The sequence below is a fragment of the Cervus canadensis genome, chromosome 13 (genome assembly GCF_019320065.1).
Source record: "Cervus canadensis isolate Bull #8, Minnesota chromosome 13, ASM1932006v1, whole genome shotgun sequence".
NCBI lineage: Eukaryota > Metazoa > Chordata > Mammalia > Artiodactyla > Cervidae > Cervus > Cervus canadensis.
In genome coordinates this window covers 16,444,506-16,516,155 of record NC_057398.1, presented here as the reverse complement: position 1 = coordinate 16,516,155, position 71,650 = coordinate 16,444,506, and the positions used below count along the sequence as shown (strand labels likewise).

The 71,650-nt window shown below is 46.3% G+C and overlaps 1 protein-coding gene and 1 long non-coding RNA gene across 9 annotated transcripts; one reads left to right on the top strand and one right to left on the bottom strand.

Annotated features, from left to right (window-relative positions):
- Positions 1-13,370: 13,370 nt before the first annotated feature.
- Positions 13,371-61,038, bottom strand: RGS8 (regulator of G protein signaling 8). 8 transcript variants are annotated; one of them, XM_043486099.1, is made up of 9 exons: positions 60,405-61,038; positions 47,491-47,606; positions 46,258-46,330; positions 44,748-44,902; positions 44,219-44,347; positions 41,685-41,786; positions 40,359-40,423; positions 19,816-19,982; positions 13,371-18,359 (listed from the first exon to the last, which is right to left on the bottom strand). In XM_043486099.1, exons 5-9 carry the CDS (start codon positions 44,242-44,244, stop codon positions 18,177-18,179), a joined length of 543 nt encoding a protein of 180 aa, XP_043342034.1. In that variant the 5' UTR covers positions 44,245-44,347; positions 44,748-44,902; positions 46,258-46,330; positions 47,491-47,606; positions 60,405-61,038; the 3' UTR covers positions 13,371-18,176. The 8 variants fall into 8 exon arrangements, with proteins under 8 accessions (XP_043342034.1, XP_043342037.1, XP_043342035.1 ...); XM_043486102.1 differs by lacking the exon at positions 44,748-44,902; XM_043486100.1 differs by lacking the exon at positions 60,405-61,038 and having other exon boundaries at positions 47,491-47,764.
- LOC122452468 lies at positions 23,190-42,705 on the top strand. The gene is made up of 3 exons (XR_006272708.1): positions 23,190-23,323; positions 40,236-40,294; positions 42,568-42,705. It is a non-coding gene; the product is annotated as an uncharacterized LOC122452468 (long non-coding RNA).
- Positions 61,039-71,650: the final 10,612 nt, after the last annotated feature.

The following is a 71,650-nucleotide window of genomic DNA, read 5'->3' as shown; positions in this document are numbered from 1 at the left end:
TCACCACATCTAGAGCCCGGGAGCCGCAACTACTGAAACCCAAGCAGCCTAGAGCCCACGCTCCACAACAAGAGGAGAGCCCCTGCTTGCCACAACTAGAAAAAAGCCCATGCAGCGGCAAAGATCCAGCACAGTCAAAAATAAAGAAAACTGTTTTTAAAAATAAATAAATGAATGAATAAATTTCTAACCAAGTTTGAACTGGGAAGAAGGGCTCTATCTCTTTAGCCAAATCTTACATAAGATGTATTCCAGGGCTTCAATTCTGGGTCAGGCTCCTGGGAAGGGAGAAAGGCTCCCAGTGGGAGCAAGATCAGAGGCCCCTGCCTGCAGCAGGCTCCATAAGAAGCAGGAAGAAAAGCATCCCCTTACACTTATGTAACCTTTTACTATTTATAAAACGCTTTCATATACCTTATCTCCAAAAAAAGTATGCTTCTAAATGTAAAAAGGCCTGTCCTTACTCACAAAGGCAAACACCCCAGAGTTTCAAATCTCTGAGAGGGTGGGGGGGAGTGAAGAGATTGGCCACGCTTCCAAATAGGACAAAATCCTGCCCTTCAGAGTAAAGAGAAGGGCATCCAAGGGAGTCCTTTTAAAACCCTCCCTCCCCCCAGATGCCTACCGAGGCTCAGAATCTCACCAAGCCCTATCCCTTCAGGCTAAGTCTTTTATCCCAGTTAAATGCAGATTCTGCTGGGATGACAGGCCAGCCTCAGTCACCTCCCTTCTCCGTGTGGTGTGGCAGGAGGGGCTGTGTGGAAAGGTCAGTGTTTCCAGGAGACGATTTCAACTGGGAAGTGAGGGGTCCCCAGGGCCTCCCTCCCAAGTCGCACAACTGCGCTCCGGTCAGAATCTGCAGACACCACCCCCGCCCAGGCAGGTGTGACCTAAGATACAGGATGCTGTCACTTCCTGTCTGGGGCAGCCACCTCAGTTCTGACGCCTGCTCTCTGCCCCCACATTTTCACTATTTATCTCTGGGTAACCCCATCTAATCGAAGAAACCTTTCCACGTCTAGAAAATGAAGATTTGGAGATGTACTGGTTATATCCTGTAAAGTGTTTTTTTTTTTTTTTAAAGTACCTCAAAAGCTTTGCGCTGTGCTAACACATAGTGGGTGTTGGCTATATCTCTGTTTTTGAAAGTAAGTTTCAGAGTTCCCCTCAGGCTTCTTGTCTGTTTCACAGACCTAGAACTAATCAGGGACTGGGATGAGCTGTCATATTTTTTGAGGGAAAAGTAGGCAACTTTCTCAGCCAAGCCTAACAATTTTTAAAAGGCCTACCGTTTGTTACTGGTACCCTTAAACCTTCCTCCTGACTTCCACCACCATTAGGGCTCTCCAGAATCGATAGCCAGTGACTTATTTTTCCTCCCAGGACTGCTCTGGTTGACTCCTTCCTCTTGGTTCCATCTGACACAGAACTTGAGAAGAGAGCCACCAGTAAAGTGATTGTTGTCTTTTTTTCCCAGGCTTCCCACACCAGCGGGCGGGGCTCAGAAAGTAAGGAAGAGAGTCAGGACCTGCTTCCAACCCCATATCAGATGTCACCCATCTGTCCCACCAATTCATCAGCCTTGAATCTGAGAATAACTCTTTCTTGTCAAATCTGGATTAAGTCATTTTCACTTTAGCCGAAGTCAGTGTCCCAGTCGCCTGGAAGGAAACTCGGGCTCTAGAGAGGATATGGGGTTCAGATTCGGCAAGTAGTTTTGAATGGCTGCTATGTGCCAGGCAAGCATTGTACTGCCTCTGTGTGTGCATGTGTGTGTTTAATTTACATTCAATTTGCTTCATACAGATAAGGGAAGCAGAGCGATGCTGAGTAACTCACTCACCTACAGCCAATGACTAGGAAGGTCAAGATTCTAATCTAGGTTTTATAGCTCCACATCCAAGTCCGGGGTTTTTTCCATTCGATCACAGATGCCATCCCAGGGGCAATCCCCTGCCATCTTCTCCAGCATCCTGCTCTCTCCCCCTAGAATATTAGAGATTACAGCAACCTCTCTCCTACCCGAACACCAACTGCACGGTCACGGGTCCATTTCACTGACAGAAGCTGCCCAGCTCAGCAGGTGTGTCTTGTTTTCACCCACTGACAGAAGGCAGGCCGCATGGGAAAGTGACAGGTTTACTGAGGGCTCTCAGCAATTGAAAAGCCTTCTCATATGTGCTATCCCCATAACTCAGTGACATAGGAAATAAATAAGCTTTATTTGTTCTGGGGAGGGAGAGAAGAGTAGGGGGAGGGAGGGAGGCAGTAGAAGAAAATTAGTGAGTGATTTAGGACTCAGCCCTAAAGGATCAAAGCACTGAGAATCCTTATATATGGGGAGCAAGATCAGACCCCTGGTAGGCTGGGAGAATAGAAGGATTAACTTTACTTCTTGAATATCTGCTGGGTGCTAGATAGTGCATTAGTAGATTGTTAAGAATAGTATCTCATTTAATGGAACCCAGCAATCATATTTTTTAATGCGCCTCAGTGTGCAAAATTGAATTAATCTTTACAATTTTTTCATTCATTTCATACTATGCTTATTGGTTCGTGCTTGTGCCCTAATTGTTTAATTTCCCTTTCAGTCACTTATTTTAGTGATATGGTGAGCACCCCTGAACCCACATCCAACCTGAGAATTTAGACACTTAATGCTAAATTACATCTATTCATCTGCCCCTTCCCTATCCTCCCCAACCTCCCTTCACCCAAGTCAAACCCCATCCTGTCATTCCCTTGCCCTTTCTCAGTTTTATTGCATATATCTGAAGTCTCAAAATATAGTTTATTTTGTGCTTGTTCTCAGTTGCTCAGTCATGTTTGACTCTTTGTGACCCCATGGACTTAGCTTACCAGGCTCCTCTGTCCATGGGATTCTCTAGGCAAGAATATTGGAGCAGGTTGCCATTTTTCCTCCTCCAGGAGACCTTCCTGATCCAGGGATTGAACCTGTGTCTCCTGCATTGGCAGGCAGGTTCTTTAACATTGAGCCATCAGGGAAGCCTCATTGTTTATTTTGGTCGTTGTTGCTGTTGTTCAGTGGCTCAGCCATATTTGCGACCCTATAGATTGCAGCACGCCAGGCTTCCCTGTCCTTCACTGTCTCCCAGAGTTTGCTCAAACTCATGTCCTTTGAGTCAGTGATGCTGTCTAACCATCTCATCCTCTGTCGCCCCCTCCCTTCTCCTGCTGCCTTCAATCTTTGCCAGCATAAAGGTGTTTTTCAATGAGTCAGTTCTTCCCATCAGGTGGCCAAAGGATGGGAGCTTCAGCTTCAGCATCAGTCCTTCCAATGAACAATCAGGGTTGATTTCCTTTAGGATTGACCAATCTCCTTCCAGTCCAAGGGACTCTCAAGAGTCTTCTCCAGCACCACAGTTTGAAAGCTTCAATTCTTTAGTGATCAGCCTTCTTTATGGTCCAACTCTCACATCTGTACATGATTACTGGAAAAATCATAGCTTCGACTATATGGACCTTTTGGGGTCATATTTAAATTTTAATATAAGGACTTGCGTTTTTAGCTCACTGTTGCTTTGCTAAGATTCATCCATATGGTTACTACAGTATCACTGTGGTCCACTCATTTTCACAGGTAGATGGGATTCCACTGAATGAATGTGCCACAGTTCACTCATTTTTCTAAAGCCTGGTGTGTGGTGTCCAGCCTTTGATGACTGCAACCAGTGCTGCTAAGAACACACTTGTGCCTGTCTACTGGTGTCCTCAGACAAGACTGTCCTTGAGATTTATATACATAAAGGGGCAGAAATGCTGGGCGCCCTTTACAAATAAGGAAACTGAGGCTTAGCAAGATTAAGGAAACTATTCAAAATTACACTACTAGTAAATAAGCAGATCCAGGATTTGAATCCAGGACTGCTGTGAAGAGCAGAAGGTGAGGGAAAGGTGGGAGAAAGTAGTAACCAGGCGTATTCAGAGAAATGAGGCGACTTCGTATCTTGAGATGAGAACTTCTATTTACTGAATGTGCTCAGCACTTTATATCCCTGTCCTCATGGGCCCTGGTTTGTGCTGGACTTGGAAAGCACAAAGGTTGGGGGAAACTCTGGCCCTGGTTCTGGACAAGGAGCCAGCAGGCCCTTTATCACCAGTGCTGAGGGCTTTGTTACAGGCCGGACCTTTCTGGGCATTAGGGGCAGCCTCTTCGCAGGGGCCCCCTTGCCTCCCCAAGGCCGAGGTGCTCCCAGACTCTGCCCCTGTCCAGCCCCACCTCCCCCCATGGTGCACACAGGATGCCAGAACCTTCCCTGTCTTTCCTGCTCTAGAGTGTCCCTCCCCAGTCCCCTCTGGCCTGCCTGCCCCCACCCCCATCTTATGCTCACATATTAAGGGGGTGAGGCCACCCACAGAGCCATTTAATCATCCCCAGAGCAAGGCCACACCACAGGCGCAGGCAACCGGAAGGGAAAACAAGACCCGCAGCTGCGCTGTGATGTCAGCAGATGGGGCAGATGGGCGTTCAAATAAAAATTAGAATTACCAGGCAAATATGCCCTCAGCCTGCCAGCTGCTCACTGGCCCCAGGCTTACAGGATTCACAGATCTGTGCTTGTTTAAGTAATGGCAGGGCCATAAAACTCCTCCCCAGAGAGCCCCCAGGCACACAGATCCTGTTCCTCTGGAGAGAGGCTTCACTCTTTCCCAAGGCCACAGAACTGCCCTCACTCAGACCTCGGCCTTCTAATGGAATTTGCTGAAGGCCATGAGGGGAAAGACTATGGGTCCCAGCTGGAAAACCTATCTAGTATTGAAGCCCTGCAGATAGAGGGTCAGGAATACCATCTCCTGTGAGAACAACCCGGGGTGAACTTGGGTCATTAGAGAACATTCAGGTGTTAGTGTCTATCACCCAAGTGCCCTGGGAATCAGGAGCTGCCTGCCAAGAAGTATCAGATTTGGCTCCTGCCCTTGGAAAGCTTACATTCTGGATAAAAAGAGAGAAAATGAACAACAGATGAAGCATTAAGTAAATGGCTTAGCTTTCTCCTAGGAGAGGTGTCTGGAGGGGTTTGTCTCTTGGAAGGTGGAGCACAGACACAGGAGGTGGTGATAGGCCAGGGCAAAGGGCACGGGGCCGGAGCCTAGTCTCATTCTGCCAAGCCTTCAGAGCCCCACACCCCTCTCTGTAAAATAGGATGATGGTGGATGATAGTGCCTGCTTCCCAGGGCTGCCTGGAGGATCACGTCCGGTTTGTAAGGCTTATAATCAGGGCTTCGTGAAGAGCAGCAATTTTTACATCAAGAATGGAGCACCCCCATCAAGTTCTCTGCTCAGACTCAAAGATGACAAGATGCCTTACTTCCCCGCCTCTGGTCTGTTTCTTTCCTCTCTCCTTCTTGATTGGTGGTGATCCATACACATGGCATTTCCTTCTCCAGCTTCAGAGAATACATCTCCGCTCCTCGACCCCCGCCCCACCCTCCTCATACACAAGCACAGACACCCCAAAGGTGGTTGGTTGGCTCTGCTCTGGGATCTGCATGTGTTCTAGTGGGAGAGCAGGGGCTGGAGTCTGATGCCCTCCCCCCACCCCCAATCTCGCTGCCAGCCTGTCTGGCTCTAGGACAGACACCTCCTCAGGGACACGGGTATGGAGCAAGGGCAGGTGCTACTGAGACAAAAAGGCCGGCAGACGGGACAGCTGCCAGCATCCAGGGGGGCCCTGTGTGGGACCTTAGGTGGGGCCGTGAGGACACGTGACTAGCGTACCTCCTCCCAAAGCTAATGGCCCAGGCAGGCGGCGCTGAACGCACCCTTTATTCTAGAGGCCAGCCCGCTTCGTTCCTGCTCAAAAGAGGATTTAACCCAGCCTTGGTGAGCAGGTGGCCGACAGCTGCTCCCTGGACAGAGCAAGAGTGTGTCTCGGCCGCTGCAGAGGGGCCCAGATGCCGCCCCTCTGCGTGAGAATGTTCCCTCCCGGCCAAGTACTCTGCAGAGCTGCCTGCCCAGGGCCGTCTGCCAGGGAAAGGGGTGAGGGTCCCGCGACTCCCCTGGCTGCCCGAAAGCACTAGCTCCCTGCTTCTCCAGTGAGTTCTCTGCATCTTAGCAACTGCCCAGCCTGAGTCAGGAAAGGAAAGCTGTTTGCCCTCTGGCCCGGGTTCAGACTTCACCCAGGCCAGGCCCCAGCAGAGGCTGACATTTCTTATGGGTAATTGCCCCCCATTCATCTCCCGGGGAGTCAGCTCCCTTCCTCCCCAGGATGCAGGGAGAAGAAGCTGGCCCCAAGACAGCGCGCGCCTGTCCCAGGGTTTCTGTGATGGGAACGTCATTGTGAAGCCTGTGGTCCTAGAAGACCGCTCCTCATCCCTTCTTTGCTATTTCCTGGGAGTTGCTGCCCATCTAGATGCCTCAGACTTATAGATTTACATCATCTGTGCTATTGGTTACAACTGACTGGAAGACTCTGCCGAATTCATTTTTAAAATACACGATTGAAATGATTTCCCTTAATACCCCAGCAAACCTCCACACGGTTATTCTGTAGTCGAGGCAGGCTCCACTTCAATCTATGCCAGAGCCACTTACATTCTCTGCACCTGGAATAAGAATATCCACATCAGTTATGTTTCCTGTGTTTCAGCAAAGACTGCAAGTCAAAACTATAATTTTTGTCCTGGGATGAACGAGAAGGTGCTGGAGGTGCTTGATCTGTGAAATTGGTTTTGAAAGACTCAGGGATTTTTTAATTCTGCCAATTCAAAGTCCGGTTAGTTTGTTGCTTTTTCAGTGCCCTTTGAAGAGCCTGTGTGACAAGTGAGTGATGCCAGTTACAGTTCGCTCACAGGGCATCCATGGCCCTAGTACCTTGGCCAGGGCAGAGCGCCCTCCTCAATGAAGGGCATCACATCTTGTTTCTAGCTAACCGAGGTCCTGTATTCCTGCAAGTGTAACTTACACTCAACCGACCCCATAGATTTTCCACTGCCACCAGCTCCATGACAGGTTCTGACCCTCAGATAACCTAAAAAATAGACTGAGGGCCAGGATGTCTACAACCTCGGGGCTGGATCCCTAATACTTATACCTGCCATTTTTTGAGTCCCAACCCGTATCAGCTCCTGCCTCCGGTGCTTTGCACATATCACCTCTAATTCTTTAATTTTTTTTGCCACACCTCAAGGCATGCAGAACTTCCCTGACCAGGGATTGAACCCACGCCCTCTGAGGGTGGAAGAGCAGAGTCCTAACCACTGGATCACCAGAAAGTTCCACCTCTAATCCTTGCAGCCACTGTACCTGGAAATATAGGCATTATTACACACACACCCCTTTTCGCTAGTAAGAAAACAGAGGCAAAGAGGCTAAATTTCCCAGAGTCATATACACAGAGTAAGCAACAGTGTCAGGATTCAGTCTCAGGCCAGCACATCCAAATCCCTTATTTTCTCCCACGCTGTGTCTTGATAATCCTCTGTCCCTTTTGGTGCCAGCAAGCCTGGTCTCAGTGCTTGAGAAGATGAGGCTGTTTCTTCCTCCTTGGAAGGGCATGTCTGGAGCCTGCACCATCAGGATGTGCTTGCCTTATGGCAGATGCAGGAGATGGAGCCAAAGCTTGTCTGGAAGTTGTGGGCAGGGCCGTGACTTAGCCTTCCCTGGAAGAGTGGTGGGCTGGGGTGAGACCGACCATAGTGAACTTGTACTAGTGGAGAGAGAGTATAAAGGGAAGGCCAGCAGCAAAACAAACCTGCATAACTGCTCCTGAATGCACCTCCAGGGAAACTGGCTAATCCAATTTCCAGCAAGCTTTGTAGCATCTTCTAGCCACCACTATTTTCCACCAGGTCTCCAGCTTCTCCAGAAGCCCTGATTTCCACCACTACCTGGCCTGCATCTTTCCAATCCCATAAGCATTTAGCTCCAGCCCGTGGAAACAGTGATAGACTTTATTTTGGGGGGCTCCAAAATCACAGCAGATGGTGACTGCAGCCATGAAATTAAAAGATGTTTGCTCCTTGGAAGAAAAGTTATGACCAACCTAGACAACTAGTGGAGTTGATGGAATTCCAGTTGAGCTATTTCAAATCCTAACAGATGATGCTGTGAAAGCGCTGCACTCAATATGCCAGCAAATTTGGAAAACTCAGCAGTGGCCACAGGACTAGAAAAGGTCAGTTTTCATTCCAACCCCAAAGAAAGGCAATGACAAAGAATGCTCAAACTATGGCATGTTGCCCTCACCTCACACACTAGCAAAGGAATGCTCAAAATTCTCCAAGCCAGGCTTCAACAGTAAGTGAACTATGAACTTCCAGATGTTCAAGCTGGTTTTAGAAAAGGCAGAGGAACCAGAGGTCAAATTGCCAACATCTGTTGAAAAAGCAAGAGAGTTCCAGAAACACATCTACTTCTGCTTTATTGACTATTTCAAAACCTTTGACTGTGTGAATCGCCATAAATTGTGGAAAATTCTTAAAGAAACATGAACACCAGACCACCTGACCTGTCTTTTGAGAAATCTGTATGCAGGTCAGAAGCAACAGTTAGAACAGGGCATGAAACAACAGATTGGTTCCAAATAGGAAAAGGAGTACGTCAAGGCTGTATATTGTCACCCTGCTTATTTAATTTATATGCAGAGTACATCATGAGAAACACTGGGCTGGATGAAGCACAAGCTGGAATCAAGATTTCCAGGAGAAATATCAATAACCTCAGATATGCAGACGACACCACCTTTTTGGCAGAAAGCGAAGAAGAACTAAAGAGCCTCTTGATGAAAGTGCAAGAGGAGAGTGAAAAAATTGGCTTAAAGCTCAACATTCAGAAAACTAAGATCATGGCATCTGGTCCCATCACTTCAAGGCAAATAGATGGGGAGACAGTGGAAAAAGTGACAGACTTTATTTTGGGGGGCTCCAAAATCACTGCAGATGGTGACTGCAGCCATGAAATTAAAGGACACTTACTCCTTGGAAGAAAAGTTATGACCAAACTAGACAGCATATTAAAAAACAGAGATATTACTTTGCCAACAAATGTCTGTCTAGTCAAGGCTATGGTTTTTCCAGTAGTCATGTATGGATGTGAGAGTTGGACTATAAAGAAAGCTGACCACTGAAGAATTGATGCTTTTGAACTGTGGTATTGGAGAAGACTCTTGAGAGTCCCTTGGACTGCAAGGAGATCCAACCAGTCCATCCTAAAGGAAATCAGTCCTGAATATTCATTGGAAGGACTGACACTGAAGCTGAAGCTCCAATACTTTGGCCACCTGATGGGAAGAACTGACTGATTAGAAAAGATCCTGATACTGGCAAAGATTGAAGGTAGGAGGAGAAGGGGATGTCAGAGGATGAGACGGTTGAATGGCATCACTGACTCGATGGACAAGAGTTTGAGCTAGCTCTAGGAGTTGGTTATGGACAGGTAGGCTTGGCGTGTTGCAGTCCATGGGGTTGCAAAGAGTCAGACACGACTGAGTGACTGAACTGAACTGAACTCCCTCCCCCATCACTGCATCTGCTCAGTTCCCCACCCCCATGCCCCCCTCCTCACGTTCCCCTCTGGTCCATTAGCATAGCAGGGGTTCTGGATTTATAGGGTTCTAAATCCCCATTCTGCCATCTGCAAGTTGTGTGACCTTGGATATGTGGCTTAAACTCTCTGTTTCCTTATCTGTAAATGAGGATAATAACAGAATACATTATCTACCTGTATGGGATTAATTACACGACCCCCCCCAACCAAAATTCATATGTGACTACATTTTGAGATAGGTAGTTAGAGGAGTAAGTTAAAATCAGGCTGTTAGGGTGGGCCCTCATCCAGTCTGACTTTTGTCCTTATAAGAAGGGACACCAAGGGCATAGACAGAGGAATGGCCACATGAGGACATAGTGCAAAGGTGCCACTTGCAAGCCAAGGAAAGAGGCCTTGGAAGATGTTAACCATGACTGCACCTTGGTCTTGGGCTTCCAGACTCCAGGACCATGAGAAAATTGATTTCTGTTGTTTAGAGACCCCCCAGCCTATAGTATTTTGTTATTGCAGCCCTAGTAAACCCATACACTACCTCATAGAACTGTTGTGGTGATTCAGCTAGATGAAGCATCTAAACTGCTCTTCAATGTTCTTGGCTCCTAGGTGTTTTCTATTAGCACTGTCACTGTGACTATGCAGCCACTTACTTCCTCTACCATCCATTTGTTAAGTCCTTTGGTATCTGAGATCTATCCTCTAGACCTTGGGAAGGGCTAAGTTCCTGTAAGAGTTAAATAAGCTCTTTGAGGGCCCAGGTTGTGGGTTTCTTGCCTCCATCTCCAAACAGTCTGGGTGCCTAACCTGTAAGTGCCCAACTTAAGTTGGGTTAGTTGAATATTATTGGGTAGGTTGGTTAAGTTGAATATTCAGGAAATCAACCCTGAATATTCAAGGGAAGAATTGATACTGAAGCTCTAATACTTTGGCCATCTGATGTGAAGAACTGACTCATTGGAAAAGACCCTGGTGCAGGGAAAGATTGAGTGCAGGAGGAGAAAGATGTGACAGAGGATGAGATGGATAGATAGCATCAGCAACTCAGTGAACATGAGTCTGAGCAAACTCTGGAAGATAATGAAGGACAGGGAAGCCTGGTGTGCTGCAGTCCATGGGGTCACAAAGTGGACTTAGAGACCGAACAACAACAATAACCGCTAAGAGGTGCTCAGAAAACACTTACAGGTACAATATTCTTTCAATAAATATTTAAGGACTAGAGCAGGGGACAAGGCTGATATAGTCTCTACCCTCAGGGAGTTTATGGTTTAGCAGGGAGGGAAGAGACATTGACAGCTTCCCAGGTGGTGCAGTGGTAAAGACTCCACCTGTCAATGCAGAGACACGGGTTTGATCCCTGGGTTGGGAAGACCCCCAGGAGCAGGAAATGTCAGCCCACTCCAATATTTTGCCTGGGAAATCCCATGGACAGAGGAGCCAGTGGGCTACAGTTCATGGAGTTGCGAAGAGTCAGACACTACTGAGCAACTGAGAACACTCACACGAGCCACTGAATTTGTATCATTTGCTTTGAATGGCTTCATTTTCAATCAAGAAGTGGGTGTTGGCTAGAACCTTGGTGATCCCAGTGTGAGAGAAGATAACAGCACATACTGTGTGCCTCCTATGTGCCGGGCATCATAATAAACAAATAAACACTCTTCTATGTTAACTTACATGATGTTCACAGCAGCCCCAAGTGGTCGGCTCTGTTATGCACATTTTACAGATGAGAAAACAGAGCCATAACTTTCCTAGGCTCACACAACTTCTAAGAGTTAAAGCTGGGATTCAAACTCAGAATCTGCATCAGAGCCCCAAATATGAGAAAGAGTGTATGACACCCTGATCAAAGAAAGCTCTCCCAGGCTTGTGACTTTGTTTCACCCCCTGCAGCCTCGGGGTCATGGTGGTCCCCATGACTCATTCCCTTTCTGTTGTAGAATGAGTCGTAGATGGGGAGACAGCACCCGAGATGGATCTCCACCCTTCCCCGCCAGCTTTCAGGGGGGCTTTGTCCCACAGCTCCTGGGCAGGGGACCAGGACAGACCCCAACCAAGAAATGTATCTGTGGGAGGGTGTTATCTCAAGGATCTCTGCTCTGTCTCCCTCTGACTGTGGCTGTCACCTTGTTGATGGAGACAATTGGACCAGAAGGGCTTTGTTTCCCCCCGCCCCCACATTTACTGTGTGTTAATCAGATGCCTGGCATAGAGTTGAGTGCCTCCCATCTGTAAGAGACTTCTCTCAAGGCCTAGGAGATAGATCTGAGATACAAAGGGTTGCAGATCAAGCAAACACTGCAGGGAGGGAGTGGCGAACCAGTGGCAGGCACTCAAAACCTGTCTCCAAGGGAAAACGGTCAGGGCTAGAGAGAATCTGTGAAGGTTTTTGGAGAGAGCTGTGGGTGTACTCTAAGTCCTACCCCACACAAATGGGGCTGAACGCCTCTCTCTCGCCTTGCCCCCAAGAACGGTGGGTCCCTTGGAGAGCCTGATCATGGCTCCTGATGTCTGGGGACCTGACTCCAGTCTAGAAAATAGAAAATGTCAGCAGGGGGCTGGCTGGAGGCCTTGGCTGCTGAGCACAGGCAGAGCAGCTGCTGCCTTGTAATTCCAGGGCCACATGAGGGCCCGGTGCTTCCAGTGGGCCAGGTGTGGGCCTCTGAGACAAAGAGACAGCCATGGGGTCATCCTGGGACTGTCCAAGAGGATGTCCTGGCGGGACAAACGGGCTGCAGCAGAGAGACACCGGGGTACCTCCCCGGAAGAAGCAAGCCACTAGCCAGAGGAGGAAGCATTTACCCTAGCTGGGAGAGCTGCAGCGGGGAAGGAATCCCCCAGAGACAGGGTCCCCTGTGAGCCTAGGAAGGACCCACCTGAGTCTTCTAGGTTCTGAGAGACAGGGGCCTGTCCCAGGAGGCATATGTACCACGTATGAGCCCCATGTTCCTTCACCTCTCCCCCTACCCTGCTCTTTTCCCACCTGGGGATAAGAGGGTCAGAAACCCCAGCCGGCAACTGGGGTAGGAAAGCTGGCAAGGCAGGAGGAGGAAAGCTGCCAGCAGGGCAAAGCTGGCGAGAGAGGAGTCAATCCCACCCCCTCCCGAGGGGCAGGGTTCCCATCTACAGCAGCTGGGCCATCAGCTCTCATGGCCAGTCCACAAAACTGGGATGCGGGGTGGGGGCGGATCGTTTCCAGGCAGAAGGCTTCTTCATTTAACCCAAAGCAATCACCTGTGAAGAAACATCAGCTTTCCTTTAAAGACAGACCATCTCTGGTGCATTTTAATTATTCTGGATGATTAACATTTCCTGTATCTCTGTCTCATCACTGCACCTGAAAAATGAGCTTTTGCGAGCAGGTTCTCCAGCTCATTCTCCTGCGGGTCCCCTCGATGGGACCCATCACCAGTAACTCTGGAAGATTCGATGATTCACCTGGGCCTTTCAGGGGCACACCAATTGTATAAAGTGAAGTACAGGCATAAGCAAGATCAACCCACTCCATTCTCAGATAGCTCCAGCTGAACAAATATACAAGCTATCCTCAGTTTTTTCTCTCCTTGCATTCTCAAGCAGTAGGTGGCACTAATAAAAATACCACCTCGTGTTTGCATAGCACTTCACAGTTTCAAAGCCAGTCTTGCAGCCCGAAGTCACTCTCCACCCACCCCCACTCATCCCAAGTCCTTCCCCTCCCATTTTCACCCACACCACTGCTTTCCCTCATGGCCGGCCCCGTGCCAGCCTCTGCCAGGGAGAGGCCGCGTGCCCCCTCCCGGGGCGTCCATGTGTTACAGGAAGCATTTCCTCACAAAAGAGTCAGCTGGCCAGAAATGTGGGCAGAGAGCGAAGGGCAGCGTGTTCGGGTTCGGTTTATTATGTTCTCACAGCCTTGTTTATAGTAGAGGTGAGTGACATTATTCCACTTTGCACGGTAATGAAACAATTCAATGAGGATGAGCTGCTACAGATGCGCGCGCGCCCCGTGACTCGGCAGCGGCTAACGCTGCCTCGCCTGGAGGGCACACAAGCCCAGCCACCAGTTCAGTCCTTGGAAGAGGGAAGGGAGCTGAGGGGCAGAAGGGAGGAAGAAGCAGGAAGGGGACCAGTGTATCGACAGGACCCGGCCCCCACACCTGGGACGGCCAGTGGCCCCATCCTGCCGACTTGGACCACAGCATCGCATGGTCCGGCGAGGTCGCAGGGACAGGAAGACATCTCCCTTGGCTTCTTCCTTCACAGTCTCATGAGAAGTGGCACAGGCTCCCCGTGCCGGGGGGTGACTTCACCACCTCTTCTGCTTTTAAAACAGAGGATGCAGATTTAAAGAGGGCTGATGCTCGGCAGATTGCAGGAGAGCCTCAGATGGAAAATCGTGAACTCCTCTGCCTGGCTGGGAAGTGGCCACAGACAGGGGTCAGGAAAGGTCTGGGTGCTCTCGATGATGGGAGATATCCTGCCTCTGAACTCACCACTCACCACCTCTCCTTTCCAGTTTTTGGAGAAGCAGATGCCACAGGAGTGGTTTGTCTTCAACCCACCTGCAGCCCCGCTCCTTCCTCTTCGGTCTTCCCCGGCTCTCAACCACAGTGAGTTCACACCTTGCCCTCACACCTGGACACCCAGCTGTGCCGGGACATGCGCCCAGGGCCTGCCCCCAGCGGCTGGGGCCTGCAGGCTGGGCAGAGGGCCATTCACAGCTTTGGTTAATCCAGAGCAGCAAGTTCTGCAGAGAGCGAGAGAAAAGCAAGTAGGAACTTCCCCGCTGCCCACCCGGCTTGAGACCAACAAGGGAATGGTGAGGGCACAGAGCAACAACCCAAACCCCACGGCGGCCTTGGCAGAGAAAGCCTCAAAGAGCTTGCAGTTCTGAGGGTATGACACCCTCCACTGAGAAATCTGAAACTGTCATGCTACCAATGTTATTACTGCCATGCGCTCCTCACCCGCTACCTAAGACCAGCTCCCATGTTTCACGGCCTTGGGTACAGAGGCACAGCCTAACATGAAATGAGCAAGCACATGAGTGCATGAACACAAACAGAAAACAGAGAAGCAGCCCACGAGGCAAGCTTGGAGGAAGCCCTGTGAACAAGACCCGGGAGGCATAGAAAACCCCGAGGACCCCTTCAGCCCCCACCATTGGCATACCCCATGCATGCAGCTGGGACAGAAATATTTTTATCTCAAAAGAGCAAGTCAGAGAGGGCACAGAGACAGCCACCCTAAGAGTCAGATTCAGGGTTGGCAGGTTCCTGGTTATTGTGCTTGTTTGTGGCTGGATGTGCTCTAGCCCTCTGGGACCAGCTGGAGACCACCCCCCCCGCCCCGCCCCCATTCCTCAGGCCCAGCTTCCCAACCTCATCTGCATATTGGGTTCACCTGTGGAGCTTTAAAAACTACTGATGCTTGAGTTCCAACCCCAAGCTCTTCTAGGGTGGATTCTGGATGTTTGGGTTTTTTAAACTCCCCGGGTGATTCCAATGAACAGCCAAGGGGGAGAGCTTCTGTCTTAGACCATCTTTTTTCAAAGTATGGTTCACAGGCCACTACGTACCTGGGAACTTATTAAAAATGCAGATTTTTGAATCCCACCCCAGATCTATCAGATCAGCATCTCTGGGTGTGGAAGCTGGGAATTAGCAATCGTAACAGGCTTTCTGGGTAACCTCTGCACATCCTCAGGTTTCATAATAGATGCTGCTCAGGGATCCTTCCTCACCCCAGAGGTGCCCAGAGCTCTGAAGGGTTGTCATTGATGATGTTCTATTTGGTTTAGCAAGGGCAACAGAAAATCTCACACCAGCCCCCAAATGGGTTAATACTCATGTGGGGCTGAAAGGCCACTCAGGGATGAGAGCAGCCTTAAATGTCACAGCTCTGCCCGGCCCACTGCATGGCTTGCACCTGGAAGGCAGTCCACAGCACAAGCCCGGCACGAGGCCCCAAGGAAGACGGCAAATGGGAGAAGCGACCCCTGGGAGTGCCCCCCTAACGAGGCAGAGGAGGGCTTGTGAAGAGGGCAGGGGAGCGTGTGGGACAGGGTGATGGGGAAGGTCAGGGATGAGGTATGCTCGGATATTGCTCTAGATGTTGTAAACATTTCTCTTTGTTTAGTCACAGACCAGAATCTGGGTTGGCATGACCAAAGTGCCTGAAAGTAGAATCAGAGCAGAGAGCTCTGTGCCTCTTGTGGGAAGCAGGACATAAAGGGTGTGAGGAAAGCTCCACCCATGGGAAGATCATCTCTGTGGTGTACAAGTCTAGTGCTCTTAATTGTCTCTCTCTCTCTCTCTCTCTCTCACACACACACACACACACACACATTCCACGGGAGTACCATAAACACAGCTATCACATTCCTCTACACACAAACACAAGCCCACCCACCCTCACTTAGTGTCAAATTTCAGGATACCCAAGCTGGGTCCTTCACACCTCCCCATCATGGGAGGAAGTCACTGGGCGCCATGACACTACCATCTGCTGCCTTCCTTCCACCAATAGTTTAGCAAGAACTCTAGGCTCCAAATGAGGCCCCCGCACAATGCTCTTGTTCAGACTTTTCTCCCAGGGACAGTGGAAGTGGTAAAAAGGCCCCTCTTAGAACGTTTCGCATTTCCATAACTCTGTGCTGTTCCAATTTACATGCCCTTCATGTTCGACAGTAGATTTGGCAGCAGATGCACGTTTTGTATGTAAACAACGATGGAAATACCCTGTTCAAGAATTTGATCATTAAATTAATTCTGGCAGCGTAAGCTAAGGATGGTTTTTCACCAGTGGGGACGGGAGAATACTACCCGCTCTAACTAGGAACACCCACAGGAGGCTGCAGAGTCCTAGAACGTGAAATTCCGCAGGTCTCTTCAGCAGTCCTGTGTTCTCTCTCCTTGATGGTTTATACAGACACATCAACCCTCACTCACAGATGCCCATAGATACACAGCAGGGCAGCAGACCCTGCCAGTGAGACTCAAGAGCCTTCTTGGCCTGTTGCAGCTGTAGCTGAGGAAGGAAGAGATTCATGCAGCTGCTGGACGAGAACGCAAATGTGGAACACCCTCACATTTAAAGAGGCCCATCCTTCCCCCAGGAGGAGACAGCTTCCACCAAGGCCTCAGTCACCTGCACTGCAGAACCCACACCTGTGTAGCTTCATTTAGTCCAGCTGAAAGCTTTGGAACTCTGCAGTGAATCCAAATCCATCGGCTGTCAATCACCCCGATCGACCTCCAGCCTGTTCTCTCTGATTCGGTCGACCGGGAGACCAGCATCTCCCAGGCTCCTCTTCCACTTTCTGGTCTCTCTGCTGAGGCTTCATCTCCCTGGCACCACAGTCTTGGACCAAAGTCAGCTTCTTCCTGGGCAGCTGGAAAAAGGTTTCCTGCATCTCACTCACCACCCAAGAAAGAGTGTCCTGATGTACTTCCAAGAGCAGTGCCAGGGTACCTTGAAGGAAGGTTCTCCATAAAGCAGATGTTCACAGTGATCTTCTCAGTCTCACTTTCGCTTCCATGTTCAGTCCCAAAACATCAAGAAGGAAGCTGCTGATCAGCCAAGATGGCCCTCATGAGAGGGACCTTTCTAAGAAAGCATGCTCTCAGGAAGCAAGCTGGAAAGAGAGTGACAGCCTAAGTTCCCATTCTCCCCCATCAGAATTACATGACCTGCATGGAGGGGGGGAAAGAGGGAGAGACAGGGAAAGTATTAGGCACGTGAGAGCTGTCCGTGCTAAGGGAATTCACCTCCATTTACCAAGCCGTCCATCATTCTATGGGGCCAATGATGTGTGATGCCACAGGGAGGTGAGGGCAGAGCGTACATTAAGCAACAGAGAGGTTATATGGTGCCCCACTGCCCAAAAGTCTACTGGTGCTACATTCCCTGTTCATTCAACTTCTGGAAAACTTCTTGGCAGAACTGAGGAAGACTTGCAGGCTGTCTATTTCTCAATAGCAGCTCATCTACATCAGACATGATGAAGGACGTCTCCCAAGATCCTTCCTGGATTTGCAAGTGTATAGGAGTCTTGTGAATTTCCTAGGTTGAGATGGGCAGTGATCACAGCCTTTCATACTGGTCCTATGGAAATGGAAGAAATAGCCAACTTCATGGAGTTTGTCCCTTTCCTCAGAGACCACCTGTCAGTGACAGTGTTGAGAACCCCAGATACCACTGAGGTCTCAGCACCCAGGGCTGGCCATTACATCATAACAGCAAATCACAAATGTGATCCAGAGTCTTCTAGCCCTTCCTCACAGGGGTCTAGGACAAGTTCGAGAGTTGGGAATCCTAAATGAGGAGCGTGTGGAAGTGGTAGAAACTGCATTTGTGTTATTTACAGATTAGCCCAGCGCAGCAAATCTCCCTTCTTGGTGGAGATGACCCAAGGCCTTATGAAAGGCAAGTTGCCAACCCAGAGAAGGGGACAATGTACTACCACTAACCAAAACACAAACATGGGTAAAGGGGATAGGACAGAGTCCGAGCTCTGGTGGCTGGATCAGACTTTGGAATGGCCCTTCATCCGTTCCTTACTCCTGGCCTCCCAACCTAATCGCCACTGCTTTTGAACACCTATGACACTTCACATTAGAATATGGTCTTGGCAGCAAGGGGAGGGGGAAGCCGGTGATCTCCAAGAGTCCCCATCTGAGTTCTAACTGAGCCGCCTCTGGCTTTGGGACAGCAAATCTAAGTACATTTTGGACCTCAGGAACCGGGGGTAAGAGTCTTTCTCCATGAGACTGTGTACTTTGCCCTGGGCTTGGTCGAAACAAGTCAGGGATGGCTCTTGCATGTTCTTCCTCGTGGCTTCTCGGGTCTGGAAGTCTATGTTTACCTGGAGACAGAAGCAGAGAACATCATCATAGGCCCTCAAGGGCCAAGGCATCTGGTAGCTGGTCCTACTTAATAATTATTCATGACAGCATCTTAAATACGTTAAGGTTATTCATACTTTTTACACTGCTTTCATGAAAGTCATCCCTTTTGATCCCAGGAAGAGTCCTGTAAGGTCTGAAGACCAGATATTCTTCATCCCAATTTATAAAGATACTGAAGAAATGAGATATCAAAAAGCTGGTCTATGAATTAGGATATGGCAGCCCACTCCAGTATTCTGGCCTGGAAAATTCCATTGGCAGAGGAGCCTGGCGGGCTAACTATAGTCCATGGGGTCACAAAGAGCGGACACAACTGAGTGACTGAGCACTGTCTTTTCCCACTCACCTCCCCACTTTTATTCCCTGGTGCTATTAAAATTTAGTGTGTAACCTTAAAAAAAAAGGAAAAGAAAAAGAAAAAAAGCTGGTCTAATGTACTATGGAAAATTAGTAACAGTCAAGGTAAAAAAACCCAAATTACTCAACACTCAATCCAGAGGTCTTCCCAATGTCAGGTCAAGAGTTAAACCAGAGACTAGCATTAATATGGGTTCCCTAAAGTAAATTTGCCTGTTTGTCCTTTCTCAGCTACTAAGGAAACAAATGCCCTGGGGAGAAAGACTATGTTAAGAATGTACATCTCTCATCCAACCAACAATTATAAGAAGCCTGCTGTATTCTGGCCATTGGCCAAAGATGTCCTGAGTCGCAAGTCAAAGCATAATTGAAGAGTTCTACGTACATAATGCATCTAAATTCAGAGACAGCAAATATTTTTCTTCTATAAAACCCTCCCAGGTAAAACCCTGTTTTATAACTCAGAATAGCAGTACAGAGAAATTCATATTACTGTTATAAGTAATTATAATAAATGACCATAAAATAATATAAGTGACTGTAATTACTCATTACTAAGCAATGGCAAATATTGGCTAGGTGTATTACCCCTAATACTCATAGTGGTTTTGAAAGGGAGGTGATATTGTACCCTTTTACACTGGGGAAAATGTGATTCAGAGAAACAGGGTAAGTTGACCAAGATCACATAGCAAGTAAGTGGTGGAGCTAATGTTGCAACAAGATTCCAAAGTACATGCTCATCCCATCAAACCATGCTGCCTTCCTCTAGGAAAACTAACACGGATTTATTGGCATCTATCTTGCAGAATCCCTATAGAAACACAGTTCCTGCTGGCACATAGTTAACTGACAGACAGCTAGAATACTCCTAATAGAGCTCCTTTTTATAGAATCCCTGGGCTCTGCACCTTAAAAGTGATCCCTTTTTTCATCAAGAGCCATCAGAGCAGTAAGGTTCAGTTCAGAAGAAAGTCCCCGTCAAACCTGGTGCAAACCCCTTCAAAGACAGAGGGCTATGGATGGAGATCTGACAAGACCCCACCGCCAACACACCTCCCGCGGAGCCTGCACATCCACAAACTCCTCAAAGATTCTATGGGCCTTGGAGACCAGTTTGGCGGTTGACCTGGTCTTCTTGAACTCCTCACAGGCCAACCAGAACTCCAGGTTCTCTTCACTGAACTCCGTCTTCAGGAAGGCACGGAAGGCAGCCACTCCATCTGTGGATGTGGAGGGGTGTGGAAAGGAAGAGAAATAGGAAGAGGCTTAAGTTCAAGAACTGTAGAAGAAAGAAAGAAAGGTAGTCAGAAAGCAAGAGTGGCCCTAATTAGGCCACTGTCCAGCCCACATTGAGCCTCCTCCATGTCCTCTTGAGGATTCTCTTCTCTTAAACACACAGGTACCCTCAGAGGTGAGCTGTGCTCCTCATTAGAGGATCACAGGGATGTTCCGGAGAAATGATTAGGATGCCACAGGAATAATGACTCTGGGAAGGCCTGGTCACTTCTAATCAGCCCTCAGTGGTCACTGCCTATCCCCTAACGCAGAGTTGGCTGTCCCCTGGGTCTACTGGCAAGCCTGTGTTTCTAATGAGGCCAAAGTAATATATGGAATTCTTCTCGCCCTATCCAAGTCAACCAACCTGAAAAAAACAATCTGTCACAAGACAAATTGGGTGGGTCAGGGTGTGTGAATGCCTCAGGGCAAATCCTTTACTAATATCAGAAAAATGTCTGAAAGTAAACACCCCACTGCCATGTAGTCAGTAAAAACATCCTATTACATGGAAGGGGTTCTCAGCCTCTTTTTAAAAACTTTTGAGGTCCCATATTTTAATGATTAATTCCATGGATCCTTTATTTTAAAAGAGCTTGCCTATCAAATTATGTTTTAATTGAGATCAATTATAGCTTTTCTACCAAATGATTTAATGATTAATATATCCTTTCATTTTCTTAATTAATGTCATGCATATTGCCAAATGGAGCTTCTGATCAGAATAAGATGAGCAGGATTATCACACAGATTTGGAGAAAGAAACAACATTCATTGATAGCCTATGCATTCAGCTGATGTTTTCATCTTAAAAGAGTTTTTATAAAGTGTCCTAACCTTTAACGCACACTCCTCAAATCAAATAAGACCTATCGCCTTCTACCATCTGTCCCCAGAGAAAGGGCAGATACAACCGAAAATAAAGGAGTGACTGCATTTGGTAAAAAATGACTCTGGCTATAATGTTTCATTTCTTTTCTAAAATTTACTAGAAGGACAATATGTTCAGTTCAGTTCAGTTCAGTTCAGTCGCTCAGTCGTGTCCGACTCTTTGCAACCCCATGAATTGCAGCACGCCAGGCCTCCCTGTCCATCACCAACTCCCGGAGTCTACCCAAACCCATGTCCATCGAGTCAGTGATGCCATCCAGCCATCTCATCCTCTGTCGTCCCCTTCTCCTCCTGCCCCCAATCCCTCCCAGCATCAGGGTCTTTTCCAACGAGTCAACTCTTCGCATGAGGTGGCCAAAGTACTGGAGTTTCAGCTTCAGCATCAGTCGTTCCTATGAACACCCAGGACTGATCTCCTTTAGGATGGACTGGTTGGATCTCCTTGCAGTCTAAGGGACTCTCAAGAGTCTTCTCCAACACCACAGTTCAAAAGCATCAATTCTTCGGCGCTCAGCTTTCTTCACAGTCCAACTCTCACAGCCATACATGACCACTGGAAAAACCATAGCCTTGACTAGACAGACCTTTGTTGGCAAACTAATGTCTCTGCATATGTTAACAGGTTTTTATTCACTCTTTTTTTTAGTTTTTAGATATTTTTGTTTGTTTTTATTGGAGTATAGTTGCTTTACAATGCCGTGTTAGTTTCTGCTGTATAGCAAAATGAATCAGCCGCATATACACCTATATCCATAAATATATATATGGATTTTCTTCCCATTTAGGTCTCCACAGAGCACTGAGTAGACATTTCAGTGCTATACAATCTGTTCTCTTGTTATCTACTTTATACATGTTGTTGTTTAGTCACTAAATTGTGTCAAACTCTGCGACCCCACAGACTGTTAGCTACTAGGATCCTCTGTCCATGTGATTTCCCAGACTCAAGAATACTGGAGTGGGTTGCCACTGCCTTCTCCAGGGGGTCTTTCCAACTCAGGGATCAAACCCCCATCTCCTACCTCTCCTGCACTGGCAGGCAGATTCTTTATCCCTGAGCCACCAGAGAAGGCCAATTTTATACACAGTAGTGTATATACACCACTTGAAATCGCCCAGTTCATTTCACACCCCATTCCCACACTGGTACCCATGGACTCCCCCGAGCAGCCGAGGTCCGTGCATATGTACCAGGATTGGGCACTGCCCAGCTTCGTTCCATGGACCAGTGGCACTAGCCACGTGGGTGACATATTTAAATGTTTGTTTCACTTTCCTGAAACATTTTTATTTCTAATTAAAATGTCTGTTTCAAAATAGGAGAAGGTGAGGGTGGGATGTTTCAAAAGAACAGCATGTATACTATCTATGGTGAAACAGATCACCAGCCCAGGTGGGATGCATGAGACAAGTGCTCGGGCCTGGTACACTGGGAAGACCCAGAGGAATCGGGTGGAGAGGGAGGTGGGAGGGGGGATCGGGATGGGGAATAAGTGTAAATCTATGGCTGATTCATATCAATGTATGACAAAACCCACTGAAATGTTGTGAAGTAATTAGCCTCCAACTAATAAAAAAATTAAAAACAAAACAAAACAAAACAAAATAGACGTTTTATTGCCCACATTAGAACCATAGTTATAAAAACCAAGACTTTTAAGAGCCAGGAACTTGGGAGAGAAAAGGGTTTCAATGAAACTCCCAAACCTAAACCTTAAATCACAAAGAAATCTAAGTTTGGGGGCCTGAGCTTAAAGTGTTTAACAAAGGTAGGGTTGGCCATGACATCACCCTAGTCAGGACATTTCTGAGAGTGAAGGGGACCATTTCTGTTAATTACACAGGAAGAATGGGCATAAACCATGACCACCATAGGCAAAAACCAGGACACACGGTCACCTTAACAGTAAGACCAAGAGACTAGAGAAAGCAGAGTATGATATAAGGTTGTTTCGCACCAGGCAGGATGGAAATAAAATTGCTGCTGTGCCAGGCAGGAGGAGAGTAACACAGTTTAGATTCATATGCAAGGCCTGCTCAGGTCTCCACTCACCCTTATCCCTGCCTTGGGTTCAAAACCCTGAGAGGAGGGAATGGAAATGTGAGATAAACTGAGGATCAAAGTGCACGTGAAACAGTGGCCTGGCAATGATTAGGCAGAGAGAGAGAGAGTCTGAAAATCATTCATTCAACTCAACAACTTTTTTAATAACCTACTTATGTACAAAGTACTGTTCAAAGTCTTAGGATACGTTAGAGGACAAATCATAAAATTCCTGTCCATAATATCTCTTGTGCCACATCCTGTCTCCTCCAAGGTCTCAAAGAGGTCAAGAGGTTTCCACACTTACCTGCTGCCGTCGGAGACTTTGAGGGGACTCAGTGCCCGTGACAGGTGAGGGGTGGGGGGTGGGGGTCTGCTCCAGCAAAGTGACCTCGGAGCAGAGATCAGTCCACATGTGACCAGAGCCGGGGACACTATCCACGATGTGGGGGGGACACAGGCCATGGGCCCTGACCTTGTGCCTTCCCACTGTGGTCAGGAAAAAGGTGGGGGGACCCTAAAACACCGCATTGATCTAAAGGAGCAAATGTGAAGAGACTCAGAAGAGTGACTAGGAAGGGCCTGGGGTTTTTTTTCTTTTCTTTTTAATTGGTGTCTAATTGTTTTACAATGTTGTGTTAGTTGCTACTATACACTGAAGTGAATCAGCTACATGTATACCTAAGTCCCCTCCCTCCTGAACCTCCTTCCCATCCCACTCCCATCCCACCCCTCTATCATCACAGAGCACCAAGTTCCCTGTGCTATACAGTCTGTTCCTTCTAGCTATTTTACATATGGTAGCGTATATATGTCAACACTACTCTCTCAAGAGCCTGTTGTTTTTAAACCAGAAGAAGCTAAATTCTTCAAATTGAAAAGTTTGTGACTCGTGTTAGATTTTGTTTTGCTTTTCATCAAGCAAAGAACAGGTGCTTGTGAGCAAGCAGAGATAAGGAAAATTACCTCTCCGCCTTCCTCAATGGTATCAGTGAGAATCGCCCTCCCAAGGAAACTGTCTGGCCTCACGCTACCCAAGGTACAGACCTTATCTCCTTGCATCAGAGCTCAGCTTTGCTGGGTCTTTGTGTGACTTAAGGGAGATAACACTAGCAAAGTCCTCGCAGGATCATTGCTTTACTTCTCCCCACTTTATCGATGAGGAAATGGAGGCTTGGAGAACGGGCTAGACTGAGTTCACACAAGTAATAACACGCAGCGTTAAAAAATATAAGACAGGTTAACTTCCAATCTAATACAGCAGTAACACCATCTCTTCTCATTCATTCATTTATTCTCGCACCCATTATGCAACCCAGGCATTCTGCTAGGAGCCTGGGCAGAAAACATAGACACAGTTAAGTGTTCACAGAACTTACAGTAAAAGAGCAATTTGAGCCAAGATAACATAATTATGGTAATTATGGTATAGATGATAAGTGATATGATAGGGAAAGCGTAGGTTGCTGTGAAAGTACCCAGGAAGGGTGCCTGTGCCAGAGCTGAGGAGAAGAGGGAAGTCTTGCAGGAGGAAGAAGCTTCTAGGCTGAGATGTGAAGCTGAGAAGGAAGCTAAGTGAAAGCAGGAGGGGAAGAAGGGGAAGAGACGGGCAGGAAAGGTGAGTCACACAAGCAGAGGCCTTCAGTTAGGAAGCGTCGTTAGAGTGACCAGAAATAGTTGAGACTAATGTTTACTACTAATAATAATGCTAAAATGATTGAGCCTACTTAGAATATACACATACACCAAGAGGCCTGTGAAAGAGTCAGAGAAAGTGTTGCAGAGAAGAAGCCAGTTCTGATTCCACATTGGAACTGTTTCTTTGACTTGCTTTTTGTTGCTTTTATGATTATAACCATACAAAATGGCCTGCCTTGGAGAATCCTGCCCTTCTGCCTGATTGTTTAAACTAAGGTGCCTTTGTTCAGAACCTTGTCCACCTGTGGATGGCAGGAAGGAAGAAATGAACACATCCCCTGCCTGAAGCTTGCATTTCTGGGAGATGTTTGCAAGATTAATGGACTTTTTGCTTTGCTTCCTTACCTTCCCCCATCTCGGATCTATAAAGGAGCCTGGCTTCCAGACCCCACGATAAGATGGTCATTTTGAGGTGCTAGCCTGCCATCTTCTCTGTCAGCCAGCTCCCCAGTTAAAGTCTCTTCCTTGCCTCAACCCCTGTCTCTCAGGTTCATTGGCCTGTCATGCGATGCGCAGAGCAAACTTGCACTTGGTAACAGAAGGATGACATAGCCCTCCAAAAGACCTGGGGAGTCAACATTTCAGGGAGAAGGTAGCCACCGTGTCCAGTGCTACACAGAGATCAAGCTAGATATGATATGAGAAGCAGTGGTTGTTAGACTCACCAGCAAGATTCAGCAACCATTGGCAGGAACGGGGACAGTGATGTGATGAGAGCCCTAGTCATACTGTGGTTAAGTACGGGGTGAGTGAGAGGGGAGGAAGTTGAAACAATAAATTTAGATGCCTCTTCCAAGAAAGGGAGTAGAGAGATCAGAGAGCATAGCTGGAGAGAAACAGGAAGTCAGGAAAGAACTCTGGGGTGTGTGTGTGTATGTGTGTGTGTGTGTGTGTCTGTCTGTCTGTCTGTCTGTCTGTTGGGGTTTTTGTAAGACAGCCTTGGTGGTGGTTTAGTTGCTAAGTCATGTTTGACTCTTGAGACCCCCATGGACTGTAGCCCTCCAGGTTCCTCTGTCCATGGGATTTCCCAGGCAAGAATACCGGAGTGGGTTGCCATTTCCTTCTCCCAGATGGCCTTGGGTATGATTAAATGTTGATCTGGCCTGAAAATACTTGTTGAGCAGGAGGAATTGAAGCTACCAAAAAGAAAGAGTTTAATTGAGGGGATTTCCCTGGTGGCCCAGTGTTTAAGAATCTATCTTCCAGTGCAGGAGACATGGGTTCAACCCCCGGTCAGGGAACTTAAGATTCCGCATGCCACAACTAAGGAGATGCCCACATACCACAATGAAGATCCCATGTGCTGCAACTGATGCAATCTAAATAAATAATGTTTTTAAAGAAAGTGTTTAATTGATAAAATGTTGTCTCCAGGAAGGCAGGAGAAAGGTCAGAGAACAATGTCATGATAGAGAGAAAGAAGAAAAGTTGTGTGTGGATGCAGGGAAGTCTGTAGTTTGGGCACAGGATACAGAAGGAGGTTCTATGTTATGTTAGCAGGAAAAGTGGTAGGAACTGAAGATATGTTTCTTACTTATTTATCTAGGATCTGCGGCAGAGAGTTTTATCTATTTCCTCCACACCACGCTTTGAGCTAGAGGTTTCACACACAGGAGCTCAGTATACTTTCACAGCAGTGCTGACCCATAGATAGCACAAGTGACCCACTCTCAATTTTCCACATTAAAACATACGGAAGTCAGATAAACTTCCCAGTCACACAGTTGGTAAGAACAGCCAAGTTTCCCTACCGTCCATGTGGCTCCAAAGCAGGGTCTTTCCAGATGTGTTTGCAGGCAGAAGGAAAAGAGGAGCAAGGGAAGAAAACAATTAAAGGGGAAAAGCACAGTATCTGGTAAAAGCAAATTCTAGAGAAGGAGAAGGATCAAGAAGTGGAAGAACTTGACTTCCTAGGAGTCAAAAGTGGAGAAAGAGGGGCAGGGGTCGAAGGAGATAAACAGTTCAGGGAGGGACATATTTGGGATGCATCAATTTGAACACCCATGATCTTCTTCTTAATTTGGGGGGAAAGCCCTGCAGGCGGTCTGCCTCCATGTGCTAGATTTTGGAGATACAGTAGAATCAAATCATATAAAGTCACAACCTCACAGAACTCCAGGTTAGTCTAGTGTTAACAGACACTAAGCAATTATTTCAAATAATTAATTGAGGGCCTTCCCCGGTGGTCCAGTGATTGAGAGTCTCCCTGACAATGCAGGGGACACAAGTTCCATCCCTGGTTCTGGAAAATTCCACATGCCTTGGGGCAACTAAGCCTGTGCGCTGCAACTACTGAAGCCCACACTCCGGACACCAAGCTCTCCACCAAGAGAAGCCACTGCAATGAGCAGCCTGGGCACTGTAATGAAGAGTAGCCACTGCTCACAGCAACAAAGACACAGGGTAGTCAAAAATAAACAAGTAAATAAATAATAAAAAAATCAATTGAATAATTAAAAGTGCAGTGTGTGCTGAAATGGGAATGCTGATGAGAGTAGAAAGAGTTTAGAACAGCTACTTTGGAAAAAAGAATAGGAACCAGGTAGAAAATAGGCAAACCACTATGAAGACATAGATCTCAGTTCCTGGAGAAGGTTATGATGCACCGGGAAAGGAGTAAGACCTTTTAGTTTTGGGGTGTGCCCATCATTCAAGGACAGGAACATCAGCTCCAGGCTGGAACCTGGAGAGCAGGAAGGAACCAGCAGTTGGGACACTTAAAAAGGAAGAGGCTAAGCAGAAGGTTAAAAAGAAAAAAAAAATTTTGGAAGTTAGAGGAGGAATTTTTTAAATAACCCCTCAGTTCAGTTCAGTTCAGTCCCTCAGTAGTGTCCAACTCTTTGCGACCCTATGAACTGCAGCATGCCAAGCCTCCTTGTCCATCACCAACTCCTGGAGTCTGTGAGTTGAGTCGGTGATGCCATCCAACCATATCATACTCTGTCGTCCCCTTCTCTCGCCTTCAATCTTTCCCAGCATCAAGATCATTTCCAATGAGTCAGTTCTTCCCATCAGGTGGCCAAGGTATTGGATCTCCAGCTTCAGCATCAGTCCTTCCAATGAATATTCAGGACTGATTTCCTTTAGGATGGACTGTTTAGATCTCCTTGCTGTCCAAGGGACTCTCAAGAGTCTTCTCCAACACCACAGTTCAAAAGCATCAATTCTTCAGTGCTCAGCTTTCTTTATAGTCCAACTCTCTCATCTATACATGACTACTGGAAAAACCATAGCTTTGACTAGACGGATCTTTGTTGGCAAAGTAATGTCTCTCCCTTTTTAATGTGCTGTCTAGGTTGGTCATAACTTTTCTTCCAAGGAGCAAGCATCTTTTAATTTCATGGCTGCAGTCACCATCTGCAGTGATTTTGGAGGCCCAAAAAATAAAGGCTCTTGCTGTTTCCATTGTTTCCCCATTTATTTGCCATGAAGTGATGGGACCAGATGCCATGATCTTAGTTTTCTGAATGTTGAGTTTTAAGCCAACTTTTTCACTCTCCTCTTTCACATTCATCAAGAGGCCCTTTAGTTCTTCTTCGCTTTCTGCCATAAAGGTGGTGTTGTCTGCAAATCTGAGGTTATTGTTATTTCTCCCGGAAATCTTGATTCCAGCTTGTGCTTCATCCAGCCCGGCACTTCTTATGATGTACTCTGCATATAAGTTAAATAAGGAGGGTGACAATATACAGCCTTGATGTACTCCTTTCCCTATTCGGAACCAGTCTGTTGTTCCATATCTAGTTCTAACTCTTGCTTCCTGACCTGCATACAGATTTCTCAAGAGGAAGGTCAGGTGGTCTGGTATTCCCATCTCTTAAGAGTTTTCCATAGTTTGTTGTGATCCACACAGTCAAAGGCTTTGGCATAGTCAATAAAGCAGAAGTAGATGTGTTTCCGGAACTCTCTTGCTTTTTCGATGATCCAGCGGATGTTGGCAATTTGATCTCTGGTTCCTCTGCCTTTTCTAAAACCAACTTGAACATCTGGAAGTTCACAGTTCACTTACTGCTGAAGCCTGGCTTGGAGAATTTTGAGCATTACTTTACTAACGTGTGAGATGAGTACAATTGTGCAGTAGTTTGAACATTCTTTGGCATTGCCTTTCTATGGGATTGGAATGAAAGCTGACCTTTTCCAGTCCTGTGGTCACTGCTGCATTTTCCAAATTTGCTGGCATGTTGAGTGCAGCACTTTCACAGCATCATCTCTTAGGATTTGAAATAGCTCAACTGGAATTCCATCACATCCACTAGCTTGGTTCATAGTGATGCTTCCTAAGGCCCACTTGACTTTGCATTCCAGGATGTCTGGCTCTAGGAGAGTGATCACACCATCGGGATTATCTGCGTCGTGAAGATCTTTTTTGTATAGTTCTTCTGTGTATTCTTGCCACCTCTTAATATCTTCTGCTTCTGTTAGGTCCATACCATTTCTGTCCTTTATTGTGTCCATCTTTGCATGAAATGTTCCCTTGGTATCTCTAAATTTCTTGAAGAGATCTCTAGTCTTTCCCATTCTATTGTTTTCCTCTATTTCTTTGCACTGAACACTGAGGAAGCCTTTCTTATCTCTCCTGGCTATTCTTTGGAACTCTGCATTCAAATGGGTATATCTTTCCTTTTCTCCTTTGCCTTTCACTTCTCTTCTTTTCACAGCTATTTGTAAGGCCCCTTCAGACAACCATTTTGCCTTTTTGCATTTCTTTTTCCCTGCCAATTTGTATTGAGCTTGCATTTTGGGCCAGACACAGCACCAAATGCTTTGTGTGCCTCATGGTATTTGCTGTTCCTAGCAAATCAACAGCATAGGTCCTGAGAGTTTCTTCATTTCACAGCAGAGAAAGATGAAGCTTAGAGAAGTTAAATAACTTGCTGCAGGTCGCATGGTTAGCAAGTGGCAAGGAGGCCAAACTGCAGAGCCAGCATTCTTCTGCGGCTGGTGGTCCAGCCCCCAGCTCTGCATGATGATGGTCCCAAGGGATGCCTGCCTGCGCCAGTGATGACTAGAGAGGAGAGCCACTGCAGTGCAAGCCAAGGAGGTCTGGAGAGCATGGTGGTGACGAAATTTCCAGGAATGAAGACAACAGATGAGGTGGAGAGAAGATGAAAAAAGTCACCAAGGGAGGCGGAAGGGTATGGGAGATGAGAACAAGACAGAGATAGGGATGTACTTGGGCAGGAGAATCCAACGGAGTTACAGCAGCTCAGACTCCGTGGGGAGGGAGATTTGGAGTAAAATGCATGGTGGGCTCATCCTCAGATTGTCAGGCAGCCAGGTGAGTCCGCCCATCCCACCTAGGGTGGGAGCACTGCAGTCTCAGCTAGAGCACCAGTTCCGGTCACAGGCAGGCCGCTGGTAATTAGCACATTCAACCTGACTGAGCCTCGGCACCCTGGTCTGTAAGTGAGGGTGGTGGATTTGATGAACTCCCAGGGAGGGTTAGTGCTCCGCCCTGGGTTCCCATCACAATCACCAGCCTGCCTCACACACAGCTCTCAGTCGATCGCTTTCCATCCTCCTCCTCTTCACCATCACACATCGAGAACTTACCCCAGGCCAAGTTTTACAGCGTCCAGTCCATTTATCTACTCACATAACCTCTACACCAAGCCTGTTATCAAGGCAGAGGCTCTGGGGTCAGACAGCCTGGGTTCGAATACTGTGAGATCTTGGGAAAATACCTTAACATCTCTAAGTTTAAGTGAAATGACTGTGGTCATTTGGCCTGTGAGGTGTGGAAGGTGGATTTACACACACATCTACGTGACTTCAGAGCCCACTCTGCCTGTCGTCCTCTGGTGACCATTGGTGGGTCCCACGTTATCACTTCCTCCAAAGGTGGGATGGACAATAACCCCAAATCAGACAGTACGATGAAAGTAAGCCCCACCAGGGCAAAGGCACCATTTGGCCCACAGAGCTGGGGATTCTCCGGCAAGACAACGACCACCACCACCTCCTCTGTGTTGTCCACAGAGGCTACCAGGTACCAGGCATCACCTGGAATCAGTCCGAACTCGCTTCTTTCCTACAGCTCCGATATCCACCCTAGGTGTCCGTCCTAGGATGCGAGGGTACCTCACAGAGCAGACAGGCACACTCCCGCACCCCGGCCCCAGGACGCCATCACACAGCACCACTGAGTGATCTTGTAGAGTGCATCCTTTCAGGTGGCCTTGATCCAAAATGTGTTTGCCTGCATTTCAGAGGCTTCAGAGGGCATGGGAGGGGAACCAAAGCAAAATATGGTCCTTAAAATTGCCTGGCATCCCAAGGGAAGAGCTCGAGGAGGGATGGGGAAGGAAGGGAGAAAGGCCTGGGAGGGTCTGGACCCGAACAGCAGCACTGTAGCAAAGATGACGCGAAAAGTGTCTTTGAAAGAGGCTTGCACCCACCCTGGGGATCCCAGCCCTCCTCCTTTCCTTCCCCTCCCCTCGCAGCACAACCTATCCCCACCCTTTTATAATCCCAGGGCCAGCTCTGAGCAAGGAAGGGCGGAGGTTCACTGTGCAAGAGAAATTTCATCCTGCAAAAAGGAACCTGAGATGCAGGTGGAACCTCCCACCCCCACGACTGCAGGAGCCCCTCCCCTTCCGTGCTGTGTACAGACCACTTCGTCTCCCACCTGGCCCACCTTTCCTGATCTTCTGACCTAGCTAAGGAAGCATATGGGACTACAGCAGGGTTTTTTCTTCCCATCTACATCTTTTCCTCCCCCTTCTATCACCTCCCACCTCCTTCCAGCAAGTCTTTTGTCTGGTCCTCTCCCTGACTCCTCAGCATCTTTCCCTGCCTTTCCCCCTTTTCTTCTGTCTTCCATCCCTTTTTGATCCTCCTTCCATCTTTCCCCTTCTCTCTGCCAGGACCCTCTCCTTCCCTCCTGCTTGTCCATAAACTGCAGTTGGTTAAAACGCAAGATGCCGCTTCATCTCTGAAAGGCTCATAGCCTCCACTGGCTTCTGAGAGTGACCTGCTTTATTAGCTGTGCTTCCTCTGCCCTCCCCCCACCCCCTCCCCAGCCATGCACCATCCACCCCTCCTTACCCACCCCTCCCTGGGGCATCCCAGACCCAGTTCCCTCCCTAGTACCCAGAGAAATAGAATCCCCCCTTCACCACCCCCACAGATTCCAGGCAGCCAGAAAGAGTGACTTCTGAGTCCTGAAGCTGTTCTGCCTGGGAATGTGCTCTGGCTCGACACACACTAGTTAAGGGTGACCTTGAGCAAGATACTGGACCTCTCTGAGCTTCAGTTCTCTCCTCCGTGAAATGCAGATGCTAATAGTACCTACCCCATGAAACTGTTAATATGTGTAAACAGCATGCAGAGTCTGACGCCAAGACAGTGATTGCTCCATACATGTTTGTGACCATTATTCCCGTACTTTGCTGACTTAAGAACTCATAGGACAGAACATAACACGCCTGATGTATACTTATGGCTGATTCACCTTGTTGCATGGCAGAAACCAATACAACATTGTAAAGTGATTATCCTCCAATTAAAAAAAAAAAGATGCCTAACACGGAAAAACGACCCTGGTAACTTAAAGATGATGGGTGAGAAACAGTTTATGAAAATATGAGAGAAACAGGAGGATCCGCCTTTTTCCTTTTTTATTTCATACTGGGTTTTCTCTGTACGACCCTCTAAGAAGTCAAGGCTCTAAAGACATCAGATATGTTTGAAATTAGTGTCTATCAAGTCGCAGGAGAGGAAAGGCTGGTGACCAGAATTCATGGAACACGGGACAGAATTTTGACGTCCTCCCGAGCATGCACAGCATCTCCAAGAACACACCCGTGGCCGCACACGCTGCCTGCTGCCAGCACCCTCCCTCTAGTTCTTTGATGCAGGGTGCTTACATAAGAAAAGAAACTGGGTCACTATGAATGATCAGTGCAGCTGGTGCGGCGGGGAGGGGGGCTTAGGTAACAGGTCAAGGTCCAGGAGTCCTGATTTAGCTGGCATTGGGGGTGGGCTGCAGCCCAGCTCGGTCCCCAGGCTTGGAAAAATACAAGATCACAAGAATGATTTTTTTTTTTTTTTTTAGCTTTCTGTTTGCTAAAGTGTAGTAGTCTCAAAGACCAGAGTCCTCTTGCATCCCTGACCAATTGGAAAAAATAAGCTGGCGCATGGGTCCAAGGTCAGACAGAGGAGAGGAGAGGAATATACATTTATAAAATCTAGGATACACACACTAATGGCAAATCAAAACCTCTTTGATTCAGAACCAAGCTTACTAATTTGAAATTTGTGATGAGAATAGCACCAGGATCAAAGCCTTCCTTTTATGTTATCTACAGAATGAAGGTTTTAAAGCAAATAACTTCGGCTAAGAAGATTTAGGTAGGAAGATTATTTAGAGAACAAACTATTTCCAGTTCTTGACATTTATTGGCAAGCAATTAGTATGCTAATTGTACTTCAGTCTTGTGATTAATGTAATTTTTTTCAATGATCTCTACTTTGTTATTGTATATATAGCAAGATGATAGATTATGAAGTAGTAGGACTTAGTTGCTAGAGTCTTTGAGTCAGAAAGGACATGGGAGATACTACGATCCAGCCCTACACTGACCACTAAGAAATGATGAGGCCCTGGGTTGCACAGTTTCTTATTCCTAGGATGTGGTCACAGAAGAGAAAGGAGAGCCTGGGTCTTAAAACTTCTAGTCCAATGTTCCTTCTTATTTTGTCAAGCAGAAACTGAGTCAAGTAACAGATAGAACATAATAGAGTCTGTATCTGCAACTATTATAAGAAATTAGCCAGGAATTTTTTTTAAATTAAAGATGTGAAAAAGGAGATGTGCCCCAAATAGAGTGAAAGTTTAACATCCACAAATAACTGTAAAGACAAGAGAAATATTGTCAAATCCCGTGTACACAGTCCACAGCTTAAAAGATTTCAAAAATTCAGTGTTTGGGAATGCTTGTCTAGCTGGTTTGATATAACAATACTGCAAGGACTCTCAAAGAGGAAACAGCAGATTCACCTACTGGGCTTTTAAAAACTACCTCCTGCTAAAGAAGATGTGGTATATATATACAATAAATACTACTCAGCCATAAAAAAGAACAAAATAATGCCATTTGCAGGAACATGGATGGACCTGAAGACTGTCATACTGAGTGAAGTAAGTCAAAGACAAATCACATAATATCAATTATATATGAAATATTTAAAAAGGATACGAATGAACTTATTCACAAAACAGAAATAGAGTCACAGAAGTAGGAAACAAACAAATGGTTACCAGGAGGTAAGGAGGGGAGGGATAAATTGCGAGACTGAGATTGCTATACACACTACTATACATAAACAAGATAATTAATAAGGACCCACTGTGTGGCACAGGAAAATCCACTCAACACTCTGTAATGGTCTATAGAGGAAAAGAATCTAAAAAAGGATAGATATATGCATATGTATTACTGATTCACTTTACTGTATGCCAGAAATTAACACAATGTTGCAGATCAATTATACTCCAATAAAATTAAAAATAAAATCAATACTTTTGTTAATAAATGTTATTTAAATTAAAAAAAGAAAAAAATACATCTTCAGGCAGATTCTCTTACACACATTGAGAGGAAATTGGGATGCTATGAGGAAAGGATGTCAAAACCTCAAGTGGCAAGTGGAGGGAGATATGAAATCTAAATAAGCCCACTGGTGATACTAACATGACCCACATCCTACCCCCTGAGTTCAACCTCAAGCTCCCTATGGGATCAAGGAGCTTACACAATCTCTAGCACAGAGGAGTTATGAAATGCATGTGAATTCAGTGTTGGGTTATAACAAAAATGATAATAGTTATCCTTCATGGAGCCCCACTATGCACCAGTCACCATGCATAGCATTTCACAATCACATTTTATACTTGCCACAACTCTACAAGGTAAGTCTAAGCATTCCCCTTTCATAGATGAGGAAAGTGAGGTTTATAGAGGTTACATAATTTAGCAAAGGTCACAGCTGGTAAGCAACAGAATGAGTGTCCAATTGCTTTCATTCAAACCTTTTCCAGTGAGCTTTTAATAGCTGCCTTATATATTCTTGGCACTTCTTCTATGAAGGCTAAGTGCACCCATACTCCTGGGTGGGTGAAAGTAAAAATTATAGCAATGTAGAGAGGATGGCAGGCTACCCCGGTGGCTCAGCAGTAAGGAATCCACCTGCCAATGCAGGAGACATGGGTTCGATCCTTGGGTTGGGAAGATCCCCTGAAGAAAGAAAGGGCAACTCACTCCAGTATTCTTGCCTAGGAAACCCCACACACAGAGGAGCATTGTGGGCTACAATCCATGGGGTCGCAAAAGAGACACAGCTTAATGACTAAACAACAACAGAGAGGGTAGTAAGGAGGAAGAGAAGTTTCTTTTCCATCCATCTTTAGCTCAAGTACCTCTTTCTAACCTTTATCTCACTTTATCCAGAAAGCACACCTGCCGTATTTGTTTATTTACTATGAATACCCTTTACCATGCCTGCTACATATGTGGACTCTGCAATACACGGATGATGCCCCCTTTAAACAGATGTGTTGTCTGAGAGCTTTGGAGAACTGAAGTCCAGCCTTTAGTGTTTACCTTGGAAAACACTGACCACCTACCCTACCAAGATGTTCCAGGCTCATAGCTTTCCCTACTTGTATTTGAGAGCAGTGTTGCTCAAGCTTCAATGCACGTCAACATTACCGGGGGTCTAAAGAAAAAATGGGCTTCCCGGTGGCACGGTGGTAAAGAATCTGCCTGCCAGTGCAGGAGATGCAAGAGACGTGGGTTCCATCTCTGGGTCGGGAAGATCCCCCGAAGGAGGAAATGGAAACCCACTCCAGCGTTCTTGCCTGGAGAATTCCATGGACAGGGGATGCTGGTGGGCGATAGTCCCACCAGGTTGCAAAGAGTTGGACATGACTGAGCACACACTATTACAGAGAAAAAACAGATTGCAGACCCCCACTTGCAGAGATTCTGATTCAGTAGGTATGAGCCAGGACACAAGAATTTGCCTTTCTCACAAGCTCCCATCGAATCATCCTCTGCTGATGTGGCCTTCCATGGATCCCACTTTGAGTAACACTGTTCTAGAACCTTAGGGCTTGGAGAGGAATGAGGGGAGGACTGTGTGACAAATGGAAATCTGATTATTAACCTGTACATTCTAGAGCTAAAGGCCACTCGGATGAACAAGTGTGGAATTTCGTGAGCTGATAATTTTAGTGTCTGCTTGTTTGGAGTTTTCTGTTTGGGTGCCATGTGACCAGGTCACATCATTATTTTTCTGTATCTCAATCATTATCCTAAAGGGGCTAATTTTTTCATTAAGCTAAAAGCTTCTTTACTGGTCTCCTTTGCTCAGAGACAAATACTAACTCTGCAAATGTAAAAGAGCTTTCAATTATACTATTCCACGAAGCTAGCTTTCCCTGGGCCTGGTAGAGACAGGTCAGTCTGGACCCTTCATGCTCTGCAAGCAATGAAACAAGGACAAGGACCAAAAGGAGACCCAGGATGGGGTGCTCTGTCATCCAGGTGGCGGATCAGACTGAAAGAAGTGAGAGGAAGGGGAAAGGAACATGGTCTCCACCTTCACCTTAAAACTGGAATGAATTTCAACTTCTATGTCAAAAAAAAAAAGGGAGGGAGGGACAGAGGGAAGGCAAGAGAATCAATTCAGAGTTAAGGACTGAATGTCCTACTAAAAGCTGGACAAATAACAAGCATATGTCTGAACCTCATGAGGAATAAAAGCAGGAGACACACAATTCTGTACTCCCCAGCAACCTGTCAGAAAAGATTTCCCACAAGCTGGGAAATTCTCCCAGGTCTGAACTGCAGAGGTGGGTGCACGCACACACACCCCCCGAGGCAGACTACGTGCACACACACAGGCACCAAGTCTAATTGTCACTAGTTGAACAGGAAAAAGATGCCAAATTAACGCACATTAGAAATCCCTCTCTATCTAATGAAGCCATCAGCAATTTCAATTTCATTTTTCATTTGTTAGTTAAAAAAAAAGAGCACTTAGCAAATAGTTATCTCCTAGACCGCCACGGGTGCTTTTTCAGTTCTGTACTACATTTGTAAGCAAATGTAATTGGAAATAAAACTGCTTCAAGTATTTGCATTCCAGCTTTTTATATTCTATGGTTTAAAATGTAGTAAAGTTGTTTTCTTTTTTTTGCCTGAGATTTGAACCCATGAGGGGCATCCCTGTCCAGTGGGATCCTGCCAAGGGGAGAAGGCTTCATAACACAGGTCCCCTCACCTCTCATCTGCTTGCCCAAGCCATTTCAGCTCTAAAGCACTTTTATATAACCCTGCAGGCAGTGCTGACTCAAACCACCTGCCGTAGGTGACGAATGATTGCCAATCCTGGTGGTTGCTATAGACAGCCTCCTAGAACAACAGGGCAGAACTCAATCCAGTCCTCCTGAGTCCAGATCCTTCACTGTAGAGATGAGGAAACAGATCTTCCAAGAGAATGAAGGATTCCATCAAGGCCATCCAGCTATTTAGCAGTAGAGCTGGGTCAAAATTGAGAGGTCTGACTACCAGTCAGTGTGAGCAGAAACACGCTCCCCAATTAAATGGAACAAAGCTCTAAACCAGGGGTCCCAATCTCTGGGATCTAATGCCTGATGATCTGAGGTGGAGCTGATATAATAATAATAGAAATAAAGTGCACAGAAAATTTAATGACTTCAATCATCCCCAAAACAACCCACCCACCAACCCCTTCACTCCGGTTTGTGGAAAAATTGTCTTCCATGAAACCAGTACCTGGTGCCAAAAAGGTTGGGGACCCCTGTTCTAAGCCAAAAGCAGCCCTTCTACTCTGCATTGGTAAGGACCTCTAACACAGACTAGGTAGCATTTAAGAGGAACACTGGATGCCAAGATCCTATTTGAAATCTTGAATTACTCCCCACTCCCCGAGTCTTAGCACACTGCCTATATCTTGAATTGTCTGTAGGCACGCCTGTTTTCTCAGGAGGCTGCATTCTCCACCAGGGAAGGACAGTCCGGTTCATCTTGCAGCCCCCTGCCCATCAGCGACTTAGCATAGATTTTGTCCATAATGAGGACTCAGTTCACCTTTTACAGAGAATGAAAACATCCAGGCAGGGCAAGATGGCAGAGATGCTCTGTCGATTGAGAAAGGGAACAAGAACAATTATCTGAATTTTCTGAAATAGAATATGCAGGGAGGACAGCTGCCTGGAGAATTCCCAGCCAGTGTGTTCTAGACCAACACAAGTGTTCCTGGAGCCCATTCAGTCATTCTCTTTTCTTTTTAGGATATTTTGTTGTTTAAATTCCTGTACACCTCTGATCAACTGCTGTCCTTCCTAAGAGACCAGCACACATGTAATCCCTTTGGAAAAGCTTAATCAGGCCTAATTGAGTCATAATACTAACAAAAATTAATTAGACTTTTAGAAAGTTGCCAACACTCTTGGAGGTAGGCTGGGCTCTGACCCCTCCACAGATTCACGGGGAGTAAATGTTCAAGTTTTAAAACCTTTAAATTCTGCCAGAGGCCCCCAAATAAAAGTCCCTTGCTTCTCAAAGACATTCACTCCATTGGCTTTTTATTTCCATAGTAAAAAAAGTAAAAACGAACATCAGATTCCAAGAAGGATCACAGAACTTCGAAGTTCAAAAAGCCTATTTCTGTATCTTTTTTTTTTTTTTTTATAACAAAGAGGCAATCTGGTATCAGCTTGTAACCCCTTAGTAGAATCTCCCTCCCAGAAAATTGTTATTTCATTCCTGGAAACTCAAAGTATCTGTGACAGAAGCAGAACCAAGTATCTTTAGCTCTAAAAGCCATTGAATCAAGCAAATACAATTAAACCTCTCAATCTCCGGGTCTTACCACTGAAACAATCCAAATATACCCTGAGCATCCATCCACTAGCTTTAGTACCATAAACTCTGTCTGTAAAGGCTTCTTATTAATCATTGGCAGCAAAATTTGCAGTCTTATTCTCAAGGCATGTTTATTTCTCATTTGAGAAAAATTCTTTTAAAATTTCATTCTTAAAAAAAATTCCACCTTATTCTCACAAAGCACCTTTGTGTAGAGAACCCCAAAAATCATCTAAAGGTGACCTCTTGTGAAGATTCTCACACCTGGGTGACAGGTGGCACACAGGTATTTGCATCCCCATTTAAGAATGAGGAAACAGCCTCAGGGACTTAAACTGAGTCAGTCACGAGGCTGAAATAGAAACCAAACTTCAAGATGACCTTGAATCAAATCCAACCAGAAAAGAAGGCGTAAATTGATAGTGACACTTGTTTAGCCGCCTATTGTGACTCCAGAAAATAAGTCAGAATTGCCCCATAAAAAAAACGACCATTACTGTCAAATCCTAAGTATTACCGCGCATACGCCACTGCCTTGGCAAACTCACCACAGAAGTTTGCTGTTTGGGGTTACAGCCATACGTTATACTTGCTGTATCTTCTCTGCTTTATTTTCCTTCCTAACTGTAATCCATAGAACACTAAAATGACTATTTGTCTCACAAAATTACTCGTTACAATATGTGCTTATTCTTAAATTTTGCAATTCACTTCAAAATCTATTCAAAAGCATTTGTTAATTAGTATTAGGACTAAGGATATGGTTAGAAGGAACTGCTCCTCTAGATGAAAGCAAAGTCACTTATTTTCTAAAGATCGAGCAACCCCATCAAGGCCATCAACTCTCTGGTAGCCGAGCTGGGTCAGAATCCAGAACACAAGTGTATACCAGCCAATGCCCTTCACTTTGCGATGCAAAATCGTGTCCCATTCTCCATGCCAAAAGCTCCCCTCCTGCTCCCAGATCAATCAGGATTCCTAATGCCAATAAGACGAATTCACGGGGAGCACTGAATGTCTGTGTAAAACCCTCTTTTCTCCTCAAAAGACCCTTCCGTCTTCTTCACCTCTGCTTTCCCACTGTCATGTTTTTCATGCCACTAGGACGTGAAGCCCAGTGAACTTGGACTTGCTTATGACGAGGAAAAAAGCAAGAGCTGAAAAATCTGGCTGCCATCAAAATGCCCCTCCTTCATGGCAAAATGCACAACTCTTTCTGTCTTTGTGACAAACAGAAGGCATATGAGAAGAGGAAAGGGGGAATCAGAAGAGGAGAGATATCAGAAGTGTGTACTAATGAAACTTAAGACCAAGTTGAGGGTATAATACAGCTGGGGCAGTAAACCCCCCAAATAAGGAGGGATAAGAAAACTCAAAACTCTGCGAACTCAAGTCAATAACAAAATGCACAAAATATTCTTTTGACTGATGAGTAACCCCAGGCTCTCCAGTGACTTGGGGGGAGGTCATTTAATTTTATAAAGCAAGATCTGGATGGAATCTAGACTTTCATTCCCAATGAACCCATCACTCCAACTCTCTAAGTCAAATTCTTTCTTGCTAAAGTTGCTGAGACATGAAGGCTTCTTGGGACCAAACTTTCAGCTCAGAAAACAGAAAATAAGGGCCCTCTTCCCAGAGCACTTAAATTACGTTTTCTTGTCTATTTTCAGGCTCTCTGAAGGTGGAGGCTGGAGCTGACTGGAACACCAGGCACGGTACCAGGATCATGGTGGGTTCATTTTTTACAAAATGAATGATTTGCCGAGACATAATAAAGCCTGAATTTTACTTACACTTATGGGAGAGAAGTACATCAAAGGAATCCGCCCACCTCGTAGCTTCTTCTGTGGATAGTCTCCTAGGAAAGAAGGAACATCTGTCTTGAATATTTCTGCAATGACCTCCTCTCCTTCAGCCACCACTGAGATTTGCTCATGAGAACAAATCAAACAATGGAGGGCAAATGAAGACCACACTTGGACTCCTGCAATCCTGTCGCTAGAAATGTACACATTCTTAAGTAGCTGATAGAAGAATCTCAGAATTGGGATTTTGTAAGTTTAATAAGTTGGCTTTCAGTCTAAAAAGCAAAACTAAGAAAGTACATCATTTAAAGATGCCCCTGTAGGGGAATTCCCTGGCAACCCAGTGGTTAGGACTCGGTACTCTCATTCCCAAGAGCCCAGGTTCAATCTCTGGAAGGGAAACTAAGATCTCATAAGCTGCACAGGGCAGCCAAAATAAATTAAAAGCAAAATTAAAAAAATAAGAAATCAGATGTCATTGTAAACCAACTAAGAAAATTAAAGTGTTAGTTGCTCAGTCATGTCCGACTCTTTGTGACCCCATGGGCCATAGCCCGCCAGAATCCTCTGTCCATAGAATTCTTCAGGCAAGCATACTGGAGTGGGTTGCCATTTCCTTCTCCAGGGGGTCTTAACGCCCCGGGGGATCAAACGTGGGTATCCTGCATTGCAGGTGGATTCTTTACCATCTGAACCACCAAACCAACTATACCTCTACTTAATAAATTAGTTAATTAACATATCACAATCACAACGAAAAGAAGCTGGACTTGGAAACAAAAAAGTTAGGCTGAGTTCCTGACTGCATCTCTTCCTGTCACCTTTGTTTCCTTACCTCTTTAATGGGGATAACGGCACCCATCACAGAACCCCATGAGGGTTAAACGAGGTCCCATCTGTGACATCACTTAAGACAGTGCCTGCACAGAGAACAGGCACTGAAACCAGATCATCTCAACCTAAGCAGATTTTTAAGAGTAGATTTGAGTGTTTCCAAACTGAGAAGCTCAGGTTGACAATTAAGTAGAACAAAGAAGTATTCTTCACTGCAGCTTTATAAGAGTGGTGCCTAATCTGGCTTTCTTAGGAGAAAAAGGAGGGTCCCTATTCTGAATTTTAAAGCCATACGCTTTGAAAAGGAAAATAACATTCTTTCATTCGTGTTCAAAGATAGAAAAGAAGCCGCCAAGAGACAGGAAGTTATTGTCACTCTGCTCATCTCTTCAGCCATCTAACAAAGAAGAGATTGTATAGTCCCAGCGTGAGCATCCCACGGCCGACACTCCGGGGATGCAGTGTGGCCATATTACTCACTTTAGAGCACGGTTGGGTTTGTCGGGAAGAATGGCTGTGAAATCACTACAAGAGTCAGACTTGTGAGACAGGCATCCCAGTCGAGTCCTCATCCCTTTGTTCCTGCAACAAACACAGGGGCAGAAAGATGGGGAACTGTCATGAAAATAACTGTCAGCCCCCAAAGGGGAGCTGCTGTGGCAGAAGCCAGCCCTGCCCCGCTCCCATCCTTCCCCAGGTGGCCCCTGAAGATTTCATGAGCGAGAGGAGAAACACCAAGAGGATCAAGGGCAATACTCACTCCCTATCTTGACGACCGGAATAGTAATAGGTCCCCTAGCCCTAGAGGCTTAACACTTTTTAAAGCTGACATGCAAGTTGATGGTAAGTCAATGAAGGTCATTAGCTTGGATGAATTTCTAAATTAGGATTCTCTGTGGGGAAAGGAAATACAGTGATGACAAAGTAACAATCCACATTTTGCTCTCCCTCTAGGAGGGCAAAGTAGCAGCAGCAGCAATAACTCCTGGCTATAGAGCCCCAGTGATATCCACACGGAGAGCAGAGAGATGCTCGAGTGATACAGTGATGCCTGTCACGGGATCTCAGAGCACAGACAAAGTAGGGACCTTCAGGGCAGGTCAGTTCTACCTCAGGTCTTTCCCATTCATTGCACCAACCTGAGGATAAACATGAATGACGACAGGCCAGTGAGGACTGATGCCTGCAGGTGGGAAGCAGAAGCAGTGGGTACAACGAGCAGCTAAGAACCAGGGTACCCTCTGTCAGCAATTTCACTTAACTAAGCTCTCATACACTTATTTGTATTTTGACTAATCTCAATCAACATATTTAAAATTTTAACATGCGTGCTTAAATTTCTCAAATTTTTTATTTTCTTAAGGACCAGACACTTTGCAGTTATATGTTGTGACAGCTCCAAGAGAAGTGAAGATAATATCTCTTTCTGACTGTCAATATTAGCCCCCTTTGACCTTTCGCTGAGATTGGAAAATTATGGCCCTGAGAGATACCTGTTTGTGTAAATAAAATTTTATTGGAACTTTATTTATTGGAAACACCCTGCTTGTTTATATATGGTCTGAAGCTGTTTTTGAACATAAGGGCACAGTTGGGTGGTTGAGGACAGACTGTATGGCCCATGAAGTTGACAATATTTACTCCCTGGTTCCTGAGAGATTAAGTTCATTGACCCCTGACCCCTAACCGTGACCACTCCTTGGATGGAGGGCAAAGGTAAGAGGGAGGAGTTTGGGATGAGCAGGACTTAAAAGTGACTGATAAAAGGGGACCGCCATGTGCACACTGGTGACAATTTGCCGTGGAAATAGTCCAAAAAGACGTTATTCTCCTTGTTAAAAGGAACTTCTTCCATCCTGGTTTCCCGTCCTCATTTTCACAAATCCTGGATCTGGGCAGAAATGTGAGATCCAATTTAAGTGCTTTTACTTCAGATGGGCTTTCATCTCTGACCCTGGTCATTGTTCACAGAAATCTCATCCAGCAAATGTCTATGGGGATGGTATTACCTGTGGCGGGCGTGGACAACTCGTGCACAGCCCATCTCCAAGGAGCCTTTTAAGGCCAGAACATCCAAGGTCCCAGAAATAACTCCTCTCCTGCACATCCTGCGCCCCCAGCTCTCATCTCAGCTAGGCTCACTGTGCAGCCATCGATTTCCTTGCTTTTCAAAACACTGGCTACAGCCATTCTCTCTCCCTCGACAGTGAGCATGTCATGTCCACTTGCTCTTACAAATCACAGGGTGTCCCAGCACCAGGCTAATGGAGCAACTGATTAAGGGTCCTTGAATCATCACATTCCATGAATTCAAGTGCAGGTCCTGCCCCGGCTGCACCACAGGCCAGAACCAACTCAGAGTGAGTCGGCTCATTCCTCGGTGCCTCAGAAACATCAGTCAGTGAATAGTCAGGTCGATGCCCCCGAAAGAGCAATTAAGAGGATTTCAATAAATGGCAAATCCATGCAAGCCATCTAACAAGGTTTAGCAGGGGCCAGTGTAAAGGGTGCTGCTTGTTACCAAGATAACAGTGAGTCTCCCAAATAGTTTGCAAAAATCTTCCATAAAATATCCTTTGGGGCAAAATAGTTCTGACTTTCTATCTTGTCTAATTGAAACTTAACCTTTTCATTAGGTCGGAAATAACAGGAGCAGAAGCACGAGTCAAAGGTTAAGGTTACTTTAAAAACAAAGGTGCCCTCATCTTTCTTCTCTATCCCAGTAACACAGAGAGACCCCTAAATGATTCAGTACAAGCTCATGCACAGTCCCACCCTCTGAGTCCCATCCCGCAGGGCAGGGCTTGGCGCTAAGGCAGGTTCTGCTTGCAAGGCCTCAACTCTGCAAGAAGCATCCAGGCAAACAGAGCACAGTCCACACAGGAGGCCTGGGGGATGGAGGCCAGTAATCCACCTACAGGATTAGAAGGTTTGGGGCTGGCTCAGACAGCAGGGCAGGTGGGAAGGTGGAAAAAGAGAAAAGAAAGGTGAGAAGACATGTTAGCATCAGTTACCTGCGTGGCATCAGTAAAGCGGCCATACGGGCGCCCGCTTATGGTTAACCCTCTGGCTGATGTGCAGGGACGACGGGGCGGGAGATAAGACTGCAGGGCTCAGGGATTTACCCTTTCACGTCCTCTCACCTAGAATCAAAGAATCTGCTGTAAGAGGGGGCCCCCCTCTCTGACTGCACTGCAAGTCCTCGCAGGTGACTGTCTGCCAAGAAAATACCTCCCCACACACCCCCGTCCCCCACGAATGTCTCCTGTCCTGATCAAGGGTGACCAACCAGGGTGGACGAGGACCAGGTGTTGGGAGGCTTCACATTGCTGCCTGTGGGTCAGGAGTCCCTGCTTCCTGGGCTACTGACCATCAACCTAAAGTGGGACGTGAGCCCCTCCCCGGGGAGGAAGGCACGGCATCGCACGCCCCAAATGACTGTTCTCTGTCTTACTCGAGTGGGGCCCAAGTGACCAGCCAGCCCTGGGTGGGGGAGGAGGGGTCAGCGCCTGCTCCAGAATCCTTTGATTGGCTGTTTCTCACCTCCCTCCGAGGGGACCTGTCCCGGAGGTGGGAGTGCCGGAGCCCGGAGCCCGGGGAGGGCGAGAGCGGGAGGAAGGTTGGAGGAACTCCAAGGGAGGCACGTCAGGCACTGTCGCCTCTCAGGTTTGCCCCTCGGCGGGGATCACAGGCACAGGCTGAAGAAATGAATATGCAAGTCACTCTCTCCAGCCCAGATGGAGACTGTCTGACCTTCCACAGTTTGGGGACTGGCCTGTCCCGGACCTGAAGCAGGAAGCGCAGCAGGGAAACGGGGGTCTTTAGGTAGAGGCCTGATTGACTGACCCCCTCTCTCTCCTGGGGGTCCCACTCTCAGGGCGTCAAACCCTTTGTTCCCACAGACGAAATTGATAGGAAGAAATACGTGAGGAGAGCAGCCTATCCATTAAGGGCTCCCCTGGGAACCCTGACACCAAACATAGAATCCATTTTCAAAGAAACCTAATTTAGATAGATACAGCCCCAGCAAGATCTACGCAGGTTAAATTATTTTGATATCACCGGGAACATTTCACCAATACTTTAAAAAAAAAAAATACCTTCTCTCATACTACTATAATTAATCAAATTAAAAGATTACTTTATTAAAACCGGGGTGGGGGGAGGATTAGACTTTGTGTGCAGGAGACTGAGCGAGGGCTGTGTTCCTGACATCAAGGATGTTTCCTTAATCTGTGCCCTAACTGTGCATATACCTGCTTGCACAGAAGTCAGGAAATCAAAGTCCTTCACAGCCATAAGGGTCACCAGAAACCATTACTTGCGGTATCTTAGCCTTGTTTTCATTGACTTGTGGGTTAGAGCCCCAGAGGAGGGGGACGCCCAGGCCAGGAGCCTTTACTAGCTTGGGGCCGAGCAGAATCAGGTACTACCACCCACACACAGCAGGCAAGGTCACCTGGGCAGCATCACCTGGCCTCCCGTTCCTGCCCTGCGGCTCTTCCAGTCCCACCACCATCCATGCTGGCTTCCCAGGGCTGCTTAGACATCTGCCCTCTCTCTTCCTCATCCAACACTGGCCACTATTGCCCTTTAAAACCCTCCACCACCCCTTATATCAGCTTAGAGTCAAGTACATAAGAGTTTGCAGGATACCCTGACTCCACCTTTCTCATTCATCCCAGCACCTGGGGTCTCTTCCCTACTTGACCCTCGATTTATAGAAGAGTTTGGGGTTACGCAGAACCCAGGAAGGTCAAAGGTGTGATGGTACCATGGTCCATGTGCCCTAATAAGTAGGCATCGAGTTACAGGTGACTCTGGGGCAGACAGGCTGAGACATATTGGAAAGAGAGGATACTCAAGGGGAAAGAAAAAAAAAAGGTTAAAAGCAAAGAGCAAAGATTTATAAAGAGGGGAAGAGGAACTAAGAGCCTCAGCGGGAAGAAAGCAATCAATATGCATGGAGAGGCAGGTTAATTAAATATGGATAATGCAATCAGCCCACACGGGCACCCCGGAGAGGAAAGAGAGAAACCCAAGCGATACTCACTGTCTTTGACCAGTCCTCATGGCCTGCGGGTCTTTGCCAACGGGATGGTCAGAGAGGCTGCAGGTAAGGAGCTCTGGGGAAAGAGTAGATCTTTCTCTTAGCAGTCAAATCCTTGGCGGGTGAAGGGCATGTGTGCATGAACACAGAGGCACACTTGCGCACGCACACACACACACACACACACACACATATCCACACGCCTGCATGCACAACACACCTCCCACCACTTGAGCCGGGCAGCAAGCGGCCCCGCTGAAAGCTCTTCTCTCTGCTTGTCACATTCGGTAAATACTGAAGCAGCCTACACCCAGCGGGCGGCGGCTCAGCTCCCGGGCACAGGCTGCACGCCCATCCTTATTGGCAGGATGCAGGAGGTGCCCCTGAGCGGAGCTCGCCTGGCACTCCTCCCGCATCTCCGTCTTCAGCCTCACTAACCTGCTTCACTGCTCCTCTGGCTGCAGCTCAGCAGCTCAGGGAGAAGTTCCCACAGCCCAGAGCTGCCTCCCTCGGCACCCAGAGGCTGCCCAGGGGGGCAGCGAAGCTGGAGGTATTAACTCTTTCCCACCACCAGTGAGCTGAAAATCAAGGGTCTGGGTGGGGGGTGGGGGGCGTCTTCTAATGAGCTCTGCTGCTGGCTGAAGGCTGGTTGCTGCTTAGGGAGCAGGGAGCATAAAGATTTTGCCCCCAGACAGCTGCTGACAGCAGGAGCCAAGCCGAATCAAATCTCCTAATGAACCAGGAGGAGGGGGGCTGTCTTGCTGGGTGTGATGTGATGTGATAAATGCAGAGAGCAAGAAAGCTATGGGGCAGGTCACACATCTAAATTCCACCCCCTTTTTCCCAATTTCTATTGTGCCGCACTGCCAAGCCACACCACACAACACTGAAATTACCCCCCTCTGCCACAGCTCAGCTGTCCTTCTTACCCCACAGCGGCGTTGGTCCCCCGCAACCCATCCCAGTCCCCAGAACCAACCACACCACTCCTCACTTCTTAATGAGAAATCTCCACCTCCCCAGACTTGTACATTTCCAAATCGATGCTCTTGCCTCTCACCTGGGTTTCCCTACACTGGAAATTCACCCCTCTCCCTCATCCATCACCTAGCAACTTCCCCCGACTTGTATGTGTCACGGAATGAGACTTTTCCCTTTGTTCTGCCCAATCCGCACATTATCTCTATTTTTCTATCTTCTACAGTCTTTTTTTTTTTTTCTTTCAAATCGCCTTACCCACATGGATCTTCACACTGCCCGGTTCCGTTCCACAGGGAGGACTCTCTCTTCCTGCTTGCCCTAGTACAGTAATTCTCCGAGTGTGGTCCCTGGACCAGCAGTGTGAGCATCACCTGGGAATGTGTTCGAAATGTAAAGTCTTAGGCCCCACCCCCAGGCCTACAGAATCAGAGACTCTGGGGATGGGGCCGGTCTTACGGGTGATTCCAGTGCATGCTAAAGTTTACAAACCACTGCCCTGGGATAAAGTTTACTTACCTTCTTTCTCCTCATTCCACTCCAGGTCTCTAAGGCACCGCCTCTTGCTCCCACCCAGGAACTAGCTCCCAGTGCACCTAGACTTTGCTGCAAATCATTTCTGAAACCCAGAAGGCAGCACCCGCTGGAGATATCAGCAGATTTCACTATGGAAAGTGATGCTTTTATTCTAAAGATACCGGACTCTATTTGTTGAACCGTTCACAATGTAGAAAGCATTGTCATGCGTTGTCACTCAACAACCCCTTGCCACATTCAGAGACAGTATTATCATCCCTGTGACACAGAGCAGAGAACCGAGGGTAGAAAAGGTGACCTGCCTTTTTCAAAGTGACACCACACGTCAGAGGCACTTCAAGGACCAGAACATGCTTCCTTATGACTTTTAGAGCAGAGCTTTTTCTACTACGTCATGCCAGAACCCAGTCTTTCCTGGCAGATCTATTGGTGCATGGCCCGGCCCCTCGCAGTGCAATGACTCTGCCGCAACCACACTGATGATAGGATGAAATAAAAATTCTGATGCTGCCTCCACAGTGACTCACAGTCTCTCTCTGAAAATGTCCACAGTGCCCCTCTGTTAGGTAAAGGGAACTTCGTGTTATAAAAGGAGATGCAAACGAGCGTTTTCTAGCCCTCGGAATTCCTGTCTTGAACCCCGAGGCAAACTGGGATTTTGAATTAAAGCATAAAGAGAATCATTCACTTCTGGGCATTTTGCTGGTGAACTGTACCATCAGAAAGAGGCACACAGATAAACCGGTGAATAAAAGCCCAGCAATAAGCACTTCCCTAATCCAAGGTAAGATTATATTATAAGGTGGATCCACCCCTGGATTCCTCATTCAGGGCTAATGTTTAATGAGCACTTAGTATGTGCCGTTTTCATACTGTTCATACTCCTTTCATACTGCAAGGAGATCAAACCAGTCAATCCTAAAGGAAATCAGTTCTGAATTTTCATTGGAAGGACTGATGCTGAAGCTGAAGCTCTAATACTTTGGCCACCTGATTCGAAGAGCTGACTCACTGGGAAAGACCCTGATGCTGGGAAAGATTGAAGGCGGGAGGAGAAGGGGGCGGCAGAGGATGAGATGGTTGGATGCCATCAGCGACTCAATGGACACGAGTTTGAGCAAGCTCCGGGAGTTGGTGATGGACAGGGAAGCCTGGCATGCTGCAGTCCATGGGGTCGCAAAGAGTCAGACATGACTGAGTGACTGAACTGACTAGAATGTGCCAGCACTGTGCTAAACATTGCACTTCATTATCTTATTTAACTCTCACCAAAAACTTACAGGCTTCTCTGGTGGCTCAGACAGTAAAGAATCTGCCTCATGCAGGAGTCCTGGGTTCCATCCCTGGGTCCAGAAGATCCCCTGAAGAAGGGGATAGAAACCCACTCCAGTTTTCTTGCCTGGAGAATTCCATGGACAGAGGATGCTGGCAGGCCATAGCCCATGGGGTCGCAAAGAGCTGGACACAACTGAGTGACTAACACAAATTTACAAGACCAACGTCTTTATCATCTGTTTTACAGATGGGAAAACAGAGAAAAGCCATTTGTAAGCAACAGAGCTGGGTGTCTGATACCAAACTCGGTGCCTCCAGCCTATTCCACCTTTCGCCTGAACACAAAGGCAGGGTCGTCATGGGACCCCTCTACTGGTGCCAACACAGGGGGCTGGAGACCTCCTCCAAGGCTTACACTGCCCAGTCCAGCATCCAGGATTTAAAGGCACTGAAGAGACAGCGGGGTGTTGTACAGGATCCCAAGGCTCGAGTGGAAGCTGACCCATATTAACTAGGCATCATAATCTTCAATTAGCCTTGAGAGAATTAATACAGTCACAGCAAGTCAGTAAGCCAACCCAAACATTTAAGAAGCGATACCACAATTAATAAAGTTTTAAAAGAAAGAACAGGAATACAAAGAGCAGAGTGATGAGGGTGTGTAGACATGATTCTAGCATGAGTAAAAAAAAAAATTAAAAGCACTGCAAACTTTTTATTTATTTATTTTTTTACCAACTCTCCTAAACACCAAGGAGTAGGCTCACAGCACCCCAGTTTGAGCAGCGCAGACCTAGGACAGGTCCCTCGCAAGGGAGGACTCTAGGGATTTCCCTTATAGTCCAGTGCAGTGGGCCCGGGTTCAAGATCCCAAGTGGTGCAGGTGTGCGTACTCAGTCGTGTCCAACAACTCCTGACGACCCCATGGACTGTAGCCCGCCAGACTCCTCTGTCTGTGGAATTTTCCATGTTAAGAATACTGGAGTGAATTGCCATTTCCTCCTCCAGGGGATCTTCCCAACCCAGGGATCCAACTCACGTCTCTGGTGTCTCCTGCATTGACAGATGGATTTTTTACCACTAGCGCCACCTGAAAAGCCCCAATGATCCCGCATGCCACAACCAAAACCCAGTGCAGTCAAACAAATACATAATTTTTTAAGGGAGGACTCTTATCTTCCTTCCTATAGAGGCAGGTGTATAAAGAATTTAGGCGAGGGGATATGTATCCTGGCATGGTTTTCTTTCCCAAAGGAGAGAGACAGGAAAAGGCAAGCAGGTTGGAGGGCTAATGAGAAGGGCACTTGCTACTTGGACTCTGGTCCAGGGACATAGAACTCTGGATTAGTCTCTGTTTACAGCTCCTGAGCTGCTGGCTGAAAATTAGGCTCAGGATGGCATCTCAGGTTGAGACGCATGGTTTTTCCTGGGAAAACAATCATTGCAAGCCCTGCTCTGGCTTCTTGGCACCTCTGGCTCTTCTGGCTTCTCGGCACTTCTGGCTGCCGGGCACCTTGATGATCGCCCCTCTTTGCACTTGCTCCTCTGTAAAACTCCATCCTCCCAAGCACCGGGCACAGCTTCTCTCCAGAATCAGGGCTTGGGTCCTAGCTCTCTTGAGCTCCACGCTGCATTTCAAGAGGTCTTCTAGACAGCCCCACCCCTGTCAGACCCTGCAGACTCTCAACAGTCTCCAAAACAACCACCTTCCCCTCCAAGTCCTCCATTCTTGCTGGGCTCCTGTGTGCATTCATGACATCACTCTGTTCCAGACCCTCAGGGTAATAAATGCAGGTATCTGGGGTTTCTTTCCCTCCATTCCTCTTGCTGAATTGATTTCTAAACCTTATTTCTGATTTATTTCTGAATTTCCTCATCTCGCATCCATTGATGCTGCCATGTCAGAGGTTACCAGCAGCCAGCACAATATGTGCCCTTCCACCTCCCCTAAATAACTGATCTTCTGTCCCTATTTCATCACCCCCATTCCCCACAAACCTTCTGGCACACTCCACTACCACAAGAGTGAGCTACTGAATAGATCCATAAAGCAAATATTCCCCGGTGGTTCAGTGGTAAGAATCCACTTGCAGTGCAGGAGACACGGGTTTGATCCCTGGGTCAGGAAGATTCCCTGGAGGAGAAAACAGCAACCCACTCCAGTATTCTTGCCTGGAAAATCCCATGGACAGAGGAGCCTGGTGGGCTATAGTCCACGGGGTTGCAAAAGAGTGGGACACAAATGAGCGACTAAACAGCAACAACAAACAACAAAGCAGATCATCTGTATAGTGGGCTCCATGCTAACTCCCTGTCCTGCCTGATATTCCAATAATTTGGTCCCATTTACCTATCCAGTCTCATATCCCGCTGTACACTCAGGCCTGTGCATGCGTGCACATACACACTCATGCATGCATGCAAGCACAGACCTGATTCCTCAGCTAGGCTCTCTGAATGTCTCCATTCTGGGTCTGTCTCTTAACTCCCAGGTCCTTCCTGAAACCCAACATCTCCAAGTTAGAACTTGGCCTTTCCAAAGCTTTTCCAGAGCTCCCTCAATCCGGAGGAATCCCCCCATCCCACATTGCCGCTGTGCTATGTGATTCTCTGACAGCCCGCATCACAGCCTGTAGTTTATCCTTGTGATTTATGTTTTTGGATCCTCCCAAATGACTGTGTGCTCCACAAAGACAGACTCTCTGACTCGTTCCCCCTGCTATCAATTTTCATTGCCTGGTATGGAGCAGGTGTTTAATAAATGTCAGCTGCATTTGATTTTCAGTTCATGAGAAAATGTGAAAAATCACCGAGGATTCCTTATGGCAGAAACACGCCAGACTTCTGCAGTCTCCAGGTCAACATGGAAGTCAGCCTAATGTTAATGACGCCCAGGGGCAGCCGTCCAGGTACCTACGGCATCTGCAAACTATTGTTCCCAACTGCCTGGTTGGGGCAGAGTGGAATTAATCAAGAGCAAAAGGACACCTGGCATTGTCACACGGGCCACAGAAATGTAATTACATTGAAGATAAAGGGAATTAGGACTGCAATATAATATTTTTAAAAGCCACGATAGTGGAAGTGGAGGTTTATTGTCAAATGCCCCCTGTGTGCTTATTTCATCAACATACCACCTAGGATAGGACCACATTAAAAGCTTTTAATAAAACAGTCATTTGGATATTAGATTTGAATTCTGGTCAGCATGCTAAAGCTCTTCCACAAATCTTTTAAAAGCAATTTCCAGTTTGTAGCTTCCTAGTAACAGTAGAAACATGAATCAACATATGCCACATTGATTTGGGGTTTCCATAGAGACTGGAAGGACACAGGGAAGGGAAGGACAGAAAGAGGCCAGTTGGCCCAAAATTCTGCTAAAAAAACTGCATCTCGATTCCATTCCTCTGAGCATTAGCAGCCTCATTTCCTTCCTGTTCATCAGTTTGAGCTTCCTGATATTTAATTTGTAATAAGCCTACTCGACTTTGCACAAGGAACATCAGAGGGGGCATGGAAAAAAGTCAGCAGCTAAAGGTGTGGGCCCAGGAGGTTTGCAAAGAGGACCTGAGAAACACGGGATCTGGAATCAGAAGAAAGAGCCTCTGATCCTCACTCTGCTGCAAACTAGCTCCGTGACACTCACTGCCCTCACTGGCTACATGATTACCAACTAACATAACCAAGAGCTTTGAATTTCAATTTCCTCATCTGTAAAACACAAATTAACACACCTGCCCTATTTTTCAAGGTGGTTATGAGAAAGAAATGAGACAGTCTGTGGGAAGGAAAAGGCTTTGCAAATTCCAGCACACTGTACCCTGTTATCATATTTGGTGATGCTCTGTGCTACTCTCTAAATGGAATTTTGCCAGTGAGCAAGTCTATGCAGAACAAGATTGATGACTTAGTAGAGAGCAGACTGACCTGGAAAAAAAGAACAGTGGGTTTGACAGCCTTGAATTTCCATCTCTGCTCCTTGATTTCCCCAGATCTGTAACTGTGGGCAAGTTATTCTCCCTCTCTGAGTGTTATTTTCATCATGTCATCAGTTTGTTATAAAGATTATAACGATCCTTATACCAATGTCATCAGCTTGTTAAAAGGATCCAATTAGATAACATCATCAAGTTCAGCACAATGTTTGATGAACAGCAAATGACTGTGATACAACTATTACTAGCTGTATCAATTGTTTCATCATCTGTGAAATGGGAATTAGAATTCCTACCTTTCCCCACTTTACATAGAGGATGACTTCAGCGATACCCACTCAGCTATTTGATAAGCTGTCTGGGAAAACACACTAAATAAACAGAATGTTATTATTTAAAGATTCATGTTTGCCACTTGCTAAGCCAGGTGACAGTAAAAAAAAGAAAAAAAGTATGAAACACATTTGTAAGGGTTTTCAAGCTTCTTGGTGGATGGGGGTTACTTAAGTCCCTGCTACAAAAGTCCTTTTCTTTTGTTCCGCTTGAGCCTTCATGTGTCTTCTTATGACTCCCTCCAGCCTTTTCTTCTTTCTATCCTCTTTTTTTAATTTATTATTTTTATACTTCTCCTTCTAAGTGTGTCTAGAAGGAATTTTAAAATGAATCTTTAGAGGCTTTGTTGTCTAAACTGCAGTGGTTCCCTTAGAGCTCCTAAAATTAAATGGCAGACCTACACTGGGGGAAATGACATGAAATCAGGAGTTGTTGTGGAATTACAGGACTCTTAGACAGTGGCCATCAGTGTTAAAAAACAAAACAAAACAAAAACTTAAGAAGCACATCAACCAAATACAGCATGTGAAATTTAACTTGGACTCTGATTTGAGTTTAAAAACATAAAAAAATATGAGACAATTGGGGGAAGTATGAGCACTGATTAGATATTATTATTAGTGTGATATCAATACTGAGGTGTTTTTTTTTTCCTTAAGCAATCTTACTCTTTAGAAATACACTCGGAAATATTTAACATTGAAATGATATGCTATCTGGAAATTGCTTAAAAATCATCCAGGGTGGTGAGTGCAAGGGGGTCAAAGCTGAGTTGTCCTGTTTTCTTGACTTGTGTATTTTTGATAGTATGCCTAACTTGTTTTTTTAGTGTGACAAGATACGCTTTAGTAAAAAGAGCATACAATGTGTAAACTGTTAGTGCAAGGAAATCAAAATATGAAAGATGCAATTTGAATAGAAATTAACTTCCTGTTTATTTTCCATTGTAAGCTTTCTTCCCCATGGATAAATCAACTTAAAAAACAAAACAAAACTATTATTTGACTCCTAGGGAGCAGGTGCTAAAATCCATAGAGGTTTAGAGTGGGTATGACTCTCAGATATCACCTACAGAACCTAAACTTTAAAGACTTTGCCCAAAGTCACATTTCTTAGAGCCACAGTCAGGACTCAGCACAGAGCTATTAGAACAGCATCCAGCTACTTGCTTCCTTTCCTCCCACTTCTGAGCTGCCCAAACATCCAGAATCCAGGGCCACAAGTCAACCTTGGATGAGGATGCAAAGGATGACCTGTTCGCTTACATCCCCGACCCTTCCCTGCCCCTACTGTGACCTGAGCCTTACACAGTGAACTCACTGTTTACAAATTAGCTTCCCAGTGGCCAGCTGGCTTCTGCGAAGGCAGTCAAAGGGCAGGAAGCCAGAGTGTAAGGAAGAGTGCCCCTACTCATTCTCCATCGCTCAGTCGTGTCCGACTCTTTGTAGCCCCATGGCCTGTAACCCCCCAGGCTCCTCTGTCCACGGAATTTTTCAGGCAAAACTACTGGAGTGAGTTGCCATTTCCTCATCCAGCAGATCTTCCTGACCCAGGGATCAAACCCACGTCTCCTACATTGCAGGCAGATTCTTTACCACTAAGCCACCTGGGAAACCCATAGAGAAGAGAGGGCTTCTATAACATGATCCTTCACATGCCCACAGCCTCATCTCCTGGTTCATCATGATCATCAAGCCCTCAGGTATGAAATAACCTCAGCCTCTTCTCCTGTCTCCTCATGTGCAAATCTACCCACATCTATACATATCCACCCCTCGCAGCTGTGTCTATCAGGACAAATTCTTCCTCGAGGCCCTGCTTCCCCACTTAATCCTGTTTGATAAACTCTCTATCTTTATTCTTTCTCTCCCCCATTACACTTACAAATAAAAGTACTCTTTCATTTTAAAAAATCCCCCTTGGGCATTCCTCCCTTTGTCAGCAAAGCTGTCTGACAGCATCTCCTGTTTCCCCACTTCCTATCCCATCCTCAGTCCTTCACAGTTGGCTCCCATGCCCACCACAGCCCTGAAACAGGGACCCCCATCCTGTGAAGTCCAATGACTCTTGTCTTTAAGGACCTCTTCACTGCATCCACCACAGTGACCCTTCACTTCTAGCGTTCCTACTCTCTTAGCCTCCTCAACCTGACACTGTCCTAACTGCCCTTCCCCTTGGTCTTCTTTGCTAGCTCCTTCCTCCTCTTCTCAAAGCATAAATGTTGATATTCTCCTGCTTTCTAACCTTGGCTTCCTGTTCTCCTCTCCTTAAATGCTTCTTGGGCAATCTTATCCTTGTCCACACTCCTATCTACACAGATATACTGACCATTTCCAAATACTTTCCTTCTGGCCCTTTTCCCAACTGTAAACATTCTTATAACCCATGGGTTGGTGAATATCTCTCTCAGATATTCCCCAGGCACAACATATGCAGATGTATCTAAAAATTGAGCACATCATACCTGCTTCTCCTGACCCATTTCCCCCCACCCTCCCCCCATATACCTATAAATCTTGGCTTTCTCTGCCATCCTTGGTTTCAGCTTCTGGCACCAACATCCACTGAGTAACTTGAGCCAAAAATAGGGAAGCAATTAGAGATGACACCTTTTCTTTCATCTCCTATAGTCAAGCAGTTACCAAACCATACTGATTAAATCGTCACGGTTTTTACACCTGCCTCCTTTCTTTCCTTACTACCATCGCTCTAGTTCACCTCCTGGCTCATAGTTCCTGGTTCTTGTTCTGGCCTGTGATCCAGCCTACCTCCTTAAATTCAACTCCAGTCTGCAGCCATAATCACCTATTTAAATCACAAACATGATTATGGTCCCTTCGCCTCACAACCTGTAAGCCCAAGCCTCGGGATAAAGTTCAAGCTTTAATAAAGATTCTGACACATAAACTCCTCAGGAACTGGGTCCCACCTACCTGAGAGTTGCCCACCACCCCAGTGGCTGATGCTTCATGCTCTAATAACTCGAAACTGCTCACAGTCTTGAGCACACATCATTATTCCAAGTCTCTAAGCCTCGTTTCTGCAATTTGTTCTGCCTCCTCACCCTTCTAGCTGCGCTCAGGACCACTTCCTCCAAGCAGGCTCCCCTGTACAGCCAGGTTTTGCAACTGCCCTACTCTGTGCTCCGGACATACTTCTCTACCTCGGCACTTGGCACGATTAAGTGCCTACAAGTCTCAGCTCCTACCCAGCCTCTTAAATTCACCAAGGACAGGAAACTGTATCCATGCTTCCATTCATTTATTCAACTAACCCTTAGGTATCTCCTATGCGCCAAGCAATGTACCAGGCGCCATAGGTCCATTTCATGACCTATACAGATGACACAGGTAAAAGATTTTTCTTCTGTACATCTCCAGCACCTAGCCCAGTGCCTGGCACCAATAAGATGCTCAGTAAATGTTTGTTGGACTTAACTGAACCAGACAATGGATGGGTGAGTGAGACTGTTTGGAGTAAGGATGATGACTGGAAGAGGCAGCATGGAATTACAGAAATGGCATGAGCTCTCAGGTCCGGTAAAAAGGGTTCAAACTCCAACTCATCCCCTTTGTGGCTAAGTTATCTCGGCTTAAGACCTTGCTGTCTCCTCTCTGAAATCAGAATACTAAAGCAATGCCAACTTCCTGAGCTACTGTAAGAATTCAATAATATCTAAGCAAACATGGATTGTAAATTCTTCAACCTTATCAAAACATGAAGTCACACTGAGAGCATCAGAGTCTTAGAAGACAGAGGCCAAACACCACACAGGGGTAGACGGGAGGCTGCAGAGGATGGGGCAGCAAAGCAGCACATGGAGAAGCAGCGGGACCTAGTTTTCAAGGCCCTGGGGCTGAGATGTGAGTGCACGAGGCCCTGCCACAATAGGAGTGTGGCTCTCCTCCTGTCTCGAAGTGCCAGGGTGCTGGTTATCAATCTCTTCCCCTTCGTAGACAGTAACAAAAGCTTTACCATTTGCCATCAGGGTCTACAGCTGTGGGCAGAAAGCAGCTTCAGCACTCTCCCCCTCCTCTGAATAGAAAATCAGCTGTTTCTAATCCTCCATTTTTAATGACTTCAGCCAATGGCGTTTGTGTCTTCCCTGCCAGGTCCAGTCCAGCCAGCCAGCCAGATTCATGTAAGAAGGAAGCTCCAGAGCCACCAGACCCGGGCATGGGGGCTGGCCACACCAACAGTGGCAGGAAATGGTGGTGTGGAGACCAGGGACAGCTCTCCCGCTGGGATCTGTTCCTACCTTCACAGAGCCCCCTGGAAAATGAAATGCTTTGCTTTCAGGCCTGTGCCGGTGCACATGAATGTCTGCACTGGGGGCGGGAGGAGGGACCAGGGCTGTGTGGGTGCACTCTGATGCACAAAGATGCTGAGCAAATTCTGACACTTTTCCTTGAGAGACAAGGCCCTGGGAGGAATCTACCTTAAGCCATTCAGCTTTTCTGAGACCCTCTTCTTTTTGGACCTTTTATTGAAGGATTCAAAAGCTTTTTGGAAATTCCAAACAGAGAGCCCTGATAAAGGTTCTGGTGAGAATGTTGATGCTTCTTGAACAGTGAAAAATATTCTAATTTTCAAGACAGAGGAAAAGCAATGAGCATTTCTAGTGGCTCTGGAGCTGTAAGTATTTGGACAGAAATGAAATGAGCAAGCACATGGGACAGGAGAGCCTGGGAAAGGATTAGCAGGATAAATATTCTAAGCCATGAAGTCGTGATACACAACAAAACTTATACTTGTATGGCACTGCCGAAACCTAAAAATTGCTTTCACTTCTTTAGCTGATCAAGTTTCTTGAGCTCCTGGAGACTACGTTTTAGGGAATTTGGAAGGATTAAACAGCATGATGTAAGGAAAGTACCTAGTAAAGTTGCCCAGCACATCTTGATAACTGGCAGCTATCATCATTTTTTAGTTGATCCTCATAAAAACTTTTGGAGGTAAGTTGGGCCCTTGTTATTGTACCCATTTTACAGATGCTAAAAGCAAAGCTGTACCAGATCCCTGAGTGAGGGGCACAGGGTAATTCAATTAATGACCTTAGGGAGACTTGAACCCAGGACCACCAGGGTTTTTTCCATTCTATAAAACATTGCATCACATTCAGTACTGCTGCTGCTGACCCATCCTTGAGACCCACATTTGGAGGATTTTTAAAATGGTAATATGATGGATTTTGTGCAGCCAACCATCTACCTCTTACTCAATCCCTTGGGAGTCCCTGGCATTTGTGAAATGACTCTTGTGGTTGAAGGTCACTGACCCATAGGAGAAAGACCTTGGCTTCAAGTGAAAGTCTAATTCAACTGGACAAAGAATGTGAGAAAGTTTTAAGATTCCTTTGTGCATAAAGCACTGTGTGAGAAGAAATTTTAATGCCAAAATAACAGGGTCTCCAGGAGTAGCTTACCTCAGCCAGGCCACGTGGACTAGGGGCCACCCAATACTCTCCAATCCCCATTCACCCCACTCCCATCAATCCTCTACTAGGACACCTATTCTAAGGACTGAGCATAGAGCAAATGGTTAATAAAAACAGTTTGCCAGACTGATTGAGTGCTCATAGGGATACCATTCCCAAACTAAAAGTAAAAGCCATCATCAGCATAATAACACATTGCCAGTTAGAGCTTTGAACTTCCCCCAAGCACTTAGATGCTCTCTTGATAACCGTTATCTCACTCCCCCACTTTCCAGCACCTCCTGCATCTTCCCAAAAAATTTGGAGTTTTCCAAAACTGTAGGAACAAATAATCCAAAAATAACCCAAGTTGTAGGAAGGGGTAGGCTTTCCTTAGTTTCCTTATTTCATTAGTTTGAAAGCATCCCAAGATAAACACCTATGAGGACCTTCAGCCAGGTTGTAAGTATGAAGTGAAACAACAGACTGAGATGGAATGACTCTAGCACAGAGAGAAGCCGCTCTCCTTCACGCCCCCCTAGACAGCTCTGAGAAGCTGTTGCCAAGGACTCATCACTCCTATAGGTGCTTCCTGTGTCCTCAACTCACTGCTTACAAATTGGTGACCTGCCCTCCCCTTAAAAAAAGACAACTGCAGCTACGTGTGGTGATGGAAGTTAACTGGACTTATTGCGGTGATCTTTTCATAATACATACATATATCAAATCATTACACTGTAACCTGAAACCAAAACAATGTTATATGTCACTTGTATCAGTTTTAAAAAAAAAAACACCACCATCCCAGCAAATCTCATTTTAAGACTATGTCTAAGAAAACAATCCAGAATGTGAACAAAACTTTCTGATATTCTTTCAACATTATATGCAATAATAAAAATGTGGAAAAATATTTGAAACTAGAACTTGGTGACCTGCCAGTGGATGTGCTCATTAACTCTAGGTAGGAGTCCTTTCAGAATGCATACATGTATCACATCATCCCATTGGGCACTTTAAACACATTGCAATGTTATCTGTCATTACATCTCAAAAAAGCTGAAAAAAACAAAAAAATCGGTGACCTCTGATGTATTTTGATCTCCCTTGAACCCATTATGATTGTGAGTTTTCCTGCATTGGAATGTGTCACCAGCATTAGTCACCAGGAGCACAGGAGACCTGCACGCTGTCTGGAAACAGAACAGATGCTGTGGGCAGCCAGACTGCTGTGCCGGCGATCCGCTTAACACAACAGCAAAGGCGGCATGAATGAAACGAACAGAGACAATGTCACGGTCCAGGCAGCAATCTACCGTAATCACGGAGCCCCCGAAGGGATGCGCGGGGAGATACTGCGTCCCCTTGGACAAGAAAGGAGGTTTCAGGGGAGGAGAAAGAACAATACCAGGATATTGGCAGCTTAGTGCACACTGACCGGGAAGAATGGGCACGTTCCCGCACCCTTGCTCCTGGCAAGAGTGACCGGCTTAACCCAGTCTGTCCGAGGAGCTCTGTCAGAGAATGGGAGGGTAGGGTTGTGACAGGCAGACAGTGCCTTCTCTGCACTGGGGTGTCCTGCACTTCCCAGCAAGACTCGTGGCTCAGGATGGCCAGCTGGAGAAGGCCAGTTCGGGGACCCTCTCGGCCTGGCTGGAAGAGCGGCTCTCTCTTACCTGTCTGGCGGAGGGAAGTGCAGCTGGGAAGGTTTGGCTGGCGCCGGCCCCAGCTGAGCATGGCTCGGTGAAGCCCTGAGTGACCGAGTCAGCCACCTCCTGGCACATGGGAGAGGGCTGCCGAGGGGCGGCTCACCTCACCTCGGGGGGTGGGGGGTGCCCCAAGCAGGGCAGCTGCAACATGCGGCTCCTGCTGGCTCCTCACCCGCCTGCCGGGCTTTGCATCTCATGAACCGGGAAGGCAGCGAGCGCCTGGGGAAGGGGGTGGGGAAGCGGAGGGAGGGGAGGGGGCGCTGACAGATGATGCGCGCTGCCACGCAGAGTCGGGGGAGGACCGCAGACTGGAGCAGGATGGCACTGCCTATGAGGCTCTCCCGCTGACAGCGGGCTCACTGGCAGCTGCCTCGGAGGGGCCAGTGCGCTGGAGAAGGCAGGGAGAAGCAGAGCCCACCGGGGTCTGAGGGTGGAGGTGGGGACGGAGGAGGTCCCCCGGGTTGCAAAGCAGGGAAGGGGGTGAAACAGGGTAACTGGCCTCAGGAGAGAGGAGAACCTTCCTCGGCCCAAAAACAGACGGGGATGGACGCAAAAGACAAAGGCTCAGCCTCAAAGAGGTCTCTCCTGCCGTAGCCAACAAGCAAGGATGCTCTGGCTTTAGGAATTTGGAATGACTGGGCAAGGTAGAGGGAGCCCAGTTCTAACTTTCTCAATGAGGATTAAAAATCAGCCAGGGAAGAGTGTAATGCATGAAACGTTTCGTGGTATTTGCCACTCCACAGCACAGGCCAGCCTGGGTGTCCCCTTGGTCAGCTGCCCAACCTGTGATGCGGGTGTGGTGGCAAGGACAAGAAGCAAGAGAGAGGGCCGGGAGGGGAAGGAGAGAGCATGTCGTGTGATGCTTCTGTCTGTAAAGTTCCATTTGGATGATCAGGAGAAAAACCTTTTGGACAGCTCGGGCCAGTGCCTGGAGCAGTTTCTGAGCGTCAGGGATAAATAACCCTTGGCATCAGATTCTAGAGTCTAGGAGACCTGCCGCCCCCACGTGGGTGGCAGGTTCACCACACAGGCCCTGGAGCTGACAGTCATCGGCTCTATTTACAAGCACAGCCAGAGAAAGAGGCTGACAGGGAAACAAATAAACAAACAGCGAAGCCAGAAAAGACCAGAGGAAGTGCAGCTGGGGAGACTCGACAAGCACAGCTAATGAAGGGAAAGAGATCTCAGATGAGGACCTTCTCTGGAGGGAGGGGAGCGGGATACAGGGGCCAAGAACTGCAACGGATCTCCAGGGACCCGTCCTCCTGATACAAGCTAGTTCCTTTCCTTCAGGCCGGCCTCCACACGCCCTGACAAGCGCCGCCCCAGATGACCCCCAGGGGACAGCTGCTCTGGTTAGGACGGTGCTGCTGTGATCGGTCATGATCACCAACCGGTTCACTGCAGCATCAGACATTGCCCCAGTTCAACAAAATCAGGTCAATTCGGCCAACGATCCTTGGAGCCGACTGTGCGCCGTGTGGGTTGCAAACATGACTGAGACATCCTTGTCACGTCTCAGGTGATCCAGAGGAGGGAGAGCTTTAAGTAAGTGATGCTAACTCATAGATAAGGGGGCTAAGGACTCAAAGGGAGACACGGAAACGCTGGACCAGGTCCACCAGGTCGTCTCCCAGGAAGCCTCATCTGACCTGCATGTTGAAGGTGACCAGTTGATTTTGACCCGTGGAGTTTAGTGAGAGAAGAATTCAAGGCTGAGAAACAGCCTGGGCAAAGGCAAAGAGTCTAGAGGTGCCCGCAGGGGCTTGGGGAACAGTGAGCACTATTTCAAGGGAGGCTGGAGTAGAAAGTAGAGTGTGATAGGAGGCTGCAGAGGAGGATGTAAATTAATGGGTACATTGCAACCAGATAGTAAAAAAAAAAAAAAGAAGAAGAAGAAGGAGTTTAAACAAAGCAATGTTGGTCAAATCATTTGCATTATCAGATCCGGGTTTGAGGAGATGCTGAGTAGAGAAGGATTGGAAGAAAAAAGAAGCCGCTGCCAACGCAGGAGATGCAGTTTCCATCCCTTAGTCGGAAGGATCCCCTGGAGAAGGAAATGACAATTGACTGAAATATTTTTTCCTGGAGAATCCCATGGACAGAGGAGCCTGGTGGGCTACAGTCCATGGGGTGGCAAAGAGTTGGACAGGACTTAAAGACTAAAAAACAACACAACTAGGTGGAAGAGGATGGATAAATCACAGAGATCAGCAACAGTGCAACAACAGGCATTAGGCTAAGTGAAATAAGTCAGATGGAGAAGAATAAATACCATATAATCTTATATGGAAACTGAAAAAACAAAAAAACAAACTCAAAGATACAAAGAATAGATTGGTGGTTACCAGATGGGGGGTTGAGTGAAATGGGTGAAGGGAGTCAAAATGTATGAACTTCTAGATATAATATAAACAAGTCAAGGGATATAATATATACCATACACCATGGTGACAGTAGATCCATATTTTTTAAAATTTCATTGCAATATAATTGACATGTGACACTAGTTTCAAGTGTACAACATACTGATTCAATATTTGTATGTATATCAAAGGCACCGAGTCCACCAACTCGATGGACAGGAGTTTGAGTAAGCTCTGGGAGCTGGTGATGGACAGTGAAGCCCAGTGTGCTGCATGCAGTCCATGGAGTCACAAAGAGTCAGACACAACTGAGCAACTGAACTGAACTGACTGATGGTGACAATAGTCAATGATACTGTGTTGTATATTTGAAAGTTGCTAAGAGGGTAAGCCTTAAAAATTCTACTCACAAGAAAAAAAAATTATGACTATGTGTGGTGATAGATTTAAACTAGACTTACTGTGCTAATCAACTCACAATTCATACAAATATCGAATCAGTATGCTGTGCATCTAAAACTAGTGTTACATGTCAATTATATTGCAATGAAATTTTTTAAAATATGGATCTATTTAGCAAAAAGATCGATAAAAGAGTTCATAACCTTCTCAAGACTTTTTTCCTTCTGAATCTCAGATTTTGCATGATTGAGTAGCAATTTATGAGAACAATGAATCACATTTGCATTCAAAATATAACCCTTTTCTCTTGGGTGTCCTTTCTGCAAAGTTCCAATAGCATCTCCAACCTGTGAGAGATTTCTTCTTCGATTGTATTACAATGATTAATTTCTCTAGGTTATTTGATATCAATATATTTACTTTGATTGTAAAAAATAAATTTTTTATGGAACACTGGAGAAAGTGGGGTCCATGGCCCTGCCACATTGCCCAAATGCTGAGGGAAGAAATATTTGAGCACACCCAAGTATACCTAGGCAAACAAGTTGGGAAGATTTTACTTAGAGGATGAAACAAATAGGATGTAATAGAGGTTTCGAACACACTTGCAAACTGGGACTTGCTCTTTGTTGCTACTTTGGAATCCTATGGTCTGTCTTCATGTGAGAGCTTACTGGATGAATAGAAACATGTGATCCCAGTCACTACTACAGCCAACAGCCAGTCAACCATCAGTCAGGTGAGGTCATAGTAGATAGTAGATAACCCATAGTATATAATCCAGCCATCATCCAACCCACAGCTGACCTGATACATGAACAAGCCCAACCAAGGTTGACTAAACTGCACAAACCTGAAGGATTGCCCAGCTGACCCATGTAATTATGACCCAATAAATGATTTTTGTTTTAAGCCATTTTGCTTTAGTTTTAGGATATTATGTTACACAGCAAAAGCTCACTCATACATCATGGAGTAGCCCAGATTTCAAACCCATTCTGGGTATTTCCAGCTCCTTTCCTGGCACATCAGCCAGTTTTAATGTATCTACTACCCCAACTTCATTTCTAATATTAACGAGTAAAATTGACATTGGTAACTAATAAAACCCAGGTTTTATGAGAAAGGTGATTTTGTGCTGGTTTCTTCTGAAACCTTCATCTACCTTTTTTTACCTCAGATCAGTTAATTTTTTTCTTGAATGTAATAAGTATGTTAATTTACTCACCTATTATGACATAGTCTATTTACTGATCATAACTTTGGAACTTCTTGCCAGCTATTCAATATTTTGTCCCAATGTCTAATTGCCTCACAGGGATTTCTTGCTTTTAGAGGGCAAGGAGGGGCTTCCCACGTGGCCCTCGCGGTAAAGAACCCGCCTGCCAATGCAGGAGACATAAAGAGCAGTGGGTTCAATCCCTGAGTTGGGAAAATCCCCTGGAGGAGCGCATGGCAACCTACTCCAGTATTCTTGCCTGGAGAATCCCTTAAAGGAACCTGGTGGGGTACAGTCCGTAACACTGCAACGCGTCAGACATGACTGAAGTGACTTAGCACACACGCACAGAGAGCAAGGAGTCATCCGTTGTCTTTCACCCTGCCTAGTGTAGCCTTTAAGTGATTTCCAGACTGGTAAATCATGGTCCTGGTAAATTTATAAAATTCCCAGGCAGCAACCACAGGATCATCAATCTTTATTTTTCCAAAGAACATTAAAAGTGATTATCTGCTATTACCATTATTTTAAAAAACAATCTTACTGCCAAAAAAGTATGAAGGACATCACCTTAGAATGAAGGATAATTCTTCCCATGAAAGCCCAATTGGAAACTTTTAATCCACTTTTAGGTACTTAGAAACTGATATAAAGAAATATATACACACATACACATGTATACACACAAGTATGCATGCATGCATACACACACTGAATCATTCGTTTTTTCTCTCATTTTTTGTGATGAGTGATAACTGTTCCTTTGAGTGGATACAGTCAAAGATGGACTGGGCTTTCCAAGTGGTAAAGAATCTGCCTGCCAATGCAGGAGATGCAGGAGACACAGGTTCAATCCCTGGGTTGGGAAGATCCCCTGGATGAGGAAATGGCAAACCATTCTAGTATTCTTGCCTGAAAAATTCCATGGACAGAGAAGCCTGGCAGGCCACAGTCCATGAGGTCACAAGAGTTGGACACAACTGAGCAGCTGAGCACACGTGCATGCATAGATGGGTTGTATTTGAAACCTACAGATGGGCCGCATCATTGTATACATGAAACAAGTAGTAGAACAATAAAAGACCATAATCAGAGAAGGCGTTTGATAAGAACAATTAGGAGCTACCCCAGCATTCATTGTTGCTGCTGTTCAGTCACTCAGTCGTGTCTGACTCTTTGAGACCCCATGGACTGCAGCACACCAGGCTTCCCTGTCCTTCGCCATCTCCCGGAGCTTGCTCAAAGTTATGCCCACTGAGTCGGTGGTGCCATCCAACCATCTCTCCTCTGTCATCCCCTTCTCCTCCTGCCTTCAATCTTTCAATCTTTTCCAGCATCAGGGTCTTATCCAATGAGTCGGCTCTTCGAATCAGGTGGCCAAAGTATTGGAGCTTCAGCATCAGCATCTGTCCCTCCAATGAATATTCAAGGATTGATTTCCTTTAGGATTGACTGATCTGATCTCCTTGCTGTCCAAGGGACTCTCAAGAGTCTTCTCCAACACCACAGTTCAAAAGCATCAAGTCTTCAGCATCCATTACCTTTGCTAAAGGGATTAGTCCTTTTCCACATTGACTCTGGAAACCTGCCCAGGAGCAGGTCCCAACCCTTCCCATCACTGCAGTAGATCCCAGTGAGATACATTTGCAGCATCACAAAAGTAAACATGCAATAACTAGCCACAATTCACATTTTACAGAACACTTTGAAGGCACACAAACTTTCCTACATTTCAGCTCACTCAGCACTGTGCATCTCTTGGAGCTCAGGAATCCTATCTGAATTTTGAGCAACTGCAAAACTACCTACAATCATTCTTGAACAGCCATTTAAGAAAGCATTTGCTACATCCCAGACTAATATCTGACATGAGTATCCTGGGACCCAGATATGGTCCATAGACTTTGCAGAAGTCAAAGAAAGAATAAGATAGCCTAGCCTGAACAGAGGGGCCTCCCCCATGGCTCAGGGGTAAGGAATCCACCTACCAGTACAAGAGAGGCAGGTTCGATCCCTGGGTCAGGAAGATCGCCTGGAGAAGGAAATGGCAACCCACTCCAGTATTCTTGCCTGGGAAATCCCATGGACAGAGGAACCTGGTGGGCTACTGTGCATGGGGTTACAAAGAGTCAAACATGACTGAGCAACGAAACAACAAGAGTCTGAATAGAAGAGACATTTCCTAGTCCACACCCAGCCCTTTTGGAGGTAAATATCAGAACCCACTACAGCTTGATGTACATATGCACATGCTTAAGATGAATGCTTAGTAAATTGTTTACACACATTCTGTGGTAGATAGAGAATTTCAAAACTTATATAGGATCATGCCCATATGTCTGCCCACTTATGAGCTTGTACACCCATATATAGTGCTTAATATAAAATCTGTTGAAAGGATGAATGAAAGAACAAGTGAAATTTCTACTAGAAAGAGGATTTACTTATTAATTTAGTCAATTTATATTTATCTAGCACTTGCTAGGGTCAGGCATTATGCTAAGGATACCAATGTTAGGCATACTTCTATAAACAAATCTCAGTTGCTTATCTAGGTTTCATTCTCTCTACCCTGCCTCTGTCCCTATATCAAAACCTATCTAATTTAAGCATCTACCTGCTTTTCATGAAGTTAAGTCATATACATTGCAAGGCCATTCTCAACAATGACCCTCTAAGCCCATCTTTTGTTTTTGAACAGCTGTTGCTCCAAACCGAGTCTCTGTTATTCTAAGTACCTTTAGGTCTGATGCCCTAATTTCAATCCTGTATTTGGTCTTTGTTGTCAGTTATTGCTGTGTAACTAGCCACTCAATATCTTAGTAACTTAAAATAATCACCATTGGTTATTGATTATGGATCTCTGAGTCATCTGACTGGTTCTGATGATTTGGGCCAGGCTTGGCTGATCTTGGTTAGGCTGGCGCATGAATCCAAAGTCAACTGGTGGGTCAGCAGGGCCTGGTTGGCCTGGGATGGTCTCACCAGCATGCCTGGCACTTGAAGTTCTGTTGGCTAGGGTGAAGGACACATGTCGCTCATCAACCATGTGGCTAGGCAAGCTTTTCTTGGCAGAGGTAAGGTCCCAAGGAAAAGACCAGAAGTGCAAAGACCTCCTGAAGCCCAGGCTTGGCACTGGCACAACCTTACTCTGCCATACTTTATTTGCCAAACCAAGCCATAAGGCCAGAAGAGATTCAAAACTCGATAAACAGGCACCGCACTTGATGAGAAGGGCCGCAAAGTCACTTCATAAAGGCATGAGCATAGGGAAACGCTGAGAAATGGGGCCACTTTTATGACAGATCAACCACAATCTTGACACTTGAATTTATTTCTGGAATTTGAATCTTTGCTTTCCCTGATCTCAAACCTGGCTCACCTCTCTGCCGTTTTCAACACTCCTGCCTCAGATAAGACTCTCCACTTAACTTCTAGTCCATTAGGAAGGCAACCCCTGAAACCAGCCCCTTCTTAACAAGACAGAAACTCAGACCCCTTCCATGAGTCAGTTCTCTTATTCTTAAGTAATCCTCTTGTCAAGGAAAAAAAAAAGAAAAAAAACCCTTAAGCTATTGCTAAAAATAGATATCTGAACCAGGCTGAACTCCAGCTGAAATCTGTAATCAAAATTCTGATACCCAGAGAGGGCAGACCACATAAGAAGAACCTTTACAAAATGCTACCTTAACAAGGTTTATTTCTTGTTGAATGATAAGAATAAAATACTCTATTTTCTCAATTCTAAAACACATTCTTGCTCACATTTTAACATTTCTGTAGCTAAGATGTCTTACAATCAGCAAGTATGTCTAATGTGGTAAGACCGGTAACCCCCCACTCCCACCAACACCCCCCAAAAAATAGATATATTGAAACATGATTCCTTTTTCAATTGATGGATAGAAACGTATAACTGAGAAAGCGTTGCTGTGGGTCACCACCTTGTTTATGAAAATGATCCAAATGAAATCAGAGAAAAGTAAGGCCTGAGAACTGGTAGGGTTTCCAAAAAGTTCAGCGTGCTATTGTCTCTAATTAAGAGAATTAGAGGTACGACTGAAAAGGATGACACAAATTAACCGATTGTTTTCCTCACTTGACATTTGCTAGAATGACTAATGATCACTGAATGTGATGGACGTGAGTTCCCTGTCTCTCCTTTGCCCTGCCACCCTCTGGTACAGGGGCTGCTGGACAACAGAGGGGAGAAAAATATAAAATCAAGGAGAAGAAGCCAAACCCATGAAAATCTACAAATGGGTGGATAGCCTTGGAATAAGGAGCTGCATCATTTGATCATTACATGGTTTGTTTCTTTGTTTTTTGTTTGTTTGTTGAGCTGCTTTCGTTATAGGAGTGAAGAGGGCAGACTCTGCAGCCAGGCTGCTTTGGTTTGCATCCCAGCTCCACCAGTTAAAAGCTGTGTGACTTTAGGCAGGTGACTTAACCCTGCTGTGCCTAAGTTGTTTTTGTTTTTAAATATGTATTTATTTGGCTGTGCTAGGTCTTAGTTGCGGCACTCAGGATTGTCACAGCATTAGAACATTTAGTCGTGGCCCGCAGGATCTAGTTCCCTGACCAGGAATCGAACCTGGGTCCCCTGTATTGAGAGAACGGAGTCTTAGCCACTGGACTGCCAGAGAAGTCCCCGTGCCTCAGTTTTTATATCCATATAACAACTCTCACAAGTGGTTACACTTACAGTAATTCCTGCCAGACATAAATGCTCAATAAAGTAGTTATTATTATCTCCTTGAATTTTCCTGGAAGAGCAAACGATCCTTTCTCTCTGAAAAGCCAAAAAATATTTCCATAAAGTCCGAGAAGAAATCTAAGCCCTTCCCTGATGTGTACTTATTTTCCCCCTAAAATTAAAGCCATATATACCTTTCCCCAAGATATCTCCTTTTTGTAGATGTAAAGAATCAGCAGTATTATTTAGGTGAGGGTGAATCTTTAACTGAGCAGATTCTTTTTCCAGTGTTCGAAGTTGCACCAGTCCTGAAAAAGAAAAGGGCAGAGTCGTCCCGGCACTTGCCACAGGGAAAGCGAAAAACCTTTAACAAGATGAGGCTGGATCCCCGCCGTGCGGCTGTGTCCACAGAAAGTCCCATACAGATCCCCAGGGAGGCCCTTCTCCCTGGGCTGCCACTTCCCAAAGCCAGCTTCCTTGCTGCAAGGACCCTGAGAATCGGAAGGGGATTCACAGAACCTGGGGATGGGGATGCGGGGAATGTCCCCGGAGTGGCCTGCAGTGTGCTGCAGACTTGGGGCCTTCCTGGCAGCACCGATATCTCTATTCTGAGAGCCAAGAGGTCTGGAATCTAGAGAAATGAATCCCTTGAGGACTGTAATGAATGCCGGGCTCCAGCAGTGCCGGCTCGGTTCAGCAGCTTGATTAATGACACGTGAGAGGACTGGAGGCAAATGTAATGGGAGAGCAAACCTTTGCAGGGTGCCTGCCCTGGATAAGATCCGGCGCCTCACACCCACCAAGGAAACCGCAGAGGGGCTTAAAGAAACTCCTGGTGGAACTGTGGGCCAAGGGCAAGAATCTGCCCTGGTCTGAGCTTCTAAGCCCTGAGTGCCTGCATGCCCTGAGAGCCAGCCAAGGGAAGGAAGGCCTCCATCTGCTCCTACCCAAGTCTCCGCTCCAGCGAGAGGGTCCCTCAGCTGCCAGGCCGGTCCTGCCCGCCTATTGGCTGACACATTTTTCAAAGCTGTTCTCAAAGGCTTTGATGAACCGGCTGTTGCTGGGCAGCAGCTGAAGTCATTGGCCCTGGAAAATGGAAGGAAGCAGGTGAAACCACTCACCCCAACCCGACCCTCCAAAACGCCCTCCCCACACACACTCTACACATCATCGCGTCACTTTGTCCCTGTGTATTTTAATAAGCACACTAATCTCTGACCCCTTAGCATTTCTGTCCTAAAATGTAACCAAGAGCATCACTCTTTTTGGCTTCCCCTTTGAGAGAAAGAGGTGCCAGTCCTAGGCGATATTCTAGCCAAGACCCCAGGTCCCTCTTCAGGTGGACTCTGTCTATAGAAGATGCAAGATGCCTCTGTCACCCTCTAATTTCCATGTGTGTATGTATGTTTGGTCACTCAGTCATGTCCAACTCCTTGGAATCACATGAACTGCAGCCCACCAGGCTCCTCTGTCCATTGGATGCTCCAGGCAAGCATTCTGGAGTGGGTAGCCATTCCTTTTTCCAGGGGATCTTCCCGACCCAGGGATCAAACCCATGTCTTCTTCATTGGAGGTGGATTCTTTACCATCTGAGCCACCAGCCTCCATAAAATAGCAGCATTCCTGGATCCAGAGGTGTCTCAGGAAGACTGAATACTTTTTATTCGATTTCTCATTTTATCAAGTACAAAAAAACTGAAATAAGCACTTCACCTAAAAATTGATGAAATCTCTAATTCTTGTTAACTGATGTAATTCTGTTTGAAAGTACTTTGAATTGAAATTTTATCACTTGAAAGGACTCTTTTTCACTCATCTACTTTGATCACCACAACAAATCCAATAGGTTAAGTAAATAACTTTGAGGAAATTGAGACACCAGAAGAAAATGAAATCATCTAAGAATTTATTGTGAGTAATACAGCAGAGCTGGGATTCATATTCAAGTTTTCCCAATCCCAGTCAAATATTCTTTCCAAGCTTCCCCATTCCAATAAATAAATTAATAAATACTGTGAATGTCAGAAGTTTGTCATGTACATATACTCCATTTTCTTGAAAATCTATTAAATATATCCCACATGACTTTCAGGCCTCTTCTTCCCCTTATCTGTTGCTCTAACTCAAATAAGATGACAACTAAGTTTGACATTAGAGGCATAGAGTAGAAGAGTGGGAGTTGGAGCTGATTGACAAAAACAAACATCGGGTGTCTTTGAGCAGAATTATGTTATGTCTTTGAGCTGTTACGTTATAATATTATAACAGTTGTGTTTAGAAAACTTCAGCCAGGTGTCAGAAGAAAAGACAGATTTGAGTTATCACTTCTCTCGGGCCATATACCAATCTTTCCTTGCAACAAATGCAACTTTTTGCCCCTCTGGGTGTGCCATAAAAGAGGTTCCTGCAACACGTACATTGGAGGGAGTGACTGCTCCTCAGAGGAGCTAAGATTACAGGGTTGACCTCAAGAACACTCTTAGAAGCATTCCTCCTGTCCAGCAGCCTGGAAAATTGAATGTTACTTACA

Excerpts from the sequence above, each read along its gene's own strand:
- RGS8 (XM_043486099.1), bottom strand. The coding sequence starts at position 44,244 with ATGGCCGCTTTACTGATGCCACGCAG. Across the intron at positions 41,787-44,218 it reads GCTTTACTGATGCCACGCAG|GAACAAAGGGATGAGGACTC; the intron begins GTAACTGATGCT and ends TGTTTGTTGCAG. Across the intron at positions 19,983-40,358 it reads TGTACTTCTCTCCCATAAGT|ATGGAGTGGCTGCCTTCCGT; the intron begins GTAAGTAAAATT and ends CCACATCCACAG.